The 71782-nt window shown below is 40.6% G+C and overlaps 3 protein-coding genes and 1 long non-coding RNA gene across 7 annotated transcripts; 1 reads left to right on the top strand and 3 right to left on the bottom strand.

Annotated features, from left to right (window-relative positions):
* The first annotated feature begins 16489 nt into the window (after positions 1-16489).
* Positions 16490-19653, top strand: LOC115738706 (probable flavin-containing monooxygenase 1). Of its 2 annotated transcripts, XM_048274662.1 has the most exons (6): positions 16490-16660; positions 16754-17265; positions 17791-18028; positions 18121-18287; positions 18660-19012; positions 19127-19653. In XM_048274662.1, exons 2-6 carry the CDS (start codon positions 16804-16806, stop codon positions 19482-19484), a joined length of 1578 nt encoding a protein of 525 aa, XP_048130619.1. In that variant the 5' UTR covers positions 16490-16660; positions 16754-16803; the 3' UTR covers positions 19485-19653. The 2 variants fall into 2 exon arrangements, with proteins under 2 accessions (XP_048130619.1, XP_030527275.1); XM_030671415.2 differs by having other exon boundaries at positions 16490-17265.
* A 6294-nt stretch (positions 19654-25947) lies between these two features.
* On the bottom strand, positions 25948-43103 carry LOC115738683 (stemmadenine O-acetyltransferase-like). Of its 3 annotated transcripts, none has more exons than XM_048275284.1 (3): positions 42431-43103; positions 40867-41553; positions 25948-26075 (listed from the first exon to the last, which is right to left on the bottom strand). In XM_048275284.1, the coding sequence occupies exons 1-3, from the start codon at positions 43075-43077 to the stop codon at positions 26003-26005; spliced, it is 1407 nt and encodes a 468-aa protein (XP_048131241.1). In that variant the 5' UTR covers positions 43078-43103; the 3' UTR covers positions 25948-26002. The 3 variants fall into 3 exon arrangements, with proteins under 3 accessions (XP_048131241.1, XP_030527249.2, XP_048131242.1); XM_030671389.2 differs by lacking the exons at positions 40867-41553; positions 42431-43103 and adding exons at positions 26155-26841; positions 27505-28172 and having other exon boundaries at positions 25949-26075; XM_048275285.1 differs by lacking the exon at positions 25948-26075 and having other exon boundaries at positions 40469-41553.
* Positions 43104-50724: 7621 nt separating this feature from the next.
* LOC115731613 (stemmadenine O-acetyltransferase-like) lies at positions 50725-53371 on the bottom strand. The gene is made up of 2 exons (XM_030662274.2): positions 52688-53371; positions 50725-51807 (listed from the first exon to the last, which is right to left on the bottom strand). The coding sequence occupies exons 1-2, from the start codon at positions 53365-53367 to the stop codon at positions 51114-51116; spliced, it is 1374 nt and encodes a 457-aa protein (XP_030518134.2). The 5' UTR covers positions 53368-53371; the 3' UTR covers positions 50725-51113.
* A 15416-nt stretch (positions 53372-68787) lies between these two features.
* On the bottom strand, positions 68788-69436 carry LOC115738751. The gene is made up of 4 exons (XR_004015146.2): positions 69368-69436; positions 69122-69197; positions 68978-69039; positions 68788-68886 (listed from the first exon to the last, which is right to left on the bottom strand). It is a non-coding gene; the product is annotated as an uncharacterized LOC115738751 (long non-coding RNA).
* Between the last annotated feature and the right edge of the window lie 2346 nt (positions 69437-71782).

Below are 71782 nucleotides of genomic sequence, written 5' to 3'. Positions count from 1 at the left end.
TATGATGTGTACAAGACCCGATATTTGTTTTGCAGTTGGATTGGTCAGTAGATACCAATCCAATCTAGGTCAAGCACATTGGATTGCCGTTAAGGGAATCTTAAGGTATCTGAAAGGAACTGCCGATTACTCGCTAACTTATCAAGGAAGTGATCCGCACCTTGAGGGTTACACCGATGCTGACCGGGGAGGAGATTTGGATGAGAGAAAATCCACTTCCGGAAATGTATTCTTACCGAATAATGGCACTATATCGTGGAGCAAGAAGAAACAACAGTGTATAGCCTTATCCACCATGGAAGCCGAGTTCGTGGCATTATCAGCGGCAATATAAAAAAGTGTTTGGCTTATAAGATTTATGGATCATTTGGGTGTTACTAGAGATGCTGCAAAACCCGTGAAGGTTTATTGTGATAGTCAAGCAGCAATGGCTTATACTAAGGATCCTAAGTTTCATAGTAAGACCAAACACATAGACATTAAGTATAACTATGTCAAGGACATGGAAGCACGAAAGGAAGTGAACCTATGGTATATATCTACGCATAGATTGTTAGCAGATCCTATTACAAAGCCAATTCCTAGAGATGCTTTCTTTGGTCATATAAAGACTCTAAGACTGCGTAGAGGTTAATGTATTGAATATTTGCAATTTTTCCCTGAACGTCAATAATTGATGATGTTGTTTATCAATATTGAAATCTATAAGTTTATTTGATATTCATGCTTATTAATGCTTGGTGCACTATATGTTAAAAAGGTATGTCGGACGGATGAGAGGTTAGCCCACTCACACGGGTAACCGCCTCTATTTATTATGTAGTGAATAGAGATGAGGCAATTTTAAGCTTATTATCTAGGTGATAATTGAGAGCTCAAGCTTAAAATACTAATACCGCCTTAACATGATGTTAAGATGATGACTTATTACTTACAATGTCCGGAAGTGAAATAACCCATATATTTCACTTTATCAGTCTTAAATGCCAGATGAGAGTTCTGATGAAAAACTCGTGGCTGGAGTTGTTACGTGAACGCAAGTTAGACACTGAGTGTGTCAAGATAAACATCTATACGGTATTAAAATAGAAAGACATACGCTCCATAGGGAAGGAGAATATACCGTAATACGTATTTCATATTACATATGCAATATCAACCAATGAGAGTAGGCAAAAAGTTTTGATCTCAACTTCTCTATGCCGTGTGAGACTCTCGAGGATAAAATTCATCATTTTTTTGTACCCTCATGACTCTTCATTATTCTCAAGGTCTCTATTTAGTGTTTGCTATCTTAGGGTGTTGCCTATGGTCATGAAATTGATTCGATCTAAAGGGACATTTCCGGAAAAGCGAGCTGAACCGAGATTGAGAGATCTAATGAATGAGGAAGATTGATTTGGAGTTTTAAGTCAAATTATGGATTATATTCACAGACCGGTCAATTATGATTATTTGGTGTGATCATAATTGTGAATATAATATGTCAATTTTAAAATGAGATCTAGTGAGAAATTTATACGTGATCGATCGATGTAGGGTACAACATATAATTCTTTTTTTTTTTATGTCCAATTTTAGAGCTGTCATATATTCCCAACGGATATATGACAACGAGCTCTCGGTGTATGCTGGTCGCACGGGTTATTTGTCAATATGAACTTTGCAAAGATAAAAAGTTTAATTGTTAGTTCTCCGTGGACAATTAGGAGTTGTTTGCCCTACATGGACGAGTGGGAGATATTAGATTAAATTAAGGTGGGGTCCACAGGGTTACGGTGTGCGCCCATGCGGGCAACCACACCCCCCTTGAGCGATTATCCGCTTCAAACGTGAAAAGTCACGTTGGTTGATTTTATGTCAACAAAAAGAACGCTCCTTCCCATCGTTCTCTATCGTTACTTCATTCTGTCACTTCCAAGAAAACAGAGAACAAAAAGAACGCTCCTCCCCAATTGTCGATTGTCGTTTGACAGAGAAAAACTCCGAGATCGCAAAGGGCATTCAACCGGTGATCAATAAGGTATGTCCTCGTGATGTATCTTCGTCGATCGCTGAATCCGGTGATCTATTGGGCATGTTTCTGCTTTTAAGTATGTATTAGATCGGATTAAGTATCTAATAGGAGGTGACAATGGCAGCTGATTCATTGGAGGACCCGTGACTCGTTGGGTTGAGTTCGTGCCGTTTCGTGGTTTGGCGAATCGATGATGATGCGGCTGCGAGGTTCAAAACTCGCGGGGGCTGTTTGCAGGGGAATGTTCGGATGTTCGTCGAAATAATCTCAATCGAACCCGCAAAACAAAGGGCGAGACAAAACTCGAAAATAAGACATGACGGTCCGCGGCGAGCGATGGCTTGCTTTTTTTTTACTCGGTTTCTGCCTTGATGACGTCCGAACTTTGTTTTTCTCCTTCGCATTTGGACCGCAAGTGGAATTTCTGCTGAATTCTCAACTTCACTTGCAGAGAAAGACCAAATATCACCGGTTCATCCCAACCTTCAATCCCCAAGAATTCACCCGCAAGAAAAAGACAAGGAATATTGAGCCTCTCACTGTTTTTCGATTCTCTGTCAACCTTTGATCTCACGTATGGATGTGGACTCCCGAAAAGAAGAGAACTTTTGCAAGAGAGAGCTAGCCGTTTATTTTTTCATCCTCTCAATGCATTCTGCCGCGTGAGTGAATTCCGTGTTCTCAATGTGACTGCCGTGTGTGTAAAATTATGTGGCCTCCTCCAGATTTGTGAGCATGAAATGTATTTATACAGCAAAGCTAGGGTTCTCTACTTCCTAAAGAGATAGTTTTTATTATCAATATAAAATATTTTGATATCTCTTATATTTTGTGATAATATCTAGCTTAATTTCTCACAAAGTTTCAAGATAAATCAATATTCCACCTTGGCATGCAATTTTCGACCCTATTAATATTCATGGGTTTTGGTCGAATTTCCATACACCGCAGGCTCACTCCAATCGACTAAATTGAGCTGAACCATCACTTTAAGTTCATTCGCCGCCGGTCCGACAAAATTGCAAGTGTGATGCAATGGATGTTAAAAATGAACATGAAAAATGGTTTAATTATTATTTTTTTAGAACTAAAATTAGTTCTAATTTTTTAATGCAAAAACGATTGAAAAGGTTAGTCAAAATTTAGGTGTTAATAGTACCGAGACTATAAATATAGAGAAAAATAATGCCAAAAATGAAACCAGCACATCGGAGTAGCTTGGGAGCCAAATGGTCAAAGTCAACGGTCAACAACGACGTAGCGATCGATGAGACAAACATGTGGCAACGAATTAGGGAGACAAGCGGCAGCAGGAGAGGTAGACACGTGGTGACACATGGCAAGTGTCATGTCGGGCGATGAGGCGACATGTGGCAGGTGACATGGTGATATGTGGTAGATGACATGGTGACACGTGGCGGATGACCGTTGATCTTGTGGATGGTGACGTCAAGGTGATGTCAATAACAGCAACCGAGACTTCAGATCATGTGCGTTGCACGTGGGCGCATAGATCTCACGCGTAGACACTTCCGTTGGCGTATGTGAGCATGTGAGGAGTCCGTTGACGACGATACTTGGCTGGTTGGATTCGTTGAGCGACGGAGAATCTCTTGGTGGTATTATTTTGTGAAAATAAGCAGCGGAATGTTTCGGAAATTGACTTACAGCCGTTGGCTTTAATGGTTCCGGAACGGTCGTTGGTCATGCGTGGTGGCGATTTGAGGAAACAAGTAGCAGAAGACCTCAACAGCAGCTGAAGTTGTGGACTTGGTGAAGAAACAAGAACGTGGCTTGTCCGGGTGGCGTCGTGACAACTATGAGAAGAGGCGAACGTGGCCCATATGGCTGGCATTACAACGCCATAAATTTGGCTCTGATACCGAGTTAGAAATAAAGAAGAAGAGCGGAATTGAGAAGTTTATGTGTTACTTGATGATTTGAAAAGAATACTCCGATGGCTAAATACAAGAACAAAATATTACATAATCAATTAAAATCAATCGGTAAGATATCCTAGAATCAATTAGTATGATATCCCCATTATTGGGGATACTCAGAATTTCATAATATATCTAACATTATCTAAACATATCTAGTAATATCTAATATTAATAATATGTAACAATAACCATAGAGCATATGAGTCCTATAAACCTCACGTATGGGGGCTTATAGAATGGACCGGGCTCGAGAGACGAGTATCTCCCTGCGTTCAAGGTGCTTCAAGTCCTTGGTGGGTAAACCGGTAACCAGGCAGTTTTTAAAAGAGACAATCTCCAGAAATGTGCCCACTCCTCTTTTAAGACTTAACCTTTTGTTTGCCAGAGAAAAATGTTGCCACGCCTTGCCAGCACCGAACCGATCTCCGGTTTGGTGTTCGACAAAATTGGGATGATAAGCTCTTTTCGAGCGCACAAGATGTCTTAATTGTCCGTGACGCGAACCGTCTGGTCGTGTCATTGATCGACAATCAATTTGTGTGCACGTGAAAGTTGAAGTCACCACCTCAATGACGAGCCTAAACCATTTGCAAGTCTCGTCGTCTTCATCGTCGTTGTCAACAACATCATGACGACACCGATCCGAATTGCATAGTCACCTGAAACATAAAGAGATGGGGCTAAAGCAGTGAGTCTTGGGTGGTGGCGATCGGCAACAGCGGTCCCATTGAGTGCGAGTACGGGATCGAGGATGCTCCGACCCCACCACTGTCTTCGAGGCTTGTGACGCCATTGGCATCGCAGACCATCTAGTCCACAAGCTCTAGACGTCCAGGCGGTTCTTCCAAGTTCTCCGACTTTGCATGGTCGGCTTCAGTGACGGAGAGCTTCCCCAACCAGGACCGGTAGTAGAGTGCCTCGACTCCTAAGCGGATCGCTTCCGGATTATGCCAGAGATCATGTTCAACTGTAAGGTGACCGTGAGCAGATTGATAGTGTTATTTCAAGCCAAAATATGCCGGTAAATTCGCAAAAGCCTTGCTCACCGCCAAATCTAAACCTAAAATTCACGTACAAAGTACCTGATTTATTCTTCCAAAATGTTTTACTAAGGAAAAATATCACAAATAGTTCTAATTATGCCCATGGTAATGCTATGCTCTAAATATTATTTTTATGTCGTCAAATACATATTCGAAAATGTTGCTCGATTAGGGTTGATCGGTTTCCGATCCGGTCCGGTGCCACCTAGGAACCGGAAACCGGACTAGAAAGATCGATTTTTAGTTTCTGGAATCGGGAATTGGATCATCTAGTCTTAGAACCGGAACAGATCGAGTTTGGTCCATTTCCCGGGTGATCTAACAAAATTGGTCTGCATGCTTTGTTTTTTTTCGGTTTTTGGAAGCCTCAAGAAGAAGCTCGACACTCGTTGTTTCACGAACAAAAAACTGTCAATGTCACAAGATGCAACACCGACACCCTCGCCAATCAGCAAAGTCACAATAACGAGACAAATGGACCAAAAACGAGCTAAGAGAAATGGAAGCTTTACCTAAACCGCGAACGACGAAACTCAAGAAGAAGAGGGAGAGAGAGAGAGAGAGAGGGGAATAGGAAGGGAAAGGTGCCGAAAGGGAAGACCGAGAGAGGGAAAGGCGTGACTCATGAAAGGGGAAAAGGAAAATGGAATGCGGAAAGAGAGAAGAAAGACAAAAGAGTATTAGTTTTTTTTTTTATAAAAGATTTTAAGAAATAAATATAACAATAACTAGTTTGGTTTGGGCGATTCGATTGGCGGTTCCACCATTGAAACCGAGAATGGACCGAAAATCACCGGTTCTAATTTTATGGAATCGGAAACCGGACAGATGCCCTCTCGGGAACCATCCAAACCAGCCAATGTCTTACGGTCTGATTGGTTCCCGTTGCTCACCCCCATTGCTTAGCATAGGCTAAGTCACATGGGTGGGGCTCCCACCGTTCTGAACATGAATATCAATGCACCGGCCAGCAAACAGAAGTCACCGCCAAGAAAGGTCATGTTCATGATTGGGGTGCTGCGCCTCCTCCAAACGTCATTTCCAGGATAGAAGCTCTAGGGTTTTGTGTTAGAGTTATCCTAATGTTGGCTTATATTAATTGGGATTGTAATTACCGTTTTACGAGATTGGTCTAACAAATGATGGATATAAGGATTCTTAATGTGCCGAATATGAGCTTCGCTAGTGTGGGCCGAGTTCGGCCCCACCCATGATGACAGGGCCCAATTGAAAACTCTATAAATACGGCTAAGGCGCCCCCTTCTAACCCTCATATAACTTCATATGTCATTCCGTATTCTCATAAGGTCCGAGAGGAGAGTGAGGGGCTGTCTCATCGACGCTAGGCTTTCGAGGGGTCATAGAGGGGAAGTGCTTCAACATTGGATCTTTAGAATTCCGCATTAAGAACGACGAATCTCAAATTAGGTGCACAAATTTCTCTAAACCATTACTGTATTTTAGATTCTAGCTATGTTGATCTTGGGATTGCCGACTTAAGGTTTATAGCCGCTTACATGTGGTATCGTAGCATACGTAGCCTAGATTTGGAACGCTTGGTTTTTGCCCGTTTTCGGAAGTTTTATCTGATGGAAATTGATTTTGATTACATATTCGGGTTCCTCGTGATGAGGCGGTCGTTTTGAGTGGTAGCTCGCATCCGTAGGAGGTGGATTGAACCGCTGTAGTTCAGAATTAAAACCTATAGTTTTTGCCTGTTTTTGGAAATTTCGTCCAACGAAACTTGAATTTTATTGGATATTTGGGTTCCTTGAGTTGATACGAGCAAAACGAGTGGTCGGTGGCCTTTGGTAGGCGTCGCATGTGCCCCCATACGCTGCCACACGCCGAGGAACCGCCTTTGGGTCACCGACGTCATCGATGATGTCGGGCGACGGTCGCCGCCTTATTAGGGCGCGCCACGTGGCTCAACCATAGGGCGGCTGCTGCTTCATGGGAGGCTGCCACATGTCGAATGACATCATTGATGATGTATGCTAGGGTCCAGGTCAACCCAACCAGACCTGGTTTGACCATTGATTGAGTCAATCCGACCAAGTCAGCCCGTTTATAGGTTTGATCGGTCGACGGTTGGACCGCAGAACCTGGTCGGACCGGTGTTGGTAAAACCGATTGGGCCGAACCGGTCGGACAGGCCGTTGGGCTGGTTCAGTCTGTCACGTGCCCCGCACGCGTGCGGCTTGTGTATCTACGCGCAGATCCTTCAGGCGGCGCGTATAGGCTTGACCAATCTCCGATTGGGGAGATCTTGGTACTGTTGTGCTTGTATTAAGATTATCTACACTGTGGTATTTTTAGTTTAAATTTTTGGAGCTTTTAAAGAAGAAAAAATGCATAAAAACCCTATATATGCGGACCTTTAGGGGTATTTTTGGGTATTTTTCCCTATATTTCCATGTGTTTTCGAAAATACTAAGGCTAGCTCACATGAATATGACCATGTACAGAATGTGTAGTATTGGCATGTATAAAGTTCAACATGCATCTTGACTAGAGCAATGTTGTCGGCATCGCCTATGATTTTAGAATAAAATGCTCCCATAATCAAGTCTAAAATCATTTGGATATGGTAAATGTGAAACATAAAGTGGCATGCTTGATTGGATTTGAGAAATATCAGTCTCATATTATGGTGGGAAGTCTCATGTTCTAATGCATGGTCATACTTCCAAAGGAGGTGATTGTGTAATGGTTCATGGAGGGATACATGTACATCATATGGTTGGGGATTGATTGATTCTAGTGATTCATATACCCAAAGGTGGTGATTCATGAAGATTGGAATATATTCACGTGGCCTTTGTCATGTTGAGAGTTTACAACTACATGTCATATATTCCGCCCAAAGGTGATTATATGATGATGTATGTAGCTCTCGGGATGTGTACCTATGCAGTTTTAAGTTACACAATATTGATTCACGAAGGGTCACATGTGCAACATAAGGTTGAGGAGCGGCTAATCCTAGTGGTTCAGCTACCCAAAGGTGGTGATTCACAATGGTTGGAATATATTCTCATGATGGGCTGTCATGTATAAAGTGTATATTATGTATTCTGCCTAAAGGTGATTGCATGATGATGCATCTAACCCTTAAGATGTGTAATTATAAGGTCCAAGTTATATAGTACTCACATGATGCTACTAGTAACATTGCTTGTTGAATTAGTCACATTCTCTGTAAACGACAACGTCATTAAGATTGAGGTTCATACTGGTTCAAACTTTGAGAAATGGGTAGAAGATTTTATGTTGGGATATAGTTAGCAAGTTTATATTGCTTTTAATAGGGATAAGACGACAGATTTTACTGCCGATAGTACGGAACCCGAGAAGACACATGTTGTTATCCGAGTTAAGAGCAATCGGATTTGCTTAGTGTCTCCGAAGTGATCCATTCAAGATCACTTTGAAAGTGGTTTGCCGCCTAACTGTATCGCTATACAGATGATGTAAGCCTTGGAGGCTATGAGTTGTGTCTCGTCTAATGCTAAGATTGTGATACATCCGCAAGGACTCTTCAATATAAGGTTTAACGGTTCTTGTGGGATTAGATATTACGTCATAAGAATAGTGGACACCTTGAGCAAGAGGATTAAAAATCATACTCATAAAAGAACTCATGAAACCACCAATCATTTTGGCAATTTTGGGTCCTTAGATAACATCTTTTGAGAAAGCTAGTGACCACAACTTCTTTTGTAAGAAAAAGGGTCACATAAAGAACGACTGCAACAAATACAAAACTTGGTTGTCTAAGAGTGAGCATACAAGTAATGATCATTTGGCTTTGATTTGTGAATTCAATCTATCAAAAGCCTCATCCTATTTGTGGAGGCTAGATAGAGGTGCAACCAAGTATGTTGTGTTCACCATATATGGATTCATGAATCGTAAGAAGCCAAATCAAGGAGAATTAAAGCTCACTATAGGAAACAATAATAAAGTTGACATTGAGTTCGTGAGAGATGTCATTTTATTTCCAGTTTCTGGTTTTGATTTTACATTAAGGAATGCATTTATTGTACCTGCCTTTAGACGGAACTTAATTTTTGTATCATGTTTGGACATGTGCAATTACTCTTTTGAACTAAAAGAACGATGGTATTTCCGTGGTTTTAAGTCAAATAAGGCTGTGTCTTGCAACATGTCTAATGGATTGTACAGTTTGTATTTAACTCCCAATGATATATACGTCGTTTATATAGCTAAAAAGATTGTTTCAAAGATCTCCGCCTAAAGAACAGTCTTACGCATTGTGGCATAAAAGATTTGGCCACTTATCTAGGGAAAGAGTGGGATGCCGATAAAGGCTAACATCCTATTTGCTCTTTAATGTGACCTAGAGACTTGTGTAAACCGCTCTAGAGGTAAGATGAGCAAGGTAAAGAAGAAAATTACAATCCGTAGTTCTGATCTGTTGGAGATCATTCAGCCTGACATCAACGGACCCATATGACAACCTTGCACTGAAAATTTTATTTCGACACATTTATTGACGACTATTCCCAATATAGTTATATGTACTTGATTAAGAAAAAGTTTGAGTCTTTTGACAAGTTTAAGGTTTTCAAATTGAAGTCGGGAAACAGTTGGGAAAAGTCATAAAGGTTGTCAAATTAGATTGAGGTGATGAGTATTATGGCGTACATGGCAACACTGGATAGCTTAATAGGCCATTTGCCATAAACTTAAAAGATTTTGGGATAGTAGTTAAGTTTACTATGCCCGAAAGTCCTAAACAAAAATGGTATGGTCGAAAGGCATAAAGCACTCTTAATGATATGATGAAGAGTATGATTAGTAGAACAAACCTACATGGTTTGCTTTGGGGTAAGGCTTTCTAAGCTATCCTTTACCTTATAATCGGTGTTTCCACCAAAACCGTGCTATTGACTCTTTTGAGTTATGGACGGGATGTAAATCTAGACGAACCGTCACGCCCCGACTCTTGAGCCCGCGACATCCCTACCAAATCGCCACGAGGTCACGAAGGATAACGTCCCAAGCGCGTTATCGACCTATCAACTATATATGCATGCGGAAACGGTTTACTCCCATACAACATATAACAAACAGGGATAGCATAGCAAGAGATACATACCAAGACAGATAATCAAAAGTAGCATATGTAGTTAGAGGACAGCAAATGAGTCTTAACCCTACTGAGCTATAGAAATATATACAACCTCATATTTCGGGGCAGCTCACTAAGACCTCAAAAGGTTACTAGGTCAATAAGGTTAACTTCTCATCTACTCCAAAAGACCACCCTCATAACTTGGCCTTAGTATCCATAAAACTCCATCACTTGGGATCCGAAAATGGTTCCCACAACAGGGTGAGATATAAATCTCGGTGAATCAAGCCTAAGCTCGGTTAGGACACCGATTCGCCTATAACATCCTAAACACAAGGATTATAAAACCACGATATAAACATATATCCAGCAATCATACCACATAGCAATAATCATCCACATGCATACTTACCAAACTTCAGCCACACATAATGCAATGCTTGACTCAACTCAACAATCACATCATACAACCAACTGGACACGCATCACACTTACAAGTATGCACTAGACACCACACAAGTCCATTTATTAATGATGATTGCGCTCTTGACGCCATAGTGATGAGGATCCACGTGATCGGCGTGATCGACTTTCACAATTAATGCGATCCCACACTCTTCCGGCAAGACCGGGCTATGTTCCTTTTCCCTCTTGGCAACGGCTACTACAAGCAGTGTATCCAAGGCACCCCGCATGGCATGGTAAGTAGGCATCCCTATACGGGGCTTCGGTCCATCACAAGTCATGACCGGCATCCGATAATCCCTTAAAATCGTATGTACCATACGAGGCATGATTTATCGTGCTTTTGGCAAGTCGTGTGGTTCCATAAAAATGGTACGGTATGTACTATGTGTACAATACGAACTTGCCAGGAAAACCCATCATCGTTCCTTCATATGACCATACAGCACACCCGACACATCAATCAATTTATTCTCTTTGATTTAGGCCGGATGCTCATACAATGTGTTCAAAGACTCGGCCCAAGGCCATTTTCATGCTAAAATATGTCTTTGATCTTGCACATGGTCATATGCATATGCAGACTACCAAATAGACACTACAAGGACACACAAGACAATTAACTCCCAAACAAACACCAATTCACTCAACGAGCATTCAGGATACTCAAATCAACATTTCAACGCGGCGATCCGCCCAAACAAAGTCATCAATTCAACACGAATAAACCAATTCGATTAGGCCACATAAAGGCTCAATTTCGTGCCGTAGTCATTAATTAGCCAATTTGATTTATAGTCGCCAATCGATTGCTTGTCCTTAACCTATCGCTCGCTCGCAATCAAATCACAACATATAGTCAAATTCACCTAACATCAAATGGCCACAGACAATTCTAATTTAATCGATTATGGCCATTTACCATAAACCGGGTTTCTAACTAATCCGACCATAATCAAATCTACCTAAGTGCCCTATCGACTATTTAACTAATCCTAGGCACAATTAGTGCCCTAACCAAGGATTAGGGTCAACTCACCAAAAACCGTGGTCGAGGTCGGGTCGGGCACGATTTTCGAGGCCTGGCCGAAAATCACTATTCACCGTGGAAAACACCGTTCACCGACGGCACTATTCACTGTTCACCGATCACCGGTCACGAGCACTGTTCACTGGCATTGTTCACCGATCACTGTTCACACGGCATCGTTCATCGGTACTATTCACCCGAACGGAAATCTTGACTTCACGCTTTCGGGACGACGGCGGGGCTGCGATTTCGGTGTTCGGGACACCCAAATCTAGTGGGGCTCGGGTGGCGGCTGGGGTTTGGGAGAGTAAAGGGCGAGGTCGACGGAGCTCGGCCGGCTAAGTTGGAGGACGTAGGCGCGGGGCGGCGACGGCAGCTCGAGTGGTTGAGGCTCGGCGGTTGGGGCGGCGCACGTGGGTCTATGGGTCACGGATCCGCCGGGGACCGGCGCCGAGGCTAAGCTCATGATGGCAACGGAACGCGGTGAGAGTTGGCTCGGGGAGTGACGAACGACGGAAGTAACTCGGCGACTTGGTGGAGGCGTGGGGTCGGCCCACTGTCGCGGCTCACGAACGACGACCGGTGTGGCGGAGGTGAGGACGCGACAATGGAGTGGCGGTGGAGGTAGAGGTTGTGCGAGGCAAGCTGGTTAGGAGGGCTGAGATGCAGCCAAAGAAAAGAAGAGTGAAGGAGAAGAAAGAAGGAAGAAGAAGATGAATAGGAGATGGGGGGAAAGCTTTGTGCAGCAGAAGGAAGAGAGAGAGAGAGAGAGAAAAAAAAAGGAAGAGAGAGTGTGTGTGTGAGTTGACTTGAGGGTGACTAGTTGGTAGGGGAATTAATGGCAAGTGGGGCCCACAAGATATTTTAAATATCTTGTCTTCTAGTTCATTATTGGAGGGCAAAATGGTAATTCGATAAATTAGGACTGATCGGATTTTTGGCTCAATCGTTTGGAATTAAAATTTGGATTTTCAAGGGCTAGGTTAGGTCCAGAAATTGGCTAGGCGCGAGGATTAAAAATCCTAAGTCGCGGCGACCACGATTTCAAGACCCAATCGAAATCGAGCGACAAATCGGGAAACGTCCAAAACTCGTCACTTATGTCCTTGCGATCCAAAAATTTGCACCGACTAAAATTCAATTTCTTCTTTTTATTGAATTCGGGCAAATTACATCGTTCGAATTTCCCGGGCGTCACACGAACTATCTAAAGATTTGAGGTTGTCCCGTAAAGGTGAAGTTATATTGTATAACATTAGGTAAGTCTAGATCATTTGAAGGGATATTAGGTTAATGATCCTAATAGAGGTACAAGAATTGTGGAATAATAGACAACAAAGTTTCCGAAATTTAACAAGGCCGAAAAGGATGCTTACGTACTATTGAGGTTAAGGGTACGGTGAGGCTCTTGTGTCGTTTTTCTCTGCCTATAAAGACGATCACGAAGACTCTCACATCACATATTAAACATATTGGGGTTTAGGATCATGATATTTAGACAAATCCCGATGAAGTTCTTTAAGTCCACAGGTTCATGATGAAGTTAAAGAAGTTCCACTTGGAAGATCTATAAGGTAGAGACGACCAGCTACACTGCCGGACCATATAGTCTATCCGGGAGAGCATGATTATGTTATCGGCTGTATGATTGATCCAATGACACACACACACACACACACACACACACACACACACACACTTTTTCTTGTCCTCGATCAAATCTGTGGTTGGGTGCGATAAAAGATGAGATACAATCTATGAAACATAAGGTGTTTGGGAGCCCGTTGAATTGTCGAGGGTTATAAGCTTATCACCTGCAAATGGGTGTATAAGACTAAAATGTCTCTAAAAGGAAAGACTGAGAAGTTTAAAGCCAGATCGGCAGCTAAGGTTTCACTCTGAGAGAAGGTGTAGACTATAAAGTCAAATTTTCCTCTAGTCTCTCATAAAGATTCTTTCAGAGTGATCATGACATTTGTAACTCATTTTATTTTGGAGTTACACAAGATGGATATTAAAACTATCTTCTTAAATGGAAACCTTGATAAGGAAGTCTATATGGTAAAACCCGAAGGCTTTATAGTTGATGATTCATGTAAGCATATATGTAGACTAAAATAGTTTGCTTAAGGCCTCAAGCAAAGCTCCCAGACAATGATGTTTGAAGTTTCATAGTGTTGTCACTTTATTCAGTGATGTCGAAAGTAAAGTGAATCAATGTATGTAGTGCAAAGTCAGTGGAAGGAATTTTATCTCACTATAGACAATATGTTGCTTGCAAGCGATAATATTGGATTACCGCTTGAGGTGAAGGAAAACGTTGTTATGAAGGACCTTGGTAAGGTATCTTTTGTCCTAGGTGTTGAGATCCATTGGGATCGTTCTCACCGGATATTGGGTTTGTCTCGGAGGACATATGTTGATCGTATTGTGGAAAGATTCAATATACAAGACTGTAAGTCGGGAATTGGTCCTGTCATTAGGAGTGATAAACCGAATCTATTACCGTGTCCCCATACGGAAGTTGAGAGAACCCAAACATTGTTTTTGCAACTTGAGGTAGATATCTCACAAATCCAAGATATGATCGCTTAGTTGCTACCAAGAAAGTTTTAAAGTGCTGAAAAAGGACAAAGGCCTACATGTTGATTCACAAACAAGTTAAGAACTTACAGCTAGTAGGGTATTTGGATTTAGACCTTACGGGTTATCCGGATGACAAGAAGTCAACAAGAGGATACATCTTTAAGTTAGCATGCGGTGCAATATAATGAAAAAGTAGAAACGCAAATTTGTGTTACCCTATACCATTCAAGTGGAGTTTATAGTATGCTTTTAGGTTGCTACTCAAATTATTTGGCTCCGAAACCTCATTGGGGAGTTGACCATATTTGATTTTGTGGATAGGCCCATACAGTTGTATTACGACAATAGCTCAGCAGTATTGTTTGTCAACACAAGCAGAGGTCTTAAGGGGCCTAAATGTCTAGTGGTCAATTTTTGACCATAAGGGAAATAGAAGAAAATGGTGATATTAAAGTGGAGCATAGTTTCACGGATGATATGGTTGCAGACCCACCGGTTAAAGGTCTTCGTCCTTATGTATTTAAAATGATATGTCATTAAGATAGGCTTAGTGGCATCATTGGATGCGGTTGTTCAGTGGGAGTTGTTTTCAGCTTTTACTCCAATAAAGTTTACATTTGTGATTGTTACATTTTGTAACATCTTGATATGTATCAACTATGTTGCATGCAAAAAAGTATTTGAGTTGAGTACTTATATCTGTTAAAAATCTCAAGGTATATGTAAACCTTGAGTAAAGGTTGGGGGCATTCGATTACTAGCCTTAAGGATATGTCTTGTTACACATAAAGTAAAGTTAACCATGATTGTAAGACATATCGAGGTTCCTTGGAACCATTAAGGACATTCTCTAGTGCACATAAGGTTTCGTGACACATAAGAAGAGAAAATTGTGCATGACAAAGGGGATGATACATAAAGTAATTCTTTTATGAGGTGTCATCCATTTGTCACACTACCATATTGAATCCATATAAGTAGAGTTAAGAACACTCGTGACCGTGGATGGCTATGCGTACGCTTTTATGCGATTCATGCCATGATTCGGTGTTTGAGACTCTATGGGATCATATTGGCTATTAAGAATAATCCCTAGACCAAGATAAAGGCGCGCATTACAAGACACTTTCAATTAATATAGCCCAAGTAGGAGAATGTTAGAGTTATCCTAATGTGGGCTGATATTAATTGAGATTGTAATTACCATTTTACGGGATTGGTCTAATAAAATATGGATATAATGATTCTTAATGGGCCGATTATGGATTTGGCTAATGTGGGCCGAGTTTGGCCAGGCCCGTGATGAGAGGGTCCAGTTGAAAACTCTATAAATATGGCTAAGGCGCCCCCCTCTAACCTTCATATAACTTCATATGCCATTCCGTCCGGGCTTTCGGAGGGTCATAGAGGGGAAGTGCTTCAGCATTGGATCGTCGAAATTCCATATCAAGAACGACGAATTCCATATCAGGTGCACAAATTTCTCTAAACCATTACTGTATTTTTAGATTCTCGTTATGTTGATCCTGGGATTGCCGACTTAATATTTATAGCGGCTTACATTCTCGCCTCTGGACTGCTATGGCTCGACAGAGGCCTACGGGCCGAGGGTCTGCACCTAGAAACTTGGATGGGATTCTCTTCCCCACGACCATGCATGCTAGGATGAAGACCCGATAGGGAGTCCGCCACCTTGGCCTAGAAAAAGCCGATGTCAAAGGCCCTGTCACGATGGAAAGTGTACCGTCCGATGGGTCGTGGTAAGGCAATACGGGCGGGAAGCACCCCGACGGTTATATTAATTATTAAAGTTGGAGAGAATATTAGCACAATCGAGGCGGAATCCATGTTATTTGGTCATCCGGCAATATTCGAGGCGGCTGTCGTGGGGGAAACCCGACGATCACTGGTGCAGAATTCCTCGTGCTTTCGTGAAGTTGAAGGGTGAGTTCAGCGTCACCGAGGAAGTAATAATCAAGTATCGCAGGGATTAGTTCCCGCTCTTAATGGCGCCCACGACTGTTTCTTTCGCCGATCTCCCCAAGACTTCTGTACTGGACAGCAAATTGTTACGCATAATCATCCAATCGCACATTTTATTAATTCTTGATTCATTGTATCGGTGCAAGGGCGGATATCCACGTTAAATAAACTGTCGAGTTAACGACCCGGTCCAACGAGGGCGGGGAGTGATTGTTGGGGCCAGAGGGTCTAGACAAGAGGTGTGAAATTGTTGCAAAATTTCTTCTTCTGCGCTTCTTTGTCGGTTTACCTTCTGCATAGTCATTTTCTTTTGTTCAAGAACGCTTGAAATTCTATCGGGTTTTGTAGATTACGAGGTAAATTATAAGTAAAAGAAATCCCAACTCGCCAGAGAATTCATGCAACGTTCACGTCCATTTTGGAATGACGCACCGATTGCAAGCCAACGTTTCACAATCCTGTGTCCGTGACGGAACACCTGTTGGCGACCGGGTGAGTCCCTCGAAGCTCTCGATTTCAGTTGCCTTGCCTCTTTGCTCGTGTCGTCATCAAGCACTCGTGAATTTGAGTGAGTGGGCATTCCAGGACGAGCCCAAACGATTTCGAGACTCACCATCGTCATCGACGTCACGGTCATGCAGCCAAAGCAGCGAGTGGTGATCGTCGGCGCCGGGATCAGTGGCCTCGTGGCGTGCAAGCACTTGATCGAGAAAGGCTTCGACCCCATCGTCTTCGAGGCTTATGGTACCGTCGGCGGCGTCTGGTCGCGGACCATCGAGTCCACCAAGCTCCAGACACCTAAGCAGCTTTACCAGTTCTCAGACTTCCCGTGGCCCGCGTCGGTGAAGGAGACCTTCCCCGGCCACGAACAGGTGATGGGGTACCTCGACTTGTACGCAAGCCGATTCGGTATTCTGCCCAAGATCAAGTTCAACTGTAAGGTGACCAGGATCAACTACGTCGTGGAGCCAGGAAATGCAGAAGACATGAGTGATTGGCAGACGTGGAGCAGCAGCAGCAGCGACTGGCCATTCTCCAGTGGCGGAAAGTGGAATGTTGTCGTCCAGGATACGGCAGCGGCATGTGCTGGCGTCGAGGTAGCGATCAGATATTGCCCCGGATCTGCTCTATAACAGTTTGCTGATTGCAATCGAGTCTGTTTACATTCTTTCAGTTGGTGCAATGAAGTTCTGACTCATTGAGAAATGCAATGAAGTGTTAAAAACTTGTAATCATGCAATGAAAAAGTGAACTTTTACAAAAAATTGTGGTGCAATCTTTGAACATCACATAGACACGGTGTTTCTGGCAGAAATGGGTGGAAGAATTTGAGTGTCCTGATTGAAAGAAAAGGGTCCAGATTTCACTTGCATGTCCTGTACAGCATTTCATCTGAGGTTCGGCGCGTGAAAGCCGCATCCGGAAAATAGATCCTGGCTTTCTTAGACAGTTTAGCTGAATTGACGATTCAGTAGGTTTAGAGATTACGAGATCCCTATCCCAACTTTTGAAAATTTGCTCTTTATTCCTCCCATAATTTAAGTAGTACCCGGATGACTCATTGCATGCCCTGCATGCCCTGCATTTCATGACGGAGATCTTCTTTATTTTGCCGAGGTTAGGTGTACCAGGTTGACTTTGTTGTCCTATGCATCGGGAAGTTCAGCGACTTGCCGAGAGTACCGGAGTTTCCGTTGAAAGAAGGACCCGAAGCGTTTGAGGGCAAGGTTCTGCATTCCATGGATTATGCCGTGATGGGCCGGGGTCTTGCGGCCGCATTGACCAGAGAGAAACGGGTCACCGTAGTTGGATCTCAGAAATCAGCCATCGACATTGCAGTGGAAGTCGCCAAAAGGAACGGTATGATGAAGTACTTCTTTTCTTGATGAGTTTGCAGGTTCTGTACGAGTACATTAATTACATAAGTAAAGGTATGGAGTAATCATGTGTAGGGAGTAGATACCCGTGCACATTACTGTTCAAGACAGCGCACTGGACACTTCCGGATTACTTGGTCGCCTTCATGTTTCGAAACCTCAGTCGCTTCGTGGAATTCATGGTTCACAAGCCCGGTGAAGGGTTTTTCCTTTGGCTCTTGACAGTTCTACTTTCCCCACTGGTAATGTCCTTGTCTTCTCAATAACTTAACAGAACAAGAATAAGTAGACCTTTGATCGGAGTTTGGAAAAATAAGCACCAACATCTCTGAAGTTTGATGTTGGCAGAACTACAGGTAAAGTATCCAAACTTGCATGAATTTTTATTCTTAGTTTCTCATCGAAAAACTCGGAAATGAGCAAGTTGATTGTATCATGTCACGCGATCAGTGCACATGTTGCATTTCTGTCTGGTCGAACCGTTCCAAATGTTCGAGCAATAACTTCCAAAAGAAGAAACGTTCACGATATGATATCAACTTGGATTCACTGTCCTTCAAGCACTTCATGCCGGCATGATGTCGTGATGGGATTCCCTGTGATACTGATTTCAGATGGCTATGTTTTCAAAGTTGGTCGAGACTTATCTCAGATGGATATATCCGCTGAAGAAGTACGACATGGTTCCCGACCACAGCCTCATTGAACAGTTCGCATCTTGCATGACCCCTACCCTGCCATCCAACTTCTACCATGCAGTGGAAGGAGGAAGCCTTGTCCTGAAGAAATCACCGAGCTTCCGCTTTTGCCATACCGGATTGATCCTAGATGGGGGTGCACATTCGTACCATCCGACAGATGCAGTCATCTTCGCTACGGGGTATGAAAGTGACAGGAAGCTCAAGAGCATCTTTTCAGCGAATTACTTCCAGAAATGCTTAGCCGGGTCGTCCTATCCTCTGTATAGGTATTGTATCCAGCAAATTTCGCCCTTCTGAGTCAATTCTTTGTTTTGAATTTAATCTCGATTTCATCCTGCAAGTTGTGTTCGAATATTCAGCCAAACGGTTTTTTGTTTCAGGGAATGCATTCATCCACGGATTCCGCAACTGGCGATACTAGGATATGCCGATAGTCCCTCTGTCTTGTACACGACCGAGATGAGAAGTAAGTGGCTTGCGCAGTTTCTTGCTGGACAGTTTGAGCTACCAACAATAAGAGAGATGGAGGATGAGGCTAGGAAGTGGGAAAGATGTATGCGTCGCTACGCGCGGGACAAATACGAAAGGTATCGGGTCAGTGTCATGCTGCAAATATACTGCAATGATCAGCTCTGTCGAGACATGAGATGCAATCCGAGAAGGAAGAATTCGCTGCTTGCGGAGCTATTCGCCGGTTACGGCCCCAGTGATTATGAGAACCTAATTCCCGAGTCCTGAAGCTAGAAATCTATAGCAGGTAGAATGGATCTTCGTCGTCCTAATGCAGGTTAGCTGAATGAACATTTCACATGGTGGTGCATGAATGTGAGAACTTGTGATTTTACCAATTTGGATGTATTCCATAGAATTGATGGCATCTCATAATGCCAAAGTTAGGAACAGATTTGGCCAACTGCATCTCACCAACCATCACTTATGAAGTTTATCATCAAATGGTCATCTTTATTTCACCGAAATTTAGCCAAAACTCCACATTTTTTTTTTATCTTCTCAATCCAGACTGTTCCTCCATTGTTTTTTCTCTATTGATCTTTCCAAGGAGCATCTAGGGGACATGAAATTCCATGAGACACTACAAGCAAGTTCTTGGCATCAAGCTTCACGGAAGTTGTCTCGTTATCAAATCCGATTCTTAAATGCTTTTTCCCCCCCTCCTTTTCTAGTGTCCGAGAGCGAAACGAAGCGATCATTCCGAGCAGACAAACGATGTGCGGCCGCCTGCGATTGCAATTGCTCGACTGTTGGGACAAAAGGGACGGCACACTTGTCATGAAAAACCCTAAAGTAGAGCAAGTTCTGATGGAATGAGAGCGACAGTCTGTGGTTTTTCAAGGTGTATCTGGTCCCCACTTGGACAGCAACTTAACGTTAAGAAAGAAACATGGACATTTCGTTATAACCATTTTCGGATGAGATAAAGGGACAAATGATTTCTGAACTTTGGTTCAATGTGCAATGTGAGTTCCGAACTTTAAATTAGTTTAATGTAGTCCCGAAATCATTGGTACATGTTTAATTTAGTCTTTAAATTGTATGAAAAATATTCACTATTATCTTTGCATTAACTCAAGTTCGGGGACGACCTTATAATTGAGTTAAAGTCTATGGACCATATTGAACAAATTTAAAGTTTGATAACAACTTACACATTGGATCAAAGTTCAAAAACCATTTATGCCGTTTGGCCTTTTCAGATCTGTCTATTGTCAGACTCTTTTCTTCTAATGGCCGAGAAGATAAGGCGGGTTGACGGATTTTATTACGTCAGTCCGTACATAGAAAAGTTTCGACTTGATCTTCCATCCGGATGAAAGACCGAATTTTATTCACGATATCTTGGGGCATCCGTTTGTTCCGGGTCCTAACATGTCAAGATGAGCTTTTAAAGAACTCGGGGAAAAAGTGACAAGTTTAAAGGCCACTGTGGTTGTAAGAACGAAAGGGGTTTGAATCAACTTTAGCGAGCATCTGAACATGTTGTGGAAATCTTGCAATTCAAAGATTTCTTTTTGTTTTTTTCCTAATTTTTTGCGTTTAATGACTTTCCCCTCTTTTTGGGAGCTGATAAATGGGTGAGTTCCGTCCGTCGGCCCATTTGTTATCCAAGCCTGCCCATAACAAACAATTGTCACATGTAGTACTACCAAACGCATCCGACAAATAAAGTTAATGCTCAAACAATTTACAAATTAGGTCATGTCAATCCGATTTACACTGACTTGACATATGAATCCTTTCTTTTTAGATTAGATTGGAATCACTAGTCACATTAGCTAATGATGCACGTTGAGGCAGTCAAGAAGAGACTTAGATCACGACGATTGTTAGGAAAAAGACAAATGCTATTATTTTATTTTCAAGAGTCGTCGATTTTTAGAATTTACAAGTTAGGTCTTGCCGGTCTGATTTACACTCACTTGACGTGTGAATCCTTTCTTTTTAGCTTAAATTAGAATCATCAGTCACATTACCCAATGATGCATGTTGAGTTAGTCAAGAAGAGTCTTAGATCATGACGATTGTTAGTTTAAAAACAAATGCTATTATGTTATTTTCAAGAGTCACCTATTTTTAGAATTTACTAGTTAGGTCGTGTCGATCCGATTTAAACCGACTTGACATGTGAATCCTTTCTTTTTAGATTAGATTGGAATCACTAGTCACATTAGCCAATGATGCATATTGAGTCAATCAAGACGAGTCTTAGATCACGACGATTATTAGCAAAAGAACAAATGCTATTATGTTATTGTCAAGAGTTGCCTACTTTTAGAATTTACAAGTTAGGTCGTGTCAATCCGATTTGCACTGACTTGACATGTGCTTCCTTTCTTTTTAGCTTAGATTGGAATCATCAGTCACATTAGCCAATGATGCTTGTTGAGCTAGTCAAGAAGAGTCTTAGATCACGACGAATGTTAGGAAAAGAACAAATGCTATTATTTTATTTTCAAGAGTCGTCTATTTTTAGAATTTACAAGTTAGGTCGTGTCGGTCTAATTTACACTGACTTGACATGTGAATCCTTTCTTTATAGCTTAGATTGGAATCATCAGCCACATTAGCCAATGATGCATGTTGAGTCAGTCAAGAAGAGTTTAAGATCACGACGATTGTTAGGAAAAAGCAAATGCTATTATATAATTTTCAAGAGTCGTTTATTTTTAGAATTTACAAGTTAGGTCATGTCGGCCCGATTTACACTCACTTGACATGTGAATCATTTCTTTTTAGATTAGATTGGAATCACCAGTCACATTAGCTAATGATGCACGTTGAGTCAGTCAAGAAGAGACTTAGATCACGACGATTGTTAGGAAAAAGCCAAATGCTATTATGTTATTTTCAAGAGTCATCGTTTTTAGAATTTACAAGTTAGGTCGTGTCAATCTGATTTACACTCACTTGATGTGTGAATCCATTCTTTTTAGCTTAAATTAGAATCATCAGTCACATTACCCAATGATGCATGTTGAGTTAGTCAAGAAGAGTCTTAGATCACGACGATTGTTAGTTTAAAAACAAATGCTATTATGTTATTTTCAAGAGTCACCTATTTTTAGAATTTACAAGTTAGGTCGTGTCAGTCCGATTTACACCGACTTGACATGTGAATCCTTTCTTTTTAGCTTAGATTGGAATCACTAGTCACATTAGCCAATGATGCATGTTGAGTCAGACAAGAAGAGTCTTAGATCACGACGATTGTTAAGAAAAAAATAACAAATTCCATTATGTAATTTTCAAGAGTCATCCATTTTTAGAATTTACAAGTTATGTTGTGTCACTCCAATTTACACCGACTTGACATGTGAATCCTTTCTTTTTAGCTTTGATCGAAATCACCAGTCACATTAGAGAAGCCCCTTATCGGATATTTGGTATGGTGTTGAGAAATTAATGTAACCTAGTTGGCCTATAATTCATTGGCTTAAGCTTTTGAGTGAAGATAAGTTCAACTGGATATGTTGATGGGCTCGGTCTTGGGCTCCTTCTTGGCTATCTCTCCGGATAAAAGTATTGGACTTCCGCTGCGCACTCTCAATAACCTCTCTCTCTCTCTCTCTCTCTCTCTCTCTCTCTCTCTCTCTCTCTCTCTCTCTCTCTCTCTCTCTCTCTCTCTCTCTCTCTCTCTCTCTTATGTCCCTAGCCTGAGTAACCCTTCGATCAGATTTGAGACTAGGTGGATCCATTATTCTTGAGTTCTCTTAGGCTCTGTCATGAGAAAAAGAGAGGGAACGATGAACGACAGTGGTATAGAGCAAACGGCAATGGAGGTGTGAGGCAAGGGCAAAGGCAAGTGGGGCGATGACTGAGATGGAGAGGAGAGCTAGAGAGAAGCCGGGTTTGAATTTCCAAGATGAAGTTTCTTTACTATCCTGTTAACAAGTTTTCTTGAAACAATGATTAAGTATACCTGATTTGAAATAATTGATTTTCCAAGATGCCGATTGCATATAACACAAGAGAAATTATAGTATTTCGATAATTTACTGTTTAATAAGTGCATTAGGACACTCATTAAGAAAAGGCATTTCCTCGAATGACAATTGGACAAGATATTCATATGCCTCTACATTCTAACAGAAAGTCTCCATCCAGTTTTTAAGTTTTCGAGCCTCTTCGGTTAAGCTTTTTCCCGAGGCGGAGCACAATTTTTCGCTCTCCTGCTAATATTTTGTGCATTATGAAAGTCCGGGCTATTTCGAGTCCAGAAAGATTCAAAATGCCTTTGAGAGCAAAACTCAGATTGAGTAGAAATTAATATGTAAAAGTCTATCCAGACACGTCTTTACGTCGCGGTAACGTCTCATCTGGGCCACCATGAAGTTTCTGCTATGGCGATACCATGAACGAGACCCCGAATGTTTCAATCACTGTGTAAAGCTTTTCCTACCAAAACTTCAAGCCTACGAAAGTTTCTTTTAGCCCAATCTCATGTTGCCGTTTTCCTCTTTCAACCATTGCTTTCACATGGAGACGACAAAAGTAACTCATAATGTTTCTGCTTGTGCTTGTGCGGGCGAGAGAGGGAATAAAAGGTATTAGGATGATAGATCCTAGTTAGTAGTTACTAGTAGCCACACAGGATATATTTAAAGAGATGATTACACAAATGAATTCTCTCATCTTTATCCCATATAAAATACGGTCTCCAAACTTTTAATTTATTCAATGTGGTTCATGCACCTTAGCTTAGTATGTAATGTCATTCATAAACTTTAAATTTGTTCGATGTAGACGTTGAACTTTTGGTAAATATTCAAACTAATCCCTATACTATATGAAAATTACCAATGTTATCCTTTCATTAATTTAAGTTCGGGGATGACGTTGAACATTTTCATATAATCCAAGGACTAGCTCGAACAAATATCAAAAGTTCGGAGATCACATCGAATAAATTAAAAGCTAAGTGACGATATTACACATTGAACTAAAATGCAGTAACTACATTGCACATTCTCATAGTTCAAAGACCATTTGTGTCATTTTTCTTCTAACTTAACTGAGCCCCTTTGAATTATATCGAGATGAGGCAATTAAGATAAAGTAGGGAGGATTGATGTACGAAGGATGAGGAATCTGAATTGCAATTGTTAGCTTAACCATTGTTGCATCTTGCGGCACATCAGAATCGAACTGAATTATCGATGATATAAATTTGGCTGTTCGAAATTGCTATATATGTAAGCAATTAACTGAGCGTACTTGCCATCTTTAACTTTGGCATAAAGGCATGGGTGGTCTCTGACATTCTTTATTAGGGCAATCAAGTATCTTAGCTTTTCTTTCTGGCCAATTAAGTCCCCGAATTATTTATTTTTTCCATCGACGAGGTCCTTCAAATCTGTAAACAATCATGTCGGCATGGATGTTACATGCCGACGTGTCAACATACGTGGATATTATAAATATTAACAATATGTATTTGAATAAATCGGGAAAAAAATTTGAAAATAAAAAGTAAAAAGAGAAAGAAAGGGGAAGGCAGGGAAGATTTCTCTCGTTTTTTTTTTCTTCTTGTTGTTCATGAGGTCTCTAACCCTCTATTCTGAGAGTAAAAGGGGAGCCATGGAACGGAGGCGAAATGGCGACGGAGGTACGAAGCGGGAGGCGACAGAGGTGCGAGGCAAGGGCAAAAGCAAGTGACGGCGGTGATAGAGGCGGAGAGGAGAGAGCTAGAGGGAAGTCAGGCTAAATTTTCAAGACAAATTTCTTTAGGGTCTTCTCAGCGAATTCTCTTGAACTACTGGTTAAGCGTACATTATTTATTGTATTTCATTTTTCAACGCACCGATTGTACATAATACGAGAACAATTAATGCATTGGAAATTGTAATAATAGGTTCCTTAACAAGTGTCTCGAGACACGCTTAACAAAATAGATTCCCATAAAGTTAGGCACATTTTTGTCAATTTCGAATAGCAAATTTATGAGATCGTCGCTAAAAGCGAGATTGTTTAGGTAAAGCTAAGAAGAGAGCGGAAAAGAGAATTTGCAAATTTCTATAATTTTTTGTGTGTAGAAAAGAGTACATGGAGAGCCCAGTAATATGTTTTAGAGTTAATACCACGAAAAACTCCAAACTTGTACACTTGTGATAAATTTACCCTAAATTATTTTTTTGATAATAAAAAAACTCCAGACTAGTAGACTTGTGACAAATTTACCTCAAACTAATACACCTATGACAAATTAACCTTCCGTTATTTTTTGCTAAATATAACCGTAAAATTGCTGAATTAGATGACACGTGACCGTTGAGAGGTGTATCATTTTGGGGATTTTACCTTATGTTTGTCACATGTGTATTAATTTGAAAATTTTCGTGTTATTAACCCAATTTAGTAGAAAGTAAATTTGTCACGGGTGTACTAGTTTGGGATTTTTCATTGAAAAAAAATAAGTTTAGGGTAAATTTGTCATATATGTACTAGTTTAGGGTTTTTCATGGTAAAAAAAAAATAATTTGAGATAAATTTATCACATGTGTACTAGTTTAGGATTTTTCCTAATAAAAAAGATTGGGCTAAATTTGCCACGGGTGTACCAGTATGAGATTTTTTGTAGTATTAACCCTAGGCTTTATTAGAGCACTACATAAGAAAATCAAAGTTCTTTCTCTCTAAAAAGCTAAACAAAGTCTTATTTTTATTTAAATAATCCTCCTTTATTTTTTGGCTATTTTTAGTCCGTCGTTACAGTAAGGAAAAAAAAAAAGGTTACACATTCACCATTGGATAACTAACATGTGAGTTCGGCATAATTGCGAAACCGATTTTTTTTTTTTCACTCGGGTCCGACGGTCATTGTGTAAATTATTTCCTTTGCAATGGCCCTAATGAAAATCCATTTATTTAACCCTAGGTCATCAGTCAAATCTCGAAAGCAGATGGATCTACTGAAGCAAACTCTAAAAGCTCCTCGTTTTGCTCTAGTACGTCGAGCTGGTCCTCGCCCGTAAAAACCCATGCTTCGACTCCTTCGCGCGACTTCGAGTCCAGTAGAGTCACGACATCCACCTTCAGATTTTGCGTTTCCTCGGTGGCCCCGACCGTGCTCACCCATGCCGGCCTCCCCCACCCGAAATCGATTTCATAGTGACCGAAGTTACACCAACTCGTGATCGTCACCTGGCCCTGCGCTCGAGCAAAGGACTCACTGATTTCCCTAATGACTTCACGGAGCGCGGCCGATCCACCGTCGCCTACAAATCTTCTCACGAACGGGCTGTCTACTTTGGCTTTCATTTCTCGGAGCCGGCTGACGAGGCCAGGCAGGTCGTTGTCCTTCTCTTCGGGCACGCACAGCATGGGCATGAGCAATATGTAGTTCCCGATGGCGTCGTCAGGGAAACTCGAGATGGCTTTCGGACGGAGGTTGTGGGGTTGGAGCAATGCCCCCGGCTTGTCAAGGTTGGATGCCTTGTTCCATGCCGCCGTGATCGATTTGAGCATCAAAGCGGTGACGACTTCCGCTCGAGTCGGGTTCCGCACTTGCGAGTTGGATGCTTTGGCCTTGAGTCTCGCGATGGCTGATGCGTCGAATACGAATCTCCTAGTGCCACACCTTGGGAAAAGGACGACATCAATATCTATCAATCCCGTCATTTGACATATCAATTAATGGACCGGGGTCAGAAACCTAGCGTTGCTCAAATATAAAACGTTGCCATCTCTGGCGAGGCAAAAATAGATTCATCTGTAGGCAACTCCTTAATGTGATTATACGATTTCATTGTCGCCCAACATCAGAATCCTGTACCCAACAGGGAATCTTCATGTGCTACTTTTACGATTCTGAGCTCAACAAAAATGGAAAGAGAGTTTTCACGCATCTTATTCTGATATTTATAGCAATGGAAAGTTGCGTCTACTCCTGCCTTTTGGTAATATGTGACTCATCTAAAATGAAAATTTCCCTAATGATAATATTTACGACGTGTGCTTCAATAGTAAAATTTCAGGTGCTTCAATAGTAAAATTTTATAGTACTCCAGGAAGATTAATTGAAAACCATCAAAGTCGATGCTTGTGTGGGTTCCTAGAGTTCTTTGTTCTAAATCTGATATTTCCGATAGTATCTATCACGAATAAACACAGGGTAAGGGTGAAATCGAAGCTAACCAAGTAAGTGAGACCATTTCAAGTTTTCTGGTCATAATAGTAGAGATATGAACAGAAGGAAAAGTCTCATTTAGAATCCAATCATAAAATTCAGGATTTCCCATACCTGCTTGCGTTCGCAAAGGGGGCACAGAGAGATGAGAAGGTTTCCTCTTTGGTGTCCGTTTTTCCTGGAATGAAGAAGGACGGCGCATCGAAGTTGGGATGCAGAGTTCCGCCGCTGTTGCGAGCCGTGGCCGCCCAGCACTTGAAGAAAGTCATGAAAGAGCCACCATCTGCGATAGTATGCGAAAGTAGCAAGCAGACTGCAACCCCACCACAGGCGAAGGTGGTTGCTTGAACCATCGCCACGGGATCTCCTGGTCCCACTTCTCCCCATGCGGCGGCGCATGGTTGGATCTTCCCTATCGTTTCCATGTCGGGCCGTTCGAGTAGCAGCGACAGGGGGAACTCGGCCCTGGCCTCAACGAAGAGAGCGCCCTCGTCATTGCAGTCGATGGAGAGGTCGTCCTTCATCTTCCCTGCGAAGGGATAGAACAGTGCTAGGGTTTCGGACAGAGATTGCTTCAGAAGTTGTATGGGTGTGGTTTTTCTGGTGGCTCGATCAGCTCCCTCGATGGTGTAGTAAAGGACCATGGGACCGTACATGGGGGGCAAGAACTGATCAAGAAGGGATAATTTGTGGCTTTTGAGGTGGTTTGGTGTGGGAGAAGATGGTTTGATGAATTCTTTGCATACCACCTCAACCTCCATTTTGGATGCGGTTTGGTGTCTTAAATCAGTCATTGCATAGGAGACAAGGTTGGACGCCCAGGTACTATTTATAAGGGGATAATTGTCCCGAAAGTCCTAAATATATAGTATGGTGGCCAATTTAATCATAATCCTTCTAATTGTGCCAATTTATTCATAAACCTATTGTACCACGACCAATTTAATCATAAACCTTTTGATTTTGCCATCTTTTTCCTGAACTTTTTAATGATTTGCCAATTTAGTCATTCCAAGTAATTTTGGCAAAAAATCGCTAAAGGATTATGATGGCAAATTATTAAAAAGTTTAAGATTAAATTAGAAAATTGTTAAGGGGGTTAAGATAAATTACTATAATCGAAAGGTTTAAGATTAAATTGGCTGTCGTATAATAGATTTATGACTAAATTGACACACTTGAAAGGCGTAGGATTTAATTGGCTGCCGTACAATATGTTTATGACTAAATTGATACAATTTTCCCTTTTTGTAAGAGTTGTCATATAGATAGATCTTAAGTAGGAATCTGCAATTTACTGCTATTGAGATATTGACAGCTCAACAAAAATGGATTCGGAAAATAACATACATTTGTTTTCTCCCTTTTTTCTATTTTACTTTTCCTTTTTGTATTCCCAATATTTCCTTTTTTTATTTTTTTGGTCGAACAAATATTTTCTCTTCTCATTTCCCGGTTTTCCATTTCTTCCCCCGCAACACATTCCTGAGGTGAAGGCAGAGGTGCCACTGTGGAGTAATATTTTTTCTCGATTGTATTTGGCATTGTAATTTATTTATTTATTTATTATTATTATTTTGTAGTGTTGTAATCTTAGTTCTTGTCGTTGCAATGACATTTCATTTAATTTAAATTTCAATTCCTCCACGTTATTTGTCATTATAATTTTATAAGTTCACTACCAAGTACTTTCTCTTATTTTTCATTGTGAATTTAATATGAGAAGTGAAAATTCTATGCCATTTTGAAAGCCAATTCTTTAGCACCTTACAGTGGAAATATCAATTATATCCAAATAACATATACACATGAAAAGCTTAAGATGGGTTAACTAGACGGATATGGATTTTCATATGTTGGATTAAATATGTAAGTAGTTTAGTAAATGGATTAGGTCGGGCATGAGGCACTCAATTTGTATTGCATATAAATGAGTCAAAACGGGTTAAATTAACCATCTTGGGTTAGACTATTTTCGACTCAACCCAAACATGACCCACCTATTTGACGGCTCTTCATTCCTAAATTCTTTAACCTCTATTTTGAGATTAAAAGAGAGGGAGCGACGGTGGTGTGGCTCCAGGCAACAAGGGAGGTGTGAGTCAAGGGCGAACGCAAGAGTGGCGGCAATGGGGGCAAAGAGGGGAGAGCTAGAAAGAAGTTAGGTTTAAATATCTAAGATAAATTTCTTTAGGGTCGCTGAACGATCTCTCTAAATGCTTTTTATAATTTGATTGTAATTATTCATTTTTGAAGTTGCTATTGCATAGCCCGAGGGCAATTATCGCATTGAAATTATACATGTTTCCATAATTGATTGTTTTCAAAATGCCTCGGGACACTCGTTAAGGAGACATATTGTCTTAAAGTTAGGGTCATTTTGGCCAATCTCGTATAACAAGTGGACAAGATATTCATACCTCGAAGTTCCAACTTCAGAAAATCTCCATCCAATTCTGACGGTAGGGCCTATTTGGTTAGGCTTCAATTAAGTTCGTTGCAAAAAGTTTGGGTTCTATTAAGTTTAGAAGAATTCAAAGTGCATCCATCTACAAAATTTAGGTGAAGTAAAAAGTACATGACACGTTTTTATGGATTCGAAGCGGCTCTATGTTCACCTGCACCGGACGTGGGGCTCGCCGGTTCTGCTTCATGAAGGCGCCGTACTTATTAATGCCAAGAACGCCTACTAAGCAGATGTAACACGTAGATACTAGCCACTAGCCTCCAAGCAGCCACCCGGCACATATTATTAATGAGGAGTCCGAATCGGAATTAATAATTTAAAATTTGTTACATTTCGTGCCGCATCAAAATTAAAATGAGTCTGCTAATGATTTGAATTTTTTTAATGTCTTTAGCTGCAGGACAATTATCCAAAAAATCCTAAATTTATTATCCAGTAACCAATTAAGTCCTTAACTTCTCAATTGTATCAATTTAATCATAAATTTTTACAAAATTTGCTAATTTAATCATAATTTTTTTGACGATTTTTCAATTACATATTTATTTATCATTCCATTGAATACATAATGGAAACCGTTAAAGGCCAATGTGTCAACGTACATGTCACCGGTTCCGCTCAAGTTGCACGGCCTTATAGCCCGCAATGGCCACGTCCAAGTGTGTCATCTCTATTGGACCCAAAAAAAAAAAAAAAAGTGTCATCTCTCTCTCCCTCTCTTCAATTGTACTGATGTAGCGAATCTGATATCCCTAGTCTCAAAAAGCTTCGGTTAGATTTGGTTGAGGGTAGGTGTATCCATCATTTGTGAGGTCTCAAAGCCTCTACTATGAGAATAAAAAGAGAGGGAGCGATGGACGACGGAGGCGAAGGTACCACAGCGATGTGGAGTGAGCAGCAATGGATATTCGAGGTATCGGCAAAGGCAAGTGAGGGTGGTCACAGAGGTGGAGAGTAGGGGTGAGCAAATTGGATCGTTCGAATCGGGAACCACCCGGACCGGACTGGTGATCCGGTTCCCGGTTCTAGATGGGTCCGGTCTAGTTCCCGATTCTTAATATTAGAATCGGAGCCCGGGCGGTCTGATTCTGGTTCTAGGGACATAGGACCGGACCGGACCGGTCGAGTTTTTAAAAAAAAAAAGTAACCATAATGTTTATTGTTTAGGCTTTTCAGATGATCATGACTTTTTCCCCTCCATCTAGACCAGCTCCATTAATGGGAGATGGCAAGAAATTTTGCAGAGAGAGAAAAGCTCGTAACTTTTCACTTTTGGAGTGATTATTTTCAAAGTGTGAATGCGTGATGTGCCTGCGGACACACACCCACATCTAGCGATGTTCTTTTGTTGTTTGCTATTTTGTGATTGCCTTCTTCTATCACCGAGAAGGGCAAAATCTTGACGAGTAATCAAATCACATCCAAGAAGCTAAAACCAGAGTAAAGAAATAGCGATGAATCTTGAAAAAGGAAAAGATGCTCTCTGTCCTAAGCACGTGCAGAAATTTGTTGTGTTATTAGTTCCTTGGAACCGACGAGAACCGGTCCGGTCCCCCGGTTTCAAAAAATGGAAACCGAACTGGACCGGGAATCGATCACCCCTAATGGTGAGGAGAGAGCTGGAGAGAAGTTAGATCTAAACTTTCGAGATAAGTTTTTTTAAGATCGTGTTAACGAGTTTAATTGAAGCAGTGGCTGTTTTACTATATTCAAAATTTAAAGGCATCGATTATGCATGACGCTAGAAAAACTGTAATGTTTTTATAATTACTTTCTTAACAAGTGTTTCGTGACACTCGTTAGCGAAATGCATTTTCCGTCAAGTTAGGGACATTTTGGTCAATCTAGAATTATTATTGGGCAAGATATCCATATACCTCGACATTCTAACCGCATAAAATCTCCATCCCAGTTTAAAAGTTAGGGCCTATTTGGTTAAAAATTTCAGAAAGCAAATTTCAAAAAGAAATATGAAAAAGTTGTATGTGTATGCATGTGTTAATATTTTTATATTGTGAACTTTTGGCTGTTTCAAGTTAAGAAAAATTTAAAGTGCATCTACCAGAAAATTTAGATTAAACAAAAAATAAAATGTAAGAGTCTATCTAAATCTGTCAAATGGATGGACTGGATCATATAATGGATATGACGAAAATTGACCCACTTAATCAATATTGACGTATTTTCATGCAATAGAATTTTAAAGGCTCGTACCCATCTCAATCTATAACCAATCCAATAAGACCTCCAATTCTTAGCAATTCTTCCGATAAAAGGATATCAGAAGTGCCAAAATTTGTGCATAACACCGACTTAAGTGCCCACTTTTTTTTAAACTATCACTTAAGTGCCAACTCCGATATTCTAGGCTGAAAATCCTACGTTGTAATTTTTTTTTTATCAATAACTTAAGCCTACGTGACTCGCCATAGGATCCAATCGGTAGTAAAAAAAAAAAAAGTTAAAAACCATATTAAACAATAAAAGTTGAAAAAATAAGCTAAAAAAACTAAAGAAAAGTGAAAAAAAAAAAAAGGAATGCCTTGCACAGCCCTCGCCACTCCCTCCCACCATCGCCGGCAATGGCCGGTGAGGGTGGGGTATGGTCGGCGGTGGTCGTTGAGCACCGGCCAATGGCCGACAACCGCTGCCGACAGCAGGCAAGGGTCGCGGCCCTCACCCAGAAATTAGGTTTTGACCTTTGGTGATGCCACTATAAGTGAATGAATATGAAGTGCTTGGTTTTGTTCGAGTTTGAGTGAGTTTAGACGAGAGGTTTTTCTAAATGTAATCACAGCTTGGTATCTGTAAGTGAAGACTAGAGATGGATATGGACTATTAGAATTGAAGATGGGTCCGAATTAAACCCATCTCGACCCATATTTAATTGGTGTTTGTTTCTTATAACTTATTTTGACCCTTTCATAAAATTGAATAACTCATTTTAAACCCATCTCTAGCATATAAATGGAACATGCGTAGTTGGATCTATTTTGCCACCTCTAAACTACAGTAGTACATAGGTACTAGCCATTAATAGCCACACATGATATATTAAACTGGGTCTCACTCACTATGTAGGAATGAGGTGATCCGAATAAGACAGAAAGAATTGACAGGAATAATGAGTCCAAATTGGAAATATTGCTTTAAAAATTGTCGTATTTTGTGAGGCACCAAAATCAAAGTAAATTTATGGTGATTTGAATCCTGTCTTTTCAAATTACCGTTGCTGTAACCACTAGCTAATTGTGTTTGCTATCTTTATTTTTGGCATGAAGTCACCGATAGTCTCTCAACATTATTAATTCGTTTGACCAAGCTCTTAAGCTTCTTTTTTCATTTTTTTGGCCAATTGAAGTTTTCGAATATGTTAACACCTAAATTTTGACAACCTATTTAAACATTTACTGCATATGAAATTAGAGATCTATTCCGGCCTCTAAGCAAAAATTAATTATTTAAATTGCATATAGTTATGAGGAGCATTTTGCATCGCATAATTGATTGAATCAGCGACGGAAGATTCTGAATTGAATTGAATTATTTGGACTGAGCCCATGAGAGAGCCAAAATTTGGCTAATCCCATAGAACACACACTAGCCAAAAATCACATTGGTGAATGGCCATGGGTTCTTAGCTTTAAATGAGTTGGATTAAGCCCGTGAAAGTTAGAGCCGATAAAAGGCTTTGAGCTTAATATCAATAGAGCCCGTTACTTTAATGTGGCTGAAAATAAACCTATGAGGATTAAAGAGTCAAGTCCATGATCAGGATTAGGGAATAACAAAACCTAATATCCATTACAAATTAAATTCTTCACAATTAAGGGGGGTCAAAACATGAAGAGCACAAAAATATGCACAAGAGAAGAGAAAAAAGGTAAGTGAGAGAAAGAGTCCGTGCTTCACCACCATCAGTCATGCCTCACCGCAACGCACCAGCCCTCCGCGGGCATTTTATTGCTCCCCGCCCGGCTCCCCGGCCCTAGCCGTGTCGACTAAGCTGTGTTCCCGCTGCCCCGAAGTTCCCGATGCCGATCGTTGCTGCTCTACATGTTGTCACGCCCGTCCTTGCACTTACTGTTGCTTCCATACCATGATCGACGTCACCCCGCCAGCAACCCCACATCCATGACATCCCCTGCTCCGCAGCGACCCTCTCGGCCATGCCCTCTAACAGTGAGCTGCTGCCATTCCACGACGTTGCCGTTGCTCCCTTCGTTAGTCACGCCATCGCTGCTCTTCTAGACCATCGAGAATCCACGACAATGAAGCTGGTTTCCATTTTTTGTAAGTTTTCTAGTGTGACATCACTGTCAACAACCTATTCGATGTGGTTGCCGATCCACTTTAGTAACCAAGCCACCACTCGAAGTTTGTGAAGCCAACCAGGCCAACATGCCGGTCCACGCCGTGATTCCCGAGCAATCACCGACGATCCCGTTGATCGACTCTCACTAGTCACCCGTCGATATCAATTCAAGATTTTACTGCCTAATTTGGGTTGTCGTGATCTCATTTGGCTATTTTGAGATTCCGAGACATATCCAAATTAGGAAACTTTCATAATTTCAAACGTGCGTGGGATCGGTAATTTGATCTTTAGGCGAGATAAGGTTATGTGTTGCGTGAAAAATTGGTATTTTGATCTTTACGCATTAGGATTGAGTTGTCGGTTGATTTGTTTTCAGTTTTGAGTTCTTGCTTAACTTTCTTGTTTAAAAAAATACAAAAACATTGAATTGTGTAATAGATAAGATCTCTTTTCTCGATAGAATTTCATGTATAGATAAGATAATATCTAGTGATCCCGGACAAGTTTTCAAGTAAGAATAGTATTTAATTTATTTTATTTCCTAATTCAAGTTGGATAACTCTTCAGATTAGGTAATTCGTTTTGTTATTTATTCATTACAAAAATTTTAATAAAAAAATTTCAAAAAAAGTATGTGCATATCGTATAGAATAGGTTGCATCGGTATTTGCCATGCCATCTTACCATGTCATATTACCACATATCTTGTTTTGCCACGACATAATATCTTGTTGTGTCATCATGCCATCTCACCATGCCACGTCATAAATGCCATGTTATCATATTTGCCACATCATTGCCTCGTCATCATTTCCATGTGATTTAATGATTTAAATGCCATGTTCACATAATCCAATTTGCATGCCATGTTAGAATAGTTCATGTTAATTTAGGGCGCCATGGCAACAACTTCTACTCTAGAAATCAGCTTTTGGTCGGAAGTTGATTTTTCTACTACTTCTTCTTAGCAGAAGTTGATTCTTCTATTTATGGAGAGAAGTACCTTTTTTTTTTTTTTTTATACTTTTTCAAGCGGCTCCAAAACTATTTTTGGAGCATAATAGAAAAATGAAGTTCCGTGATCAAATGGATTTCTACTCCAAGAGTTGCGTACCAAATGGATTTGTGCTCCAAAAGCACTTCTGGAGCATAAATTCCACCCGAGAAGTGTTGTCATGTGTGCCCTAGAATTAGGTACATATAGATTTCATTTTACATGTTAAATTTGTAGCATTTAGAATGTTTAGATTTAAGTGTGCATTACATGCATTCATATAGTTTAGTCAATAAGTTTGAGATGTTTGAATTTTTATTTTCTAGTAACTTATTTATTTAAACACCTTTATTATATAGTGTTAGTTTAATGATTGCGCACCTGCATGATCATCTATCGCATGTTAGTGGCTAGGTTTAAAATTAACCTAAGTTGCTTGATAAATATATTTTTGAAAAAGAAAATGTACCGAAAGGGCGTTAGATTTACCTAATGTAATCAATTCCTGTTGCATTCAATTTGAGAGGAAAAATCCTCCCGACAGCGTAACTCATCTATCCGACAACTTCTTTTGATGAAAATCCTGCTCGCGAGGGAGTGGAGTCTTGAAAATAGGAGAAACCATGCTATTAGAGTGTTTAGTCATTTGTCCTATTGCATTCAATTTGAGAGGGCTAAAGTATTTTCTCACACTTACTTAGGTGTCTAATCGGCCTCCCAATATCTTATTAGTTGCGAATCCTAGTTTAATTAAATTGCATGTTAAGATGTTAAAATGAATATGAAGATTGCGATTATAGGGCTTGGAAGAATCCGTGCTAAATCTTTGGATTCAGAAATCTATTAGCTTACTCCTGGATGGATCACCTATAGGAAGGTCAAGAAGGAATTATATATTGGTTTTGTTTTAGTAGATCTTTCAGTAAACTGTAAATAGATATGTTGATGTCACAAGTTGAAAGTTTAAGACTAAGAGCAACCTTGTGCGGTGCTTGGTGAGCCGATACATCAAGCCAGCCTTCCCTTTGTAGGTTATCCCTAAAGATTGTATAGCGAATCACATCCTCATAACCATCGGTTCAATGCTCAATTCTGCTAGGGCAACCACTTAGAGATTCACTATCAGAATCTGCATCTTCATTAGCTGCCTCATTTTCATATAAAACAACATCGGGGGAACCCACAACTAAATCTGGACTGTCATCTGCCTCCTCTTCTATTCCCGCTTCTTTGAATCCTATCACGATCTCCCTTGTTGCCGATTCTTCATCATCTAATATATTTGGTTCTTTATCACTCCAATCCAATGAGCTACAATCGCTGTTACTTTCATTCCGTTAAAAAATACACAAAGTTATAAGCTGATAACTAAAAACAATTTCGAACATAAAGAGTCAACAATTGAATGAACTCACCATTATTTCTGATTTAACCTAGTAACACTCCAATTTTCGATGAGCAAAAATTGCTAGCAAATCGATGGTCAACCTGCAAGTTCAATGTCGCACACATTACATTGATTGAATTGAACTATAAACAACACAATTCACATCTTGGAAACATTGACTACCACAACAATCAACTAGCATTCTTCTAGGATTGATATTGAAGGTGCTGACTAACAGACAGCAGTGAAACAACAAGAAGCCCCAAACATGAAGCTTCAAACTCAAATGTAACAAGAATAGCAAAAATTGAAAAATACAAGATAAGTGTACTCGTACTTCAACAAAAATGATGGAAGCTGAATTTAGGGGAAAAGGAACAAACAAAAAAATAGATACACGGTTGTCGCTAGGATTTTTCACAGTTTTCTCCACTCAAGATGATCGTAATTGACAAAAATCAACTGGAATTTCAGAAGATTTGGAGAGACAATGTACAAGGAATGATTCAATTTCTTGCAAGGGATTCTTGGATAAGTTCTAAGATCTACCAAACCAAATTAAACGCAAATTGAAGAAAAAGAAGAAGTAACCCCTAACTCTCCCAAGGTGAGGGGGATGGAGAAGCTCGGTGGCTCTGGCTCTGGCTTCGTTGCATCGAGCAAACCCGATCGAGGGAGTGACCATTGGCTCGGGTTCCGAAATCATAGCGTCGTATGAACCCGATAGAGGAGCGACCGCCACCAGCTCCGGCTTCGTCGTGTCGAATGAACTTGATGGAGGGAACGACCATTGCCTCTGGATCCGGAATCGTTGCGTTGAGCTGATGGAGGGAGCGACCACGTTCTCGAATTGAAGAAGAAAAGCAAGCCCTAACTCCCCCAATATTCCGAGCAAAGAGCGACGTTTCTGTGGTGTTTTTCCACGTCAATATCCGACGTGAATTTTATGCTGATGTGGAATTGCCACGTCAGATCACTTAACGGTGATTTTAATGGAAGAATAATTGGGGTAGATTTGGGACTAAAATAAAAGTTGGAGGTTTTTTATGAAACAAAACATAGTTGAGGGTAGATTTGGGACAAAACCCAAAGTTGGGGGCTTTTTTATGGAATTCGGCTGTGAATCAATTGTGGCTGAAAATCTCACTCCTTGTGGGCTCATTCGCACATTTTCAAAGTCAAATTGGGCTTTAATTAATTAAATAAATAATTAAAATCCTTTAATATTTAAATGAGCATAAATTGGATGAATTAAATCTGAAAATATGTCTGAACCCTTTAATAAAATTTGGCACACCCCCTATACTTAACCGAATTTCACATGTCATGCCTAGTTCGATCGCCAGGAAAAGTATACTTTTAGTGTCAAAAGTTTCAATCGGATCACTTTAGTGCCAAGTTTTTTTTAAAAATGATCGTTTTAGTGGCAAGTTTGATTTGCTCCGCCGGAAATTTGACCGGCATTATTTTATTATTATTTGAAGCTGACGTGGCACCGTCGAGATCTAGTCGACAATTATAAAATGTAAAATTTTTAAAAAATAAAAACTTAATTAGTTTTTTTTGTCAAATAAATTACATAAAAACTTAATTAGTTTACAAAAATAAAAAAATACAAATTATTTTTTCAAAATAACTTGAAAAATTAAGTTAAGAATTAACAAAAAAAGTAAAAAATCAGAAAAAAGGGGTGAACTTGCAGGCAACGAGGGGTTGCACAGCCCTCGCCGCCACCGCCCCACATCCTTGGTAATGACCGGTGGTGGTGGGGCATTGCCGACGACCCTCGGTGGCTGTAGATGAGGGCTTGCAGGTGGTGGCCCTCGACCGGACCTAGGGGAGGGCCTGGATGTCCACCCATATTTTTTTTTTTAAGCTTAAGGTTCTTTTTTAAAATTTTTTAGCTTATTTTTAATTTATTTTCAATAAAGTTTGTATTTTAAATGAATTTAATTTTTAGCTAATTTTAAAATTTGTATTTGTTTTATTTTAATTTATTTTAAAGTGCATAAGTCCACGTGGTAGCCCACGTGGACTTATTCTTTTTTTAATTGTTATTTTTCATTAAAAAATAATTATTAATGACATGTGGCAATTTTGACCGGAGATTCTCATCGGAGGCACCAAAATGATCCTATTGAAACTTTTGGCATCAAAGTGATCTCCGTACACAACTTTTGGCACCGAAAGTGTACTTTTCCCTCCGATCACCTGTCAATTTGAGCTCAATTCCTTGCCATCATTGCAAAATAATGCAAATGGAATGCATGAACAAGAAAATTAAATATGAATGATGAATCAATTATTTTTGGAAGAACTAGAATTAGCTCTAATTTTTATGCAAAAAAAAAAATTGAATGCCTAATGAAAAATCAAAATTTATGTGTCAACAGCTGCCCCTCTTTGAGTGGAGGCTCACAGAGGTTTTGCCCAAAGATAAACTTGAATCCTAAATTTTGATAATGCAAATGATGAATGTTTTTTTGTGGGAGTTTTAATCTCAATTTTCTATGCAAAAGAACATGATGCGTGATATGCAAGATCATAAATAAAATATGCCAAAGCCTCTCTTTTCATAGAGTGATTGGAAAAGATTTGCACATGGATTGCATACGAGATACCTAGAGGTACTAGGTGCCTGTTTGTCATCTGCGGCGGGCCACCATGAAGCTTCTGCTATGGCGATACTATGAACGAGACCCACAATGTTTCAACCATTATGTCAGCTTTTCCTACCAAAACTTCAAGCCTACTAAAGTTTCTTTTAGCCCACTCTTATGATGCCCCTTTCCTCTTTCATCCGTTGCTTTTAACAAAAGTGACTCATAATGCTTCACCTGAACCGGACTTGGGATACGGCGGTTGCCTTTATTTATGATGGTTTGGCTTGGCTTGTGGTTGTGTGCGTGAGAGAGGAAATAAAAGGTACTAGCCCGAGATGATCCAAAGATCCTAGTTACTAGTAGCCACGCAGGATATATTTGAAGGGATAATGACACAAATTATCTCCGAACTTTGATTAAATATGTAATGTGTTCCCTTAACTTTCAATTTTTTTAATGTGATGCTTACACTTTAGCTTAATGTGCAATGTCGTCCATGAACTTTTAATTTGTTCGGCGTGGTTCTTAAAATTTTGATAAAAATTCAAATTAGTCCCTAAACTATATGAAAATAACTGAAGTTATCCTTCATTAATTTAAGTTAAGGGACGGCATTGACTAATTCGTACATATATCAAAAGTTCAGGGACATATTGAACAAATTAAAAGTTAATGGATGGCATTGCACATTTGGGCTAAACTGCAATGATCACATTGCACATTTCATAGTTTAAAGATCATTTGTGTCATTTTCCTTACGTCTTAACTAAGCCATTTGAAATATTTAGTAACCATTGTTACATCTTGTGACCCATCGGAATCAACATGAATTATCGATGATATAACTTTTGTTGTTTGAAATTGCTATATCCGTAAGCAATTAACTGAGCGTACTTGCCATCTTTAATTTTGGTATAAACGCGTCGGTGATCTCTAACATTCTCTATTTATGCAAGCAGGCATCTTAACTTTTCTTTCTGGCCAATTGAGTCCTCGAATTAATTATTTTTTTCGATCGTACTGTTCCTTTCGTTAAGTATGTAAACAAACATGTCGGCGTGGACTGTTACATGCCGCCGGGTCAACATACGTAGATAATATAATTATTAACAATATATTTAAATAAATAGCGAAAAATTTCACAATAAATAGTGAAAGAGAAAGAAGGGGGAAGGCGAAGTGGCAGCAGAGAGGCAATCACGGTAGATTTCATTTCTCAACGTACTGATTACACACGATATAAGAATAACTTATGCATCGAAAGTTGTAATGCTTTATAGTTAGTTACTTAACAGGTGTCTCGAGACACGCTTAACAAAATGAATTTCCTTAAAGTTATAGACATTTTGGTCAATTTCGAATAGTAAATTTACGAGGTTGTCCCCGAAAGCGAGATTGTTTAGGTAAAGTTAAACGGAACGAAATTCTTTTTCCGTAGAAAGCTAAACAAAGTCTTCTTTTTACTCAAATAATCCTCCTTTATTTAGGACTATTCTCGAGTCCATCGTTAGAGGAAGGGAAAAAAAAAAAAAAAAGCTTACACATTCACTATTGGATAATTAACATGTGAGTTCGGTATAATTGCGCAAGCGATATTTATTTTTTTTTTTCACATGTCTCCGGTCCGACGGTCATTGTGTAAATTATTTCCTTTGCAATGGACCTAATGAAAATCCATTTATTTAACCCTAGGTCATCAGTCAAATCTCGAAAGCAGATGGATCTACTGAAGCAAACTCCAAAAGCTCCTCGTTTTGCTCTAATACGTCGAGCTGGTCCTCGCCCGTGAAAACCCATGCTTCGACTCCTTCGCGCGACTTCGTGTCCAGTAGAATCACGATATCCACCTTCAGATTTTGCGTTTCCTCCGTGGTCCCGACCGCGCTCACCCATGCCGGCCTCCCCCACCCGAAATCGATTTCATAGTGACCGAAGTTACACCAACTCGTGATCGACACGAGACCCTGCGCTCGAGCCAAGGACTCACTGATTTCCCTAATGCCTTGACGGAGCGCGGCCGATCCACCATCGCCTACAAAGCTTCTGACGAATGGGCCGTCTACTTTGGCTTTCATTTCTCGGAGCCGGCTGACGAGGCCGGGCAGGTCGTTGTCCTTCGCTTCGGGCTCACACAGCATGGGCATGGGCCATACGTAGTTCCCGATGGCATCGTCGGGGAAACTCGAGATGGCTTTTGGACGGAGGTTGTGGGGTTGGAGCAATGCCCCTGGCTTGTCAAGGTTGGATGCCTTGTTCCATGCCGCTGTGATCGATTTGAGCATCAAAGCCGTGACGACTTCCGCTCGAGTCGGGTTCCGCACTTGCGAGTTGGATGCTTTGGCCTTGAGTCTCGCGGTGGCTGATGCGTCGAATACGAATCTCCTCGTACCACACCTTGGGAAAAGGACGATATCAATATCTATCAATCCCATCATTTAACATATCAATTAATAGACCGGGGTTAGAAACCTAGTGTTGCTCAAATATAAAACGTTGCCATCTCTAGCGAGGCAAAAATAGATTCATCTGTAGGCAACCCCTTAATGTGAATATACGATTTCATTGTCGCCTAACATCAGAATCCTGTACCCAACAGGGAATCTTCATGTGCTACTTTTACGATTCGGAGCTCAACAAAAATGGAAAGAGAGTTTTCACGCATCTTATTCTGATATTTACAGTAATGGAAAGTTGCGTCTACTCCTGCCTTTTGGTAATATGTGACTCATCTAAAATGAAAATTCCCCCAATGAGAATATTTACGACGTGTGCCCAATTGGATTCGACAGAAAATTTACTTGCGATGCAAATATTACCTTTTTTGTCAAAGTTTGAGCGTTCGAATATTTCCTCCTTTTTTAAGTAAATGCTTTTGTGAAGCCACTTTACATTGGCATTTTGTAAACCAAAAAAAAAAAAAAAAAAAAGTCAAAAAATCAACCTAGTCTTTCACTTGGAAAAATTTCAGGTGCTTCAATAGTAAACTTTTTTTTAGTACTCCAGGAAGATTAGTTTTTTTTTTTTTTTTCGTCATACAGGAAGATTAATTGAAAACCATCAAAATCGATGCTTGTGTGGGTTCCTAGAGTTCTTTGTTCTAAATTTGATGTTTCCGATAGTATCTATCACGAATAAACACAGGGTATGGGTGAAGTCGAAGCTAACCAAATAAGTGAGACCATTTCAAGTTTTCTGGTCATAATAGTAGAGACATGAACAGAAGGAAAAGTCTCATTTAGAATCCAATCATAAAATTCAGGATTTCCCATACCTGCTTGCGTTCGCAAAAGGGGCACAGAGAGATGAGTAGGTTTCCTCTTTGGTGTCTGTTTTTCCTGGAATGAAGAAGGACGGCGCATCGAAGTTGGGACGCAGAGTTCCGCCGCTGTTGCGGGCCGTGGCCGCCCAGCACTTGAAGAAACTCATGAAAGAGACACCATCTGCGATGGTATGCGAAAGTAGCAAGCAGACTGCAACTCCACCACAGGCGAAGGTGGTTGCTTGAACCATCGCCACGGGATCTCCTGGTCCCCCTTCTCCCCATGCGGCGGCGCGTGGTTGGATCTTCCCGATCGTTTCCATGTCCGGCCGTTCGAGTAGCAGCGACAGGGGGAACTCGGCCCTGGCCTCAATGAAGAGAGCGCCCTCGTCATTGCAGTCGATGGAGAGGTCGTCCTTCATCTTCCCCGCGAAGGGATAGAACAGTGCTAGGGTTTTGGACAGAGATTGCTTCAGAAGTTGTATGGGTGTGGTTTTTCTGGTGGCTCGATCAGCTCCCTCGATGGTGTAGTAAAGGAGCATGGGACAATACGTGGGGGGCATGAACTGATCAAGAAGGGATAGCTTGTGGCTTTTGAGGTGGTTTGGTGTGGGAGAAGATGGTTTGATGAATTCTTTGGATACCACCTCAACCTCCATTTCGGATGTGGTTTGGTGTCTTAAATCAGTCATTGCATAGGAGATAAGGTTGGACGCCCGGGTACTATTTATAAGGGGATAATTGTCCCAAAAGTCCTAAATATATGGTATGGTGGCCAATTCAATCATAATCCTTCTAATTGTGATAATTGTACGGTGGCCAATTTAATCATAAAACCTTTCAATTTTATCATTTTTTTCCTAAACTTTTTAACGATTTGCCAATTTAGTCATTTCAAGTAATTTTGATCAAAAATCACTGAAGAATTACGTTGGCAAATTGTTAAAAAGTTTAAGATTGAATTAGAAAATGAGTCGTTTTTATGGATTCGAAGCGGCTCTATGTTCACCTGCACCGACGTGGGCCTCGCCGGTCCTTCTTCATATCGCGCCGTACTTATTAATGCCAAGAACGCCTACTAAGCAGAGGTAACAGATAGATACTAGCCACTAGCCTTCAAGCAGGCACACAGCACATATTAATGAGGAGTCCGAATTGGAATTAATAATTTAAAATTTGTTACATTTAGTGCCGCATCAAAATTAAAATGAGTCTGCTGATGATTTGAATTTTTTTAATGTCTTTAGCTGCAGGACAATTATCCAAAAAATCTTAAATTTATTATCCGGTAACTTCTCAATTTTGTCAATTTAATCATAAATTTTTAGATAATTTGTTAATTTAATCATAAATTTTTCGACGAATTTCTCAATTATATATTTATTTATCATTCCATTGAATACATATTGGAAACCGTTAAAGGCCAATGTGTCAATGTACATGTCACCGGTTCCGCTCAAGTAGCACGGCCCTATAGCCCGCAATGGCCACGTTTTCCAACTATGTCATCTCTCTCTCCCTCTCTTCAATTGTACTGACGTAGCGGATCCGAGATCCCTAGCCTCAAAAAGCTTCGGTTAGATTTGGTTGGGGGTAGGTGTATCCATCATTTGTGAGGTCTCAAAGCCTCTACTGTAAGAATAAAAAGAGGGGGAGTGATGGACGAGGGAGGCGAAGGTGCCACGGTGACGTGGAGCGAACGGCAACGGATATTCGAGGTATTAGCAAAGGCAAGTGAGGGTGGTCACGGGCGTGGAGAGTAGGGGTGAGCAAATCAGATCGCCCGAATCGAGAACCACCCAGGCCGGATCGGTGGTCCGATTTCAAGTCCTAGATGGGTCCGATCCGGTTCCCGATTATTAATATTAGAATCGGTGCCCTAGGTGGTCCGGTTTCTAGTACTAGGGACATAAGACCGGATCGACCGATTTTTTTTTTTAAAATGTAACCGCAAGGTTTATTGTTTAGGCTTTTCAGATGATCGTGACTTTTTCCCCCCATCTAGACCAGTTCCATCAATGGGAGATGGCAAGAAATTTTGCAGAGAGAGAAAAGCTCGTAACATTTCATTTTTGGAGTGATTATTTTCAGAGTGTGAATGCGTGATGTGCCCGTGGACACACACCCACATCTAGCGTTGTTCTTTTGTTGTTTGTTGTTTTGTGATTGCCTTCTTTTGTCACTGAGAAGGGCAAAATCTTGACGAGTAATCAAATCACATCCAAGAAGCTAAAATCAGAGTAAAGAAATAGCGATGAATCTTAGAAAAGGAAAAGATGCTCTCTATCCTAGGCACGTGCAGAAATTTGTCGTGTTATTGGTTCCTTGGAACCGAACCGAACTGGATCGGGAACCGATCACCCCTAATGGAGAGGGGAGAGCTAGAGAGAAGTTAGATCTAAACTTTCAAGATAAGTTTTTTTAAGATCCTGCTAAGGAGTTTAATCAAAGCAAAGGGTGTTTGATTATATTCAAAATTTAAAGGCATTGTTATTTATTCATTACAAAAATTTTAATAAAAAAATTTCAAAAAAAGTATGTGCATATCGTATAGAATAGGTTGCATCAGTATTTGCCATGCCATCTTACCATGTCATATTACCACATATCTTGTTTTGCCACGACATTATATCTTGTTGTGTCATCATGCCATCTCACCATGCCACGTCATAAATGCCATGTTATCATATTTGCCACATCATTGCCTCGTCATCATTTCCATGTGATTTAATGATTTAAATGCCATGTTCACATAATCCAATTTGCATGCCATGTTAGAATAGTTCATGTTAATTTAGGGTGCCATGGCAACAACTTCTACTCTAGAAATCAGCTTTTGGTCGGAAGTTGATTTTTCTACTATTTCTTCTTAGCAGAAGTTGATTCTTCTATTTATGGAGAGAAGTATTTTATTTTTTAACTTTTTTCAAGCGGCTCCAAAACTATTTTTGGAGCATAATAGAAAAATGAAGTTCCGTGATCAAACGGATTTCTACTCCAGGAGTTGCGTACCAAATGGATTTGTGCTCCAAAAGCACTTCCGGAGCATAAATTCCACCCGAGAAGTGTTGTCATGTGCGCCCTAGAATTAGGTACATATAGATTTCATTTTACATGTTAAATTTGTAGCATTTAGAATGTTTAGATTTAAGTGTGCATTACATGCATTCATATAGTTTAGTCAATAAGTTTGAGATGTTTGAATTTTTATTTTCTAGTAACTTATTTATTTAAACACTTTTATTATATAGTGTTAGTTTAATGATTGCGCACCTGCATGATCATCTATCGTATGTTAGTGGCTAGGTTTAAAATTAACCTAAGTTGCTTGATAAATATATTTTTGAAAAAGAAAATGTACCGAAAGGGCGTTAGATTTACCTAATGTAATCAATTCCTGTTGCATTCAATTTGAGAGGAAAAATCCTCCCGATAGTATAACTCATCTATCCGACAACTTCTTTTGATGAAAATCCTGCTCACGAGGGGGTGGAGTCTTGAAAATAGGAGAAACCATGCTATTAGAGTGTTTAGTCATTTGTCCTATTGCATTCAATTTGAGAGGGCTAAAGTATTTTCTCGCACTTACTTAGGTGTCTAATCGGCCTCCCAATATCTTATTAGTTGCAAATCCTAATTTAATTGAATTGCATGTTAAGATGTTAAAATGAATATGAAGATTGTGATTATAGGGCTTGGAAGAATCCGTGCTAAATCTTTGGATTCAAAAATCTATTAGCTTACTCCTGGATGGATCACCTCTAGGAAGGTCAAGAAGGAATTATATATTGGTTTTGTTTTAGTAGATCTTTTAGTAAACTGTAAATAGATATGTTGATGTCACAAGTTGAAAGTTTAAGACTAAGAGCAACCTCGTGCGGTGCTTGGTGAGCTGATACATCAAGCCAGCCTTCCCTTTGTAGGTTGTCCCTAAAGATTGTATAGCGAATCACATCCTCATAACCATCGGGTCAATGCTCAATTCTGCTAGGGCAACCACTTAGAGATTCACTATCAGAATCTGCATCTTCATTAGCTACCTCATCTTCATATAAAACAACATCGGGGGAACCCACAACTAAATCTGGACTGTCATCCGCCTCCTCTTCTATTCCCACTTCTTTGAATCCTGTCACGATCTCCCTTGTTGCCGATTCTTCATCATCTAATATATTTGGTTCTTTATCACTCCAATCCAATGAGCTACAATTGCTGTTACTTTCATTCCGTTAAAAAATACACAAAGTTATAAGCTGATAACTAAAAACAATTTCGAACATAAAGAGTCAACAATTGAATGAACTCACCATTATTTCTGATTTAACCTAGTAACACTCCAATTTTCGATGAGCAAAAATTGCTAGCAAATCGATGGTCAACCTGCAAGTTCAATGTCGCACACATTACATTGATTGAATTGAACTATAAACAACACAATTCACATCTTGGAAACATTGACTACCACAACAATTAACTAGCATTCTTCTAAGATTGATATTGAAGGTGCTGACCAACAGACAACAAAAAAACAACAAGAAGCCCCAAACATGAAGCTTCTAACTCAGAATCATAGATGTAACAAGAATAGTAAAAATTGAAAAATACAAGATAAGTGTACTCGTACTTCAACAAAAATGATGGAAGCTGAATTTAGGGGAAAAGGAACAAACAAAAAAATAGATACACGGTTGTCGCTAGGATTTTTCACAGTTTTCTCCACTCAAGATGATCGTAATTGACAAAAATCAACTCGAATTTTAGAACATTCGGAGAGACAATGTACAAGGAATGATTCAATTTCTTGCAAGGGATTCTCGGATAAGTTCTAAGATCTACCAAACCGGATTGAATGCGAATTGAAGAAGAAGAAGAAGTAACCCCTAACTCTCCCAAGGTGAGGGGGATGGAGAAGCTCGGTGGCTCTGGCTCTGGCTTCGTTGCATCAAGCAAACCCGATCGAGGGAGTGACCACCGGCTCTGGCTCTGAAATCATAGCGTCATACGAACCCGATAGAGGAGCGACTACCACCGGCTCTGGCTTCGTCGCGTCGAATGAACTTGATGGAGGGAGCGACCACTGCCTCCGGATCCGGAATAGCTGCATCGAGCTGATGGAGGGAGCGACCATGTTCTCGAATTGAAGAAGAAAAGCAAGCCCTAACTCCCCCAATATTTCGAGCAAAGAACGACGTTTCTGTGGTGTTTTTCCACGTCAATATCTAACGTGAATTTTATGCTGATGTGGAATTGCCATGTCAGATCACTTAACGGTGATTTTAATGGAAGAATAATTGGGGTAGATTTGGGACTGAAATAAAAGTTGGAGGTTTTTTATGAAACAAAACATAGTTGAGGGCAGATTTGGGACAAAACCCAAAGTTGGGGGCTTTTTTATGGAATTCGGCCCTGAATCAATTGTGGCTGAAAATCTCACTCCTTGTGGGCTCATTCGCACATTTTCGGAGTCAAATTGAGCTTTAATTAATTAAATAAATAATTAAAAGCCTTTAATATTTAAATGAGCATAAATTGGATGAATTAAATCTAAAAATATGTCCGAACCCTTTAATAAAATTCGGCACACCCCCTATACTTAACTGAATTTCACATGTCATGTCTAGTTCGATCGCCAAGAAAAGTACACTTTTAGTGTCAAAAGTTATATACAGAGATCACTTTAGTGTCAAAAGTTTCAATCGGATCACTTTAGTGCCAAGTTTTTTTAAAAAATGATCGTTTTAGTGGCAAGTCTAATTTGCTTCGCCGGAAATCTGACCGACATTATTTTATTATTATTTGAAGCTGACGTGGCACCGGCGAGATCCAGTCAGCAATTATAAAATGTAAAATTTTTAAAAAATAAAAACTTAATTAGTTTACAAAAATAAAAAAATACAAATTATTTTTTCAAAATAACTTGAAAAATTAGGTTAAAAATTAACAAAAAAAAGTAAAAAATCAGAAAAAAGGGTGAACTTGCAGGCAACGAGGGGTTGCATAGCCCTCGCCGCCGCCGCCACCGCCCCACATCCTCGGTAATGACCGGCGGTGGTGGGGCATTGTTGGCGACCCTCGGTGGGCGTAGACGAGGGCCTGCAGGTGGTGGCCCTTGATTGGACCTAGGGGAGGGCTTGGATGTCCACCCAGATTTTTTTTTAAGTTTAAGGTTCTTTTTTAAAATTTTTTAGCTTATTTTTAATTTTATTTTCAATAAAGTTTGTATTTTAAATGAATTTAATTTTTAGCTAATTTTTAAATTTGTATTTGTTTTCTTTTAATTTATTTTAATTTATTTTAAAGTGCATAAGTCCTTGTGGCAGCCCACGTGGACTTATTCTTTTTTTTAATTGTTATTTTTCATTAAAAAATAATTATTAATGACATGTGGCAATTTTGATAGGAAATTCTCATCGGAGGCACCAAAGTGATCCTTTTGTCTCGAGCTTGGCACTAAAGTGATCCTATTGAAACTTTTGGCATCAAAGTGATCTCCGTACACAACTTTTGGCATTGAAAGTGTACTTTTCCCTCCGATCGCCTGTCAATTTGAGCTCAATTCCTTGCCATTATTGCAAAATAATGCAAATGGAATGCATGAACAAGAAAATTAAATATGAATGATGAATCAATTATTTTTGGAAGAATTAGAATTAGCTCTAATTTTTATGCAAAAAGAAAAAAATGAATGCCTAATGAAAAATCAAAATTTATGTGTCAACATTTGCCCCTCTTTGAGTGGAGGCTCGGAGAGGTTTTGCTCAAAGATAAAATTGAATCCTAAATTTTGATAATGCAAATGATGAATGTTTTTTTGTGGGAGTTTTAATCTCAATTTTCTATGCAAAAGAACATGATGCGTGATATGCAAGATTATAAATAAAATATGCCAAAGCCTCTCTTTTCATAGAGTGATTGGAAAAGATTTGCACGTGGATTGCATACGAGATATCTAGAGGTACTAGGTGCCTGTTTGTCATCTGCTGCAGGCCACCATGAAGTTTCTGCTATGGCGATACTATGAACGAGACCCACAATGTTTCAACCATTATGTCAGCTTTTCCTACCAAAACTTCAAGCCTACTAAAGTTTCTTTTAGCCCACTCTTATGATGCCCCTTTCCTCTTTCATCCGTTGCTTTTAACAAAAGTGACTCATAATGCTTCACCTGAACCGGACTTGGGATACGGCGGTTGCCTTTATTTATGATGGCTTGGCTTGAGGTTGTGTGCGTGAGAGAGGAAATAAAAGGTACTAGCCCGAGATGATCCAAAGATCCTAGTTACTAGTAGCCACGCAGGATATATTTAAAGGGATAATGACACAAATTATCTCCGAACTTTGATCAAATATGTAATGTGTTTCCTTAACTTTCAATTTTTTTAATGTGATGCCTACACTTTAGCTCGGTATGCAATGTCGTCCATGAACTTTTAATTTGTTCAGTGTGGTTCTTAAAATTTTGATAAAAATTCAAATTAGTCCCTAAACTATATGAAAATAACTGAAGTTATCCTTCATTAATTTAAGTTAAGGGACGGCATTGACTAATTCGTACATATATCAAAAGTTCAGGGACATATCGAACAAATTAAAAGTTGATGGATAGCATTGCACATTTGGGCTAAATTGTAGTGATCACATTGCACATTTCATAGTTTAAAGATCATTTGTGTCATTTTCCTTACGTCTTAACTAAGCCATTTGAAATATATAGAGACGAGGCAATTAAGATAAGGTAGGGATGATTGACATATGAATGATGAGGAGTCTAAATTGAAGTTGTTAGTAACCATTGTTACATCTTGTGACCCATCAGAATCAACATGAATTATCGATGATATAACTTTTGTTGTTTGAAATTGCTATATCCGTAAGCAATTAACTGAGCGTACTTGCCATCTTTAATTTTGGTATAAACGCGTCGGTGATCTCTAACATTCTCTATTTATGCAAGCGAGCATCTTAACTTTTCTTTCGGCCAATTGAGTCCTCGAATTAATTATTTTTTTCGATCGTACTGTTCCTTTCGTTAAGTATGTAAACAAACATGTCGGCGTGGACTGTTACATGCCGCCGGGTCAACATACGTAGATAATATAATTATTAACAATATATTTAAATAAATAGCGAAAAATTTCACAATAAATAGTGAAAGAGAAAGAAGGGGGAAGGCGAAGTGGCAGCAGAGAGGCAATCACGGTAGATTTCATTTCTCAACGTACTGATTACACACGATATAAGAATAACTTATGCATCGAAAGTTGTAATGCTTTATAGTTAGTTACTTAACAGGTGTCTCGAGACACGCTTAACAAAATGAATTTCCTTAAAGTTATAGACATTTTGGTCAATTTCGAATAGTAAATTTACGAGGTTGTCCCCGAAAGCGAGATTGTTTAGGTAAAGTTAAACGGAACGAAATTCTTTTTCCGTAGAAAGCTAAACAAAGTCTTCTTTTTACTCAAATAATCCTCCTTTATTTAGGACTATTCTCGAGTCCATCGTTAGAGGAAGGAAAAAAAAAAAAAAATATTACACATTCACTATTGGATAATTAACATGTGAGTTCGGTATAATTGCGCAAGCGATATTTATTTTTTTTTTTCACATGTCTCCGGTCCGACGGTCATTGTGTAAATTATTTCCTTTGCAATGGACCTAATGAAAATCCATTTATTTAACCCTAGGTCATCAGTCAAATCTCGAAAGCAGATGGATCTACTGAAGCAAACTCCAAAAGCTCCTCGTTTTGCTCTAATACGTCGAGCTGGTCCTCGCCCGTGAAAACCCATGCTTCGACTCCTTCGCGCGACTTCGTGTCCAGTAGAATCACGATATCCACCTTCAGATTTTGCGTTTCCTCCGTGGTCCCGACCGCGCTCACCCATGCCGGCCTCCCCCACCCGAAATCGATTTCATAGTGACCGAAGTTACACCAACTCGTGATCGACACGAGACCCTGCGCTCGAGCCAAGGACTCACTGATTTCCCTAATGCCTTGACGGAGCGCGGCCGATCCACCATCGCCTACAAAGCTTCTGACGAATGGGCCGTCTACTTTGGCTTTCATTTCTCGGAGCCGGCTGACGAGGCCGGGCAGGTCGTTGTCCTTCGCTTCGGGCTCACACAGCATGGGCATGGGCCATACGTAGTTCCCGATGGCATCGTCGGGGAAACTCGAGATGGCTTTTGGACGGAGGTTGTGGGGTTGGAGCAATGCCCCTGGCTTGTCAAGGTTGGATGCCTTGTTCCATGCCGCTGTGATCGATTTGAGCATCAAAGCCGTGACGACTTCCGCTCGAGTCGGGTTCCGCACTTGCGAGTTGGATGCTTTGGCCTTGAGTCTCGCGGTGGCTGATGCGTCGAATACGAATCTCCTCGTACCACACCTTGGGAAAAGGACGATATCAATATCTATCAATCCCATCATTTAACATATCAATTAATAGACCGGGGTTAGAAACCTAGTGTTGCTCAAATATAAAACGTTGCCATCTCTAGCGAGGCAAAAATAGATTCATCTGTAGGCAACCCCTTAATGTGAATATACGATTTCATTGTCGCCTAACATCAGAATCCTGTACCCAACAGGGAATCTTCATGTGCTACTTTTACGATTCGGAGCTCAACAAAAATGGAAAGAGAGTTTTCACGCATCTTATTCTGATATTTACAGCAATGGAAAGTTGCGTCTACTCCTGCCTTTTGGTAATATGTGACTCATCTAAAATGAAAATTCCCCCAATGAGAATATTTACGACGTGTGCCCCAATTGGATTCGACAGAAAATTTACTTGCGATGCAAATATTACCTTTTTTGTCAAAGTTTGAGCGTTCGAATATTTCCTCCTTTTTTAAGTAAATGCTTTTGTGAAGCCACTTTACATTGGCATTTTGTAAACCAAAAAAAAAAAAAAAAAAGAAAGTCAAAAAATCAACCTAGTCTTTCACTTGGAAAAATTTCAGGTGCTTCAATAGTAAACTTTTTTTTAGTACTCCAGGAAGATTAGTTTTTTTTTTTTTTTTGGTCATACAGGAAGATTAATTGAAAACCATCAAAATCGATGCTTGTGTGGGTTCCTAGAGTTCTTTGTTCTAAATTTGATGTTTCCGATAGTATCTATCACGAATAAACACAGGGTATGGGTGAAGTCGAAGCTAACCAAATAAGTGAGACCATTTCAAGTTTTCTGGTCATAATAGTAGAGACATGAACAGAAGGAAAAGTCTCATTTAGAATCCAATCATAAAATTCAGGATTTCCCATACCTGCTTGCGTTCGCAAAAGGGGCACAGAGAGATGAGTAGGTTTCCTCTTTGGTGTCTGTTTTTCCTGGAATGAAGAAGGACGGCGCATCGAAGTTGGGACGCAGAGTTCCGCCGCTGTTGCGGGCCGTGGCCGCCCAGCACTTGAAGAAACTCATGAAAGAGACACCATCTGCGATGGTATGCGAAAGTAGCAAGCAGACTGCAACTCCACCACAGGCGAAGGTGGTTGCTTGAACCATCGCCACGGGATCTCCTGGTCCCCCTTCTCCCCATGCGGCGGCGCGTGGTTGGATCTTCCCGATCGTTTCCATGTCCGGCCGTTCGAGTAGCAGCGACAGGGGGAACTCGGCCCTGGCCTCAATGAAGAGAGCGCCCTCGTCATTGCAGTCGATGGAGAGGTCGTCCTTCATCTTCCCCGCGAAGGGATAGAACAGTGCTAGGGTTTTGGACAGAGATTGCTTCAGAAGTTGTATGGGTGTGGTTTTTCTGGTGGCTCGATCAGCTCCCTCGATGGTGTAGTAAAGGACCATGGGACAATACGTGGGGGACAAGAACTGATCAAGAAGGGATAGCTTGTGGCTTTTGAGGTGGTTTGGTGTGGGAGAAGATGGTTTGATGAATTCTTTGGATACCACCTCAACCTCCATTTCGGATGTGGTTTGGTGTCTTAAATCAGTCATTGCATAGGAGATAAGGTTGGACGCCCGGGTACTATTTATAAGGGGATAATTGTCCCAAAAGTCCTAAATATATGGTATGGTGGCCAATTCAATCATAATCCTTCTAATTGTGATAATTGTACGGTGGCCAATTTAATCATAAAACCTTTCAATTTTATCATTTTTTTCCTAAACTTTTTAACGATTTGCCAATTTAGTCATTTCAAGTAATTTTGATCAAAAATCACTGAAGAATTACGTTGGCAAATTGTTAAAAAGTTTAAGATTGAATTAGAAAATGAGTCGTTTTTATGGATTCGAAGCGGCTCTATGTTCACCTGCACCGACGTGGGCCTCGCCGGTCCTTCTTCATATCGCGCCGTACTTATTAATGCCAAGAACGCCTACTAAGCAGAGGTAACAGATAGATACTAGCCACTAGCCTTCAAGCAGGCACACAGCACATATTAATGAGGAGTCCGAATTGGAATTAATAATTTAAAATTTGTTACATTTAGTGCCGCATCAAAATTAAAATGAGTCTGCTGATGATTTGAATTTTTTTAATGTCTTTAGCTGCAGGACAATTATCCAAAAAATCTTAAATTTATTATCCGGTAACTTCTCAATTTTGTCAATTTAATCATAAATTTTTAGATAATTTGTTAATTTAATCATAAATTTTTCGACGAATTTCTCAATTATATATTTATTTATCATTCCATTGAATACATATTGGAAACCGTTAAAGGCCAATGTGTCAATGTACATGTCACCGGTTCCGCTCAAGTAGCACGGCCCTATAGCCCGCAATGGCCACGTTTTCCAACTATGTCATCTCTCTCTCCCTCTCTTCAATTGTACTGACGTAGCGGATCCGAGATCCCTAGCCTCAAAAAGCTTCGGTTAGATTTGGTTGGGGGTAGGTGTATCCATCATTTGTGAGGTCTCAAAGCCTCTACTGTAAGAATAAAAAGAGGGGGAGTGATGGACGAGGGAGGCGAAGGTGCCACGGTGACGTGGAGCGAACGGCAACGGATATTCGAGGTATTAGCAAAGGCAAGTGAGGGTGGTCACGGACGTGGAGAGTAGGGGTGAGCAAATCGGATCGCCCGAATCGAGAACCACCCGGACCGGATCGGTGGTCCGATTTCAAGTCCTAGATGGGTCCGATCCGGTTCCCGATTATTAATATTAGAATCGGTGCCCTAGGTGGTTTGGTTTCTAGTACTAGGGACATAAGACCGGATCGATCGATTTTTTTTTTTTAAATGTAACCGCAAGGTTTATTGTTTAGGCTTTTCGGATGATCGTGACTTTTTCCCCCCATCTAGACCCGTTCCATCAATGGGAGATGGCAAGAAATTTTGCAGAGAGAGAAAAGCTCGTAACATTTCATTTTTGGAGTGATTATTTTCAGAGTGTGAATGCGTGATGTGCCTGTGGACACACACCCACATCTAGCGTTGTTCTTTTGTTGTTTGTTGTTTTGTGATTGCCTTCTTTTGTCATTGAGAAGGGCAAAATCTTGACGAGTAATCAAATCACATCCAAGAAGCTAAAATCAGAGTAAAGAAATAGCGATGAATCTTAGAAAAGGAAAAGATGCTCTCTGTCCTAGGCATGTGCAGAAATTTGTCGTGTTATTGGTTCCTTGGAACCGACCGAGAACCGAACCGGATCGGGAACCGATCACTCGTAATGGAGAGGGGAGAGCTAGAGAGAAGTTAGATCTAAACTTTCGAGATAAGTTTTTTTAATATCTTGTTAACGAGTTTAATCAAAGCAAGGGTTGTTTGACTATATTCAAAATTTAAAGGCATTGATTATGCATGACGCTAGAAAAACTGTAATGTTTTCATAATTACTTGCTTAACAAGTGTTTCGTGACGCTCGGTAGCAACATGCATTTTCCGTCAAGTTAGGGACATTTTGGTCAATCTAGAATTATTATTGGGCAAGATATCCATATACCTCGACAATCTAACTTCAGAAAACCTCCATCCCAGTTTAAAAGTTAGGGCCTATTTGGTCAAAATTTTCAGAAAGCAAATTTCAAAACGAAATATGAAAAAGTTATATGTGTATGCATGTGTTAATATTTTTATATTGCGGACTTTTGACTGTTTCAAGTTAAGAAAAATTTAAAGTGCGTGCGTGACGCCCTGGAAATTAGGCCCTCTATTAAGAGACCGAGTTCAATAAAAACGATTATTATTGAATTCTAGTTGATATAAAATTTCGGATCGCAATGACATAAGTGGCGAATTTTGGACGATTCCCGAATTGTCGTTTGCTTTCGATTAGGTCTTGAAATCTCAATCGCCGCGATTTAGGATTTTTAATCCTCGCGTCTAGACCTAGTCCGAACCGAGCCTAGCCCGCAAAAACCAATTCTATTATCGGTCGGTTGAGTCAAAAATCCATTCAGTCCCGATTTATCAATTGACCTTTTTACCCCTCAATAATACACAAGAAGACAAATATTTTTAAAACCCCAACTGGTGGGCCCCACACGTCAAAACCACCATCATATCACTCTTCTCTCTCTCCTCCTCCCTCTCTCCCGCCGGTTCTCTTTCTTTCCCCCTCCCACGTGACCCACTCCCTCTCTCTCTTCCCATCACCATCCCATCACCTCTCTTCTCTCTCTCTTCCTTTCCTTCACCAACCCCACGACCGAAACCCTCCTTCTCTCTCTTCTTTTTCTTCTTCTTCTTTCTTTGGCCTTCTATTGGAGCGAGCAGACCCCCCATCGACGCCTTCTGTGCTGCTGCTACTTCACTGCCGTGCCTCTACTTCCTCTACCGCTTCGTCTTCGACCGCCAGTCACTAGCCCCCACCGCAGCTCCACCTCGCCCCAGTCACCACCCAAGCCGCCGCTCGACCCCCACCTCACCCGAGCCTCGACGAACCTGCGACCTCCAACTCAGCCCCGTCGACTTCTCCACCTCACCGAGCCGGAGCTCATTGTCTTGCAGCCCTAGCCACCAAACCCAGCCCGAGCTTCCTTGGAACCCGACGCCTCAGCCCGTCGCTGGTCCTCCGCCGTCGCGCTTCGCCGTCGCCTGAAACTGGCCGCCTGAGAACACCCCACACCCCCCTGACCCGACGCCAGCCCGCCGGTCCCGCTCGCTCGGACTAGTTTAAGCCATCATATCCGAGCCGCCGTACCGCCGCCGGGACTCTGTCGTCGACCTGAGCCGTTTTGCCAAAATTACTGTTCTGCGAACAGTACCGTGAAGAGTGTCGGTGAACAGTGCTCGTGAATAGTGCAGGTGAACGGTGTCGGTGAACAGTGCTCGGTCGTGAATAGTGCCGGCCGTGAACAGTGCAGCTTGTGAACAGTAACCGCGACCCAAAACCTACCCGACATCGATCGCCAGTTTTGGTGTGATTTAAACCCCTAAATCCCGATTAGGGCTCTAATTATGCTCAGTAATAGTTAATTAGCGTAGTTTACAATTTATGGTGTTTATGTAGTTTAATTGTGGTCGGATTAAATAGAAATTGAGTTTAAGATAAATGGCCACAATTATTTAAGATAGTCCGACTAGTTAGATTGTCTGTGGCTAATTGGTGAGTAGACTGGACTGATTGTTTGGGCAGTGATTGCTGATGTTTGATCGCGAGCAAGCGATAGGTTAGAGCCGAGAGTGCGATTGTTAATTGTATGAAGTTGGATTAATAATTATTGTTGGGATTATTAACCGTGTTTAATTAATCCGCGATGAGTGAATGTTTGATTGGATGCTCGGAGTTGACTGTTGATTTTTACGTGAACGCTTTTGGGTGTCGGACACCCGGTATCAGATACAAAGTCTTGTGATTATTTATTGTGCATTCATATGACCATGTGCGGAATTAAATTACATATTTTAGCATGAAAATGACCGTGGGCCAAGTCTTTGAGCACGTATGCATGAGCATCCGGCTAAAAGTAAAAGATAAAAATTGATTGGTTGTCGGATGTGCTTGAGTGGTCATATGATGAGAAAAACCGTGCCGGCCGTACGGGAACCCGACAAGTTCGTACAGTGCCGGTCGTGTGGAACCACACGACTTGTTAGAAGCACGTCAATTCGCACCCATGCCGGTCGTACGGATCATGCGAATTGTCGGATGCCGATCCCGGCTTGTGACGGACCGAATCTCCTTTATGGAATGCCTATCTGCTATGCCGTGCCGCCGCACCGGATACATAGCTTTCGGTCGCCATCGCCGGAAGTAAGGGACGATGCCTGGTCTTGCCAATAGATACCGCCAGTCGTAGTGTTGGGGCCACACTAGCCGTGTGCACCGACCACGCCAATCGAGTGGGTCACCGATTAATAAATGAACTTCATGTGGTGTCATGTGCATGCAAGTGATGTGATTCCTTGCCAATGAATTGGATTGGTTGATTTGACTGTTAAGTCGTCCGCATTGCATTATGCGTGGCTTTTGAAGGGTAAGCTTGCATGTAGTTGAGATATCTGCTATGAGATGTTGTGGTTGTTTATTAGGACGTGCGAGTGAATCAACGCCATAGCCGGACTTAGGCGTTGACTCACCGAGATTTATTTCTCACCCCGTCGTTGTTAACCTTTTTTCGGGTCCCGAGTGATAAAGCCATGGCCTTTTAAGGCGAGGGTCGTTGTAGGATTTTTTTGGAGTAGATGATAACTTAACTTTACCCGACCGTATACCTTTTAGAGGTCTTAGTGAGTCGTCCCGAAGAATGGGGTTGTTTATGTCTTCCGTAGCTCGGTAAGGTTAAGACTCCTCTACTTTTGGTTAATGAAATGGAATTGTCTTTTCTTTGATGATTGAGTTGATTTTTCTGCTTACTATCCCCGTTGTAAATTGTCCGGGAGAGTTTACATTTCCACATGCCTCGTAAGTATATAGGTCGATAGTCTACTTGGGACGCTATCTTTTGTGACCTGTGGCGAATTGGTAGGGATGTCGCGAGCTCGAGAGTCGGAGCGTGACATCCTTGCCCAAGGTGGTATCAGAGCAAGGTCAGCCTGATCCATCCGGTCATTGGCCTGGAGTGATAAGGTGCGTTGGGAAATTGGGATAGTTAGAGGGACGATAAGCGTTGTGCAAGTGATTGTTATCTATGTTCTAGTTGTTGGGGCTGTCTTCTTCTCGCGTTTGCTATGGGGTGGGCAAGACTCCGTATTTTCCCGCAAGATGAGCAGACGTGGTGGAAGAACACCCCGGGATAGGCTTGTCAAGCAGATCGGTGAGATCATGGAGGAAGAAGTTGGAGCACTCCGTGCCGCCAGGACGGTCAAGCGGGATCCGAGGATTGATGGGATCCTCGAGGCACTTGGAGCCATTGGGAATATAATAGGGCAGCAAGTAAGGAATCAGAATGTTGCGGCTGCTGCAGAAGTACCACAAGGGAATGTGCCAGCTGGAGTGGCGAATGATGGACGCCAGGTACAAAAGTTGGTGGAACAGGTTCCTTAAGTGAAGCCCCCTAAGTTTGTGGGAAGCGGAGACCCCGAGGCTACCACTTCTTGGATAGAGGAACTGGAGAAAGCGTTCGCTCTGCCGAGGTGTACGGATGAAGATAAGGTCACTCTGGCCGTTTATCGATTCTGAGGCAATGCAAGTTCATGGTAGAGAGCCACTAAGGATAGGGTCTTTCCGAATGGTATAGCCCCAACATGGGATACCTTCGTGGGAGCGTTCAATGGGAAGTACTTTTTGGATACTGCGAGGGAATAAAAGATGGTAGAGTTCCTTCGCTTGCGCCAGAACCAATTGTCGGTGGATGAGTTTGAGGCAAGATTTGTTGAACTGTCAAAGTATGCCCCAAGGATGATAGAGGACCCTATAGATAGGGCAAGAAGATTCCGGGATGGACCGAAGCCAGAAATCAAGAGTGTGTTGGTACCGCTCAACTTGAAAGATTACAACGACCTGTATGAGAGGGCGTAGATGGTGGAACGTGATTTCGCTGAGAGGGCTGCCGCAACTGGATTGCGGTTTATACCATCGCACGTACGGGACATTCGGCAAGGAAAGAAGCCGATGCCTAGTGGTAGGCGCCACATCCTCCCCTAACGAAAAGGGCGATCGGCAAGCTAGTGTTCCGCCAAGATGGGCCGTGTCACTTATGCCGCTAAAGGCATGGACTTAGTCTGTGCCCGTTTAGTGGAGGGGCATGTTTTGGATGTGGCAAGTTCGGTCACCAAGTGAGAGATCGCCCGCAGAGGCAGCAAGTCGGGCAGATGCCACAGCAACAAGGAGGACAGTTTGGACGGAATTTGCCACCGAACTTTCAAAGTCAACCTCCGGCGCAAAGAAGGGTGTTCGCTGTCACCCGAGAGGAGGCGAAGGATTCATTGACCGTCACAGGTACGGTCCTCTTGCATAACCATGTTGCATATGCTTTGTTTGATCTCGGTGCTACACACTCATTTGTAGCTGCTAAATTTATTGGGTTGGTTGGATTGAAATTATTGCCCTTAGGTGCTGTGTTTAAGATTTCTACGCTTTTAAAGGATAGTGTAGTTACTGCCGTAGGCTGTCTAAACTGTAAGCTGGTAATAGATGGTCATGAGGGTAAGATAGACCTGATCATACTAGAAATGTTTGACTTTGATCCGATTGTTAGAATGGACGGGCTGACAAGGTAAAAAGCTATAGTGGATTGTAGTCGTAAGGCTGTATAGTTTAACCTATCAAGTGGAGGTAGCTTTAAGTTTGTTGGAGGTCGAGGTGGGACCTCAATGCTGTTGGTTTCATCATTAGAGGTGACACGTTTGTTGGAAAGTAGGTGTTAAAGATACCCGGCGACGGTAGTGATAATATGATTGAAACTCGCAAGGAAGCGAATAGAAGTTAGAGAGCTCTAGGCGTGGATTTGAGTGGCGAATGTGCTTGAGGTTTAATGAATTACTTATGAACGATAAGTTGAGATGGAAATGACATATCAATGACTTTGGATGTAAAGTTTGAGGATTGATTTTGGTGGATCATAAGTTTGTAATTATGCTGATTCCCGATTATTTTAGATATCAATTGTTGTAGAAAGACTCTGATTAATTGATGATGTGAGGTTCAGGAAGCGAGCAAGAAATGCTTGGACGAAGGTCCGGATGGATTAGATGATCATAATTTTGACTTGTCAACGACCAAACTCGAGGATATAGCATAGTGATTGACAATAGATTGGGCGATAAGTTCGGGGAGGCGAGGATCTAAGTGTAAATCATTGGAGTTTGGTAGTGAACCTATTGGGAAAGATCATGGTGACCGATAATTGTGGATTATAGGTTTGAATTGATGTGGCACCTTGATGACTTAAGTTCTGGATTTTATCGACGACACCGATTGACGAGAAAGAGGTCACTTGGACTAGCGGGAAATGTAATTGAATGCATATGAGAGTTATTTGAACCATGATCGGACATGAGGCTATAAATTGATCTTAGGAAATGGATCTCTGAGATGTATTGGTCACTTGTGGAGTTAGAAAGTTCGAAATGATAAGGATTGAAGTGAAAACGAGTGGTGTGTAAAGAGTGATGAGGAGGATCGTATACTGCACACGTTCATGACATTGAAGTTGGTTCTTAAGGTGAAAATACTTTCAAGAGTGCATAACATTGCATCTTGAGCGTCATATGAAAGATGGTGAGTAGGTGGAGATGCCACGGTTGAGTGATACCTTTATGTTTCTCGGTATTAGTAAAGGTCGGCTTGCACCTCCAAGAATAGGTTGGAGAGAGCCTCTGCTGTGTGACTAGGATAAGCTTGAAATGATTGGAGACCCTACGAGCTAGTTGACTAGCGGCCCAACATTGTTATGGGGAAGTGTATAACATTTGATGATTGTAACCAATGGAACCATAAGCAAACAAACGGAACAAAGGATTGTACAGACAAACAAGAAAGGTTCGTACAGGCAAGTTATGAGTGGATGATATAGTGGAGATTGCCGGTTGAGTCTTTAAGTTACTAAGATCGGTGATGACCTAGAATAAGGTTAAGATTGCGAGATGTGGCAATTAAGAAAGGTACGTGATTAGAGTGCGCGTCAGAAGCATAGAGAGGCCACATAGTTTCTGAAGATAATGACCATGAGGGTCTTGCTTTGGTTAAGGCAGAAAATTTGTCGGAAACCCATCATAGTAGCTATAGTATTAGTCATGTTAGCAAAAAGAAGTAGCAGAATCTAAGACAAGACTTTTGGTGGATTGGTTTGAAGGCCGATGTAGCCAAGCAAGTGATGAAGTGTTAGCCGTATCGGCAAGTCAAGGTGCATTATGGTAGGTCTAATGAACTGCCACAGCCATTGGAGATTCCAGAAAAAAAAAAAATGAGAGCATGTCACAACGGATTTGTGATGGAAATTTCCTTGAAGTCAAAGGGGACATGGTTTAATTTGGGTTGTGGCGGGTAGATTGACAAAGTCTGCTCGTTTTGTAGCGATGAGAAACGATTTTGCTTTAGACAGATATGTTGAACTATATGCACCACATATAGTACATATTTAGGGAGTGCCGGTAATGATCACTTCGGTTCACGATCCCAAGTTCATCGCTACGTTTTGGAAAAGTCTACAAACCGCTTTGAGAACAGAGTTACGGTTGGTACGGACTACCATCCACATACGGGTGGCCTGTCTAAAAGGATAAGTCGGATGCTAGACGATATGTTGTGGGATGTGATTTCGTCTAGTACGGGGGAAATGGTAACGGTTTCTATCTGTTTGTTAGCTAAGATATTGTCGATCATTGAGTAGGGATGACTGATTTCTATGGTTAATTATCGATATAGACCGGCAATCGACAACTCGATTGGGAAGCATGTCAGGTGGTTACAATTTAGTTTGAGAATTTAGAGTGAGACGATTTAACCGATCTAGACGGATTGTGAATATGGAATTGTGACAGGTGGAAAATTGAGGATCGTAAGCTTGAATCTAACTTGTGTATTGACGGTCGAATTGTGATTTTAATGCGCTGAATTAGGAGAAGGATTGGTGTGAAACGAGCATATTATGACGAACAGTGATGATGTTATGAGGTGTCGGTATCTCCATCCTTTTGAGGAGTTGTAGTGGTTGAATTTCGAGGACGAAATTTCCTAAGGTGGGGAGAGTTGTGACGCCCGATAAATTAAGCTCTCTATTAAGAGACCGAGTCCAATAAAAAGGATTATTATTGAATTCCGGTTGATATAAAATTTCGGATTGCAATGCCGTAAGTGAAGAATTTTGGACGATTCCCGAATTGTCGTTTGGTTTTAATTAGGTCTCAAAATCTCGGTCGCCGCGATTTAGGATTTTTAATCCTCGCGCCTAGACCTAGTCCGAATCGAGCCTAGCCCGCAAAAACCAATTCTATTCTCAGCCAGTTGTGTCAAAAATCCATTCAGTCCCGATTTATCAATTGACCCTTTTACCCCTAAATAATACACAAGAAGACAAATGTTTTTAAAACCCCAAGTGGTGGGCCCCACAAGTCAAAACCACCATCATCTCACTCTTCTCTCTCTCCTCCTCCCTCTCTCCCGCCGGTTCTCTTTCTTTCCCCCTCCCACGTGACCCACTCCCTCTCTCTCTTCCCATCACCATCCCATCACCTCTCTTCTCTCTCTCTCTCTTCCTTTCCTTCACCAACCCCACGATCGAAACCCTCATTCTCTATCTTCTTTTTCTTCTTCTTCTTTCTCTGGCCTTCTGTTGGAGCGAGCAGACCCCCCATCGACGCCTTCTGTGCTGCTGCTACTTCACTGCCGCGCCTCTACTTCCTCTGCCGCTCTGCCTTCGACCGCCAGTCACCAGCCCCCACTGCAACTCCACCTCGCCCCAGTCACCACCCAAGCCGCCGCTCGACCCCCGCCTCACCCGAGCCTCGACAGACCCGCGACCTCCAACTCAGCCCCGTCGACTCCTCCACCTCACCTAGCCGGAGCTCGTCGTCTTGCAGCCTCGGCCACCAGACCCGGCCCGAGCTTCCCTGGAACTCGATGCTTCAGCCTGTCGCTGATCCTCCGCCGCCGTGCTTCGCCGCCGCCTGAAACTGGCCACCCAAGACCACCCCACACCCCCCTGACCCGACGCCAGCCCACCAGTCCCACTCGCTCGAACTAGCCTAAGCCCTCAAATTCGAGCCGCCGTACCGCCGCCGAGACTCCGTCATCAACCCGAGCCGTTTCGCCAAAATTACTGTTCCGTGAACAGTACCGGTGAACAGTGCTCGTGAATATTGCAGGTGAACAGTGTATGTGAACAGTGCTCGGCCGTGAATAGTGCCAGCGTGAACAGTGCAGCTCGTGAATAGTAATCGCGACCCGAAACCGACTGGACATCGATCGCCAGTTTTTGTGTGAGTTAAACCCCTAAATCCCGATTAGGGCTCTAATTACGCTTAGTAATAGTTAATTAGCGTAGTTAGCAATTTATGGTATTTATGTAGTTTAATTGTGGTCGGATTAGATAAAAATTGAGTTTAAGATAAATGGCCACAATTATTTAAGATAGTCCGACTAGTTAGATTGTCCGTGGCTAATTGGTGAGTAGATTGGATCGATTGTTTGGGCGGTGATTGCCGATGTTTGATTGCGAGCGAGCGATAGGCTAAAGCCGAGAGTACGATTGTTAATTGTATGAAATTGGATTAATAATTATTGTTGGGATTATTAACCGTGTTTAATTAATCCGTGATGAGTGAATGTTTGATTGGATGCTTGGTGTTGATTGTTGATTTTTGCGTGACCGGTTTTGGGTGTCAAACACCCGGTATCAGATACAAAGTCTTGTGATTATTTATTGTGCATTGATATGACCATGTGCGGAATTAAATTACATATTTTAGCATGAAAATGGCCATGGGCCAAGTCTTTGAGCACGTATGCATGAGCATCCAGCTAAAAGTAAAAGATAAAAATTGATTGGTTGTCGAATGTGCTTGAGTGGTCATATGATGAGAAAAAACGTGCCGGTCGTACGGGAACCCGACAAGTTCATACCGTGCCGGTCGTACGGAACCACATGACTTGTCAGAAGCACGTCAATTCGCGCCCATGCCGGTTGTACGGATCACGCGATTGTCGGATGCCGGTCCCAACTTGTGACGGACTGAAGCTCCTTTATGGAATGCCTGCCAGCTATGTCGTGCCGGTCGTGCTGGATACATAGCTTTCGATCGCCGTCACCAGAAGTAAGGGGCGATACCCGGTTCTGCTAGTAGACACCGCTAGTCGTAGTGTTGGGGCCACACCAGCCGTGTGCGCCGACTACGCTAGTCGAGTGGATCACCGATTAATAAATGGACTTTGCGTGGTGTCATGTGCATGCAAGTGATGTGATGTCTTGCCAATGAATTGGATTGGTTGATTTGACTGTTAAGTCATCCGCATTGCATTATGCGTGGCTTTTGAAGGGTAAGTTTGCATGTGGTTGAGATATCTGCTATGAGATGTTGTGGTTGTTCATTAGGACGTGCGAGTGAATCAACGCCCTAGCCGAGCTTAGGCGTTGATTCATTGAGATTTATTTCTCACCCCGTCGTTGTTAACCCTTTTTCGGGTCCCGAGTGATGAAGCCATGGCCTTTTAAGGCGAGGGTCGTTGTAGGATTTTTTTGGAGTAGATGATGACTTAACCTTACCCGACCATATATCTTTTTGAGGTCCTAGGGAGCCGCCTCGAAGAATGGAGTTATTTATGTCTTATGTAGTTCAGTAAGGTTAAGACTCCTCTGCTTTTGGTTAATGAAATGGAATTGTCTTTTCTTTGATGATTGAGTTGATTTTCCCGCTTACTATCCCCGTTGTAAATTGTCCAGGAGAGTTTACGTTTCCACGTGCGTCGTAAGGATGTAGGTCGATAGTCTACTTGGGACGCTATCTTTTGTGACCCGTGGCGAATTGGTAGGGATGTCGCGAGCTCGAGAGTCGGGGCGTGACGGCGTCTACCACAAAATTTAGATTAAACAAAAATAAAATGTAAGAGTCTATCTAAATCTATCAAATAGATGGACTGGATCATAGAATGGATCTGACGAAAATTGACCCACTTAATCAATATTGACATATTTTCATGGAATAGAATTTTAAAGTCCCGTACCCATCTCAACCTATAACCAATTCAATCAGACCCCCGAATCTTAGCAATTCTTCCGATAAAAGGAAATCAAAAGTGCCAAAATTTGTGCATAACACTCATTTAAGTGCCCACTTTTTTGAAAATTATCACTTAAGTGCCAACTCTAATCTGCTTAGCTGAAAATCCTACGTTGCAATTTTTTTTTTATCAATAACTTAAGCCTATGTGACTCGCCGTAGGATCCAATCGGCACTAAAAAAAGCTAAAAGTTAAAAACATATTAAATAATAAAAGCTGAAAAATAAGCTAAAAAACTAAAGAAAAGTGAAAAAAAAAAAAAAAATGCCTTGCACAGCCCTTGCCGTTGCCTCCCACCATCGTCGGGAATGGCTGGTGAGGGTTGGGTATGGTCGGCGATGGTCTTCATGCAATGGCCAATGGCCGGCGACCGCCGATGACCGCAGGCAAGGATCGCGGCCTTCACCCAGAAATTAGGTTTTGACCTTTGGTTATGCCGGTATAAGCGAATGAATATGAAGTGCTTGGTTTTGTCCGAGTTTGAACCAAGTTTAAATGAGAGGTTTTTCTAAATGTAATCAAAGCTTGGTATCTATAAGCGAAGATTGGAGATTGATATGGACTATTAGGGCCTGCATGGTGACCATTCTCATTCTCTCGATTCTTATTCTTGAAACAAAAAGAACGAGAATCGCGTTTGATAACGCAAATAAATTTGATTTTGATTCTATTCCCAGAATCGGTTTTAGAGAATCAGAATCAATTTTAGAGCAAAATCCATAACAAAAAGAAAATTGGTTACGGAAAAAAGAATCACTTTTGAGAATCACAAAACAAAATGAAGTCTCACATCTCACTTTTCCCTTTCAATTCTCTCTTCACTTTTTCCTCAGCCTAATAAAAATAAAATAAAAAAAATTCAAAAAAAATTGGAGATTTTTTAAAAATCACAAAAATTTTAGAAAATTCCTAAAAATAGAATAAGCTTATATTAGGCTAGTTTGACCTCATTTTCATAAATTTGGGCCTAAATTTTCTAGATTTCACTCTTCTACAAAAAATGTCACATAAGATGATAGCATCTAACATGTGGATGATAACATATATACTCGTAGGCGTGCGTCACAAAATGTAAACATCTCGCACTTTGAGTGAAGCTAAACACATACTTGGATTTAAGACAGAAGCTGCAAAATGATAGTGAAGGACTTGTACTTCGTATCAAGGAGGATAATTTATTTTTTTTCAGTGGATAATTTGATTATTTAGCTACTATGTTTGTTTGTATTTTGAATAGCGCAGCATTTAAAGAAAAAATGAGTTCTTAATATGGGAACTGTCCCATGTTTCAATCGAACTTCAAACTTAATGTATTAAAATTTGTGTTTCATTTATGACACGCTAAAAAAAATTAAGTATTTTAAATTATTTTAGCGTGCATTGAAAATTAGTGTTTAATTTAGGATGAAATTTTACAAAGTAACTTCATAGTTATTTGACTTAAATGAAAAAAATAAGGAAGAGAAACAATTTTTTGAAACAGAAATTTTGTGCAGCTATCAAACGCATTTCTATTCCAAGAATAGAAATTTTGGGTAGTTATCAAACGCATTCTGATTTTTTAAAACTCATCTAGGAATAGAATCGAAAAAAGTTATTTTAATCAGAATCGGTTTTTCGAAACAAAATGGTTATCATGCGCAGCCTTAGAGCTAAAGATGGGTTCGAATTAAACCCATCTCAACCCATATTTAATTGATGTTTTTTTGCTTATAACTTATTTTAACCCTTTCATAAAATTGAATAACCCATTTTAAACCCATCTCAAGCATATAAATGGAAAATGCGTAGTTGAATCTATTTTGCCACCTCTAAACTACAGTAGTACATAGGTACTAGCCATCAATAGCCACACATGATATATTAAACAGGGTCCACTCACTATATAAGAATGAAGTGATCTGAATAAAACAGAAAGAATTGACATGAATAATGAGTCCAAATTAGAAATATTGCTGTAAAAATTGTTGTATTTTGTGAGGCATCAAAATCAATATAAATTTATGGTGATTCGAATCCTGTCTACCATCGATGTAACCACTAGCTAATTGTGTTTGCTATCTTTATTTTTGGCATAAAGTCACCGATAGTCTCTCAACATTATTAATTTGTTTGACCAAGCTCTTAAGCTTCATTTTCTTTTTCTCTTTTTTTTTGGGCCAATTGAGTTTTCGAACATGTTGACACCTAAATTTTGGCAATCTATTTAAGCATTTACTGCATATGAAATTAGAGATCTATTCCGGCCTCTAAGCAAAAATTAATTGTTTAAATTGCATATAGTTATGAGGAGCATTTTGCATCGCATAATTGACTAAATCAGCAACGGAAGATTCTGAACCGAATTGAATTATTTGGACCGAGCCCATGAGAGAGCCAAAATTTGGCCAATCCCATAGAACACACACTAGCCGAAAATCACCACTACAAAAAAATAACGTTTTAGCCAAGAAATTTGCCACGAAAATTTTGGCAAAATTCATCACTAATGGATTTTGCGACGAATTTTGCCACAAAAAAAAATTCGTGGCTAATTCGGCTTCGCAAAAATTAGCGACGAAAAAATGAAATTTTGTCACTAATTTGCGACGGAATTTGTGACGAATGTAGTTCGTCACCAACTTGCGACAAAATCCTATCGTGACTGATTTGCGACGATATTTGCGACAAATTTCGGTCGTCACAAATTTGTGACGATATCTATTCGTCACAAAATTCATGGCAAAATTAGCGATGAACTTTAATTTTTTGTCACTAAATTGCGACAACAAATTGGTGATGAATTATTTATTCATTGCAAAGTTCGTCGCTAATTTGCAACGAATATTTTCGTCGCTAATAGTTGCAACGAATTTATAAAAAATTTAGTGACGAATTCTGCATCAACACCTTTAATGAGGAATTTTTATTAATTATTTAGCGATGAATTTTTGCAACGACTATTTCGTTAAACGATGAGATTTTATGTTTGCCATACGTTTTTAGCGACGAATTTTGCAACGAATATTGTGCAACAACGAATTTTGGCGGCAAGCTTTGCGATGAGATTACACACAACAAAGATATTAAAAAATATTCAAAACGTGAGTGGCTGCGCCATAGAATTTTTTACATACGACCAAGTGAACGAGAGGTCAAATATGCACCCTCTAACAATCCAAAAGGTATCCAATAAAAAGTGAAATACTAGTAAATATGAAAGGTCAAATATGCACCCTGTTTCAAGAATATATACCAGTAAATACCATGTCAAATGAAAATGAAATCACAAGAGACGAACCCCCCTAAAAAAACACAAACCAATGACTAGCTTTCTCTGTACTCTTGGACTTCTCTTGAACGGGTGTTTTTGTACGAATTGATGACCGGATCAAATCAAACAAACCATCCTCCGTAATAAAAGTTGTTCTAAATCAAAGAAATGAAAACCACAAATGAGCACTGCAAACTAACTGTTTTAATACCGTAATAACCACCAACATCCACAGAAAGTAATAACTCGAGCTCTTTCGCTTTCGCAGATTTCCGTCCTCCAATATCTTCATCACATAACAGGTAATTCTGGACACAGAATTAGGAAAGTAAGTAACTCAGATTCATATAACACTCTTAATACTAAATCATGAAAGGAATATGAGATAACCATCTTCTTGTTGATCGATCCGGTTACACGACCTCCATGTCGTTTAATTAGATCTTCTGCTTCTTCTCTCTCCAAACTGGAAAATTGTAAATGTGCCACTAATGAATCTCTAGATTCACAAAGTACTAAAAGCGTAAGCAACCAGGAAAGAGACGTCCTCACATGTTAAGAGAATCAGAAATATACAACTGGCAATTTGGAAGCAAAAGTTTTAACTTAAAGAAGGGGGAAAATAATTTGAAGTACCTATCAAGTGTTCCACTAATTACAAAAGTTAAACCTACTAAACAATCTGGAGCACCTTCAGTGACTTCCCGGCACATAATGAATCAACATAAACAAGATAATTAATTACAAGAAAGCATTTTATCCTTGTAGGCTAACACAAGTTTCTTATATGTAGAATTAGTAGAAGGCCGTGGAACAGAGGAACCTGCCATCAATCAAGTGATCAGTCTACCTATGATACAAGTGTACAATCAGAATTTTTCCCAATTTCATCCGGCATATACATGGGATTTAGGTGCAAGTGGACTTAAGCTGTGCCATGGTCGAACATGAAGGGTAGATCCATATAGATGATGCTTCACTAGCACCCGAAAAACAAGAAGCCATGTGCAAATCAACATCATCATTTAGTGGCGGGAAAGAGGTAAAACAGCAAGTAGACTAGCAGATGACCTCCTATTCAAACTTACTGGAACCGCATTCACCAAACATAACCCAAGTTTTATAAGTCGTGTGATTTACTCCGTGAACAATGTCGATCCGGAGCACCTTCGGGGACTTCCCGCCTTACCTTTTGAGATTTTCTTTTGGTTGAAACCTCTTCCGGTTCTATTTCATCTTTCAGCTTCTGCCTATCTGCACCAAAATAAAAGGTAAAGCGGTGATCCAAGATCTTCAAAAAAAATGCAAAAGATGACCTTATTAGTAAATTAGATGAACTCAGAGAAGTCTCATAAGGTTCCAAACTGATCTCCATGATTACGTCTACAAACATGTAAATTGCCATCAGTAGCACATAAGAGAATTGGCACATTGACATGGCATTTCAAAGGTAATCAGATAGGAAGTGCTTTGTGATGACCACCCAGAGAGCACAATAAAGCAAGTAATAAAGACCCAAATCAGATGAAAACATTACTTCTAGATATAGATCTCTCTTGTCCAGGTAATGCACTGATACAGAGCAGATCAAGATGAAGAGTGCAACAAAATCAACTTTATTGAGCAACCGATAGCACTCAATTCAACATGAATTTTATCAAACTTCTCTCGGAGACATAATTACTCTTTCTTGGTCGTTAACCCACAGACTCGGGGAAAAGAATTCTTTCTTCAGAATTCTCAGAAAAAGGGGAAAGAGAAAGAGAAGCAAAACCAATGATCACATGCTAGCTACCCAATATAATTAGGATTCAATCAAGAAAATTTAATGAGGATCTTTCAAAGATGAGTGAAATGACTTTTCTTCATGAATGTTGAAGTTCATATTGCTTCACATCCGCAAAAGATAAATGTACCAAAAAGTCTAGGCAATCATGAAGAAACTTATTCACCAACAAAATTTGAGAAAACTTTAAGATTTCCCCCCAAATATTACAGAGAAGTTCACTAATGCGATGTCACCTGAAATTCTTGTCAGTACCAATTATTCCAATGTCAATGTTCTTTCCTGAAATTTGACCTTCAAATCTGCAATCCACAATAAAATATGTTTTATGTGTAATATCAACATTTGCTAGTAAAGTTACATCAGCTATGTATGGATCACAAGAAGCAAGGTGGAACAGAAGAACCTGCAAACCATCTAACAATAATATGACTTGGAATCTCAAACAGAAGAAAAAAGTTAACAAGCAAGCCCAAGTAGTCGAGCAGAAGTAGCAAACAGAAGGAAAAAGTTAACAAGCAAGCCCAAGTAGTCGAGCAGAAGTAGCAAATAGAAGGAAAAAGTTAACAAGCAAGCCCAAGTAGTCGAGCAGAACTAGCAGAATAGAATAAAGGAAGCCAAAGCCAGAGGGATTAACAAGAATTGTCACAGCTCCTTCTTGGCTTCATGTAAACCAAAAGATCGATGATAATAACCATCCACTTGGCTTTCACATATGCCCCAGTTAAGCAATTATCAATTGAACATCTCATCACACACCAAATTTATTTTGGTACTTGCCCATGCAAACCAAATTTACAGATGCCTACCAAAGTAAACGCAAATGGTCACTGTCTGGAACCATCTAGTGACAATCAAAACATACATGGCAAAAAGATGCCATATTTCATGAATTTTTCTAAATATTCAACCAAAAACACTGCCATTGCACATTCAAACAACTCATACAAAGGTCATAATCAGTACCTACACCCACTGGTTAGCAAAAGAAAAAATCCCACCATGAATGGATATATTTGATTCCTGACAAGTTTACTTCTCTAACCGGAGCATTTCTGACTGCAAGATTCTGGATACACTTTATTCTAGTTGAATATCAAGCCAGTTGTCCAAAATGCAGTTTTTCAAATTCTAAAGAATAGAAAAGAATGCAAATGCTGCCTTTCTCATTCTAAAGTTGTAATCCCAACCTAGCCAATGAAGTGAAGTTCTAAAGTCCCTAATTTCTGACTTACAGATGCAACAAGTTAGGCCCAGCAACTGCA

Source organism: Rhodamnia argentea, chromosome 2, assembly GCF_020921035.1.
Source record: "Rhodamnia argentea isolate NSW1041297 chromosome 2, ASM2092103v1, whole genome shotgun sequence".
Lineage (NCBI taxonomy): Eukaryota > Viridiplantae > Streptophyta > Magnoliopsida > Myrtales > Myrtaceae > Rhodamnia > Rhodamnia argentea.
The sequence above is the reverse complement of the archived record's forward strand: the minus strand, read 5'-3'. Positions and strand labels throughout refer to the sequence as shown.

Excerpts from the sequence above, each read along its gene's own strand:
- LOC115738683 (XM_048275284.1), bottom strand. The coding sequence starts at position 43,077 with ATGGAGGTTGAGGTGGTATCCAAAGAATTCATCAAACCATCTTCTCCC. Across the intron at positions 41,554-42,430 it reads CCTTTTGCGAACGCAAGCAG|GTGTGGTACGAGGAGATTCG; the intron begins GTATGGGAAATC and ends CCTTTTCCCAAG. Across the intron at positions 26,076-40,866 it reads GTAGATCCATCTGCTTTCGA|TCGGACCCGAGTGAAAAAAA; the intron begins GATTTGACTGAT and ends ACACAATGACCG.
- LOC115738706 (XM_048274662.1), top strand. The coding sequence starts at position 16,804 with ATGCAGCCAAAGCAGCGAGTGGTGATCGTCGGCGCCGGGATCAGTGGC. Across the intron at positions 17,266-17,790 it reads CGGCATGTGCTGGCGTCGAG|GTGTACCAGGTTGACTTTGT; the intron begins GTAGCGATCAGA and ends TGCCGAGGTTAG. Across the intron at positions 18,029-18,120 it reads GGAAGTCGCCAAAAGGAACG|GGAGTAGATACCCGTGCACA; the intron begins GTATGATGAAGT and ends AATCATGTGTAG.
- LOC115731613 (XM_030662274.2), bottom strand. The coding sequence starts at position 53,367 with ATGACTGATTTAAGACACCAAACCACATCCGAAATGGAGGTTGAGGTG. Across the intron at positions 51,808-52,687 it reads CCTTTTGCGAACGCAAGCAG|GTGTGGTACGAGGAGATTCG; the intron begins GTATGGGAAATC and ends CCTTTTCCCAAG.